A 72,089-nucleotide genomic window follows, 5' to 3' on the forward strand; every position below is an offset into this window, starting at 1 on the left:
CCTATTTATAGTAAAAACCTCTAAGACTAAACCTAGAATTCAAATTCAAACTATATCAAAACAAAATCAAATCTAGATCAAATAAAATCTTTTGATTTGAATTCTAAACCTAAAAGATTTTGTTTGTAAATAAAAATTACAAAAATAAAAGATAAGATAACAATTAAAAGCTAAATCCAACTAAAGATGCTTCATGTGAGGTTGGACCCATACTACTGACATTCAATGCCAAAACGGGCGTTCAGCGTCGAGAGTTGGCAGTTCTGGTGTTTTAGTGGGCGTTCAGCGCCGGGAGTTACTCCCTCTTGGGCGCTAAATGCCAGGCTCGGCGTTTAGCACCAGATTTGGCAGTGATTCTAGAGGAAAAGTATATACTATTATGTATCCTTGGAAAGCTTTGGAAGTTGGCTTTCAAACGCTGTTGAGGGCGCATCATATGTAGCTGAAGTTATGCTCATTGGAATGCAAGGAGATCATGGTTGACAGCATCTACTATCATTTCTTTGTCTTTGCACAAAACTCTGCCAAATTCGCCCGAAATTCACCTGAAATCATAAAAACACCACAAAAACTCAAAGTAGCATCCAAAGAGGATTTTTGCACTAAAATATAATAAAACTTAACAAAATTTAACTAAAACTAACTAGAAAATGAAGGAAAAAAAGGTATAAGATGCTCACGCATCAGCACCTCGGCATATCAAGTCGGACGCTGTCACACAAAGGGATATGGACCTCATGTCCAAGCCCAAATCAACATTTCAGGTAACCCTCGAAATAGGAATGTTAATTTTCTATCAAAGATTAATTTAGCGACTAAAAAATTGGTCCTAAATTAGTGACCAAAATGTTTATTACAATTTAGCGACCGATTTAGCAACAAAAAATTTGGTCAATATTTAGTAACTGATTTTGTTGGTAATCGATGTCATTTGGTAGGGGTTTGGTAGCCTTGGTTTAAAATCGATCGCTAAAGCTTAGCGACCAACTTTGGTCTCTATTTCTTTAATTTAACGTCCAAGGTTTTAGCGACTAGTAGAATTTGTAACACCCTACTACACAGAATCTTATGCTTAAGTCATAAGACAGAGGTGGTGAGAAATTACGACCTCTAAAAGTAAAATTATATTTATAATATAATTGAAAAAATATTTATATCTAGGAGCCTTTGAAGAAAAGTTAAAAACAAAAATCGTTAAATTCTAAAGCGCAACGCTCGTGAATAACGTTTACTTGCGTACGAAGAAAGCCTAAGTGCAAATAAATACATATATACAAAAAGAGTAGAGGATCAAGGATACATAGTAATCAAGCTCCAAGCTCATACTACCAAGCTAAGGCTGACCAGAGAGTATTTACATACATACATATAATCCCAAATATAAAGTTCTCAAAATAAACCCAAGTTCTCCAACAAAAGCCTCTATGAGGCACCAAGGTATAATACATAAAAGGAAAAGTCTAGGTATATATATCTACTTAACAAAACATAAAATCCCAAACTCCCATCTTCGCTATAATAGAAGTCCAGATGCCTAGCGAGATGCACCTCGACCTGCATCTGAAAAATAACAACATCGTATAGGATGAGAACTGGGGGTTCTCAGCATGGTAACGATGCCCACATAACTAACATATAATGTCCCGGGAAAGCCAAAGGCAAATCCTAGAATTCTGACACTCAGATTCAAGTCTTGAAGTTTGTAAATTTAAAACCATAAATAGTGTAGATTATCTAAGGATTCTTGATTCTATCTCAATTCTAACTTAATCCTTAAAACCATCGCCTTTCCTCCAATCCTTCGAAACACCAGTAGAACCACACAGACAAAGCAGACAAAGCAAACACAAGTAGTATACAGGTACAGCAAGAAAATCATATAGCAAGTAAGCATAGTATTTTCACAAAGGCAAACCCAAATAATGCAAACTCAAACATGACAAACAGATGCATATGATGCATGCCTTTTCTACTGGCCGTTGATATCAACTGTCGGCTACATAGCCAACCCAAGATGTCCTGGTAGCTAACCGTGGACAGAACACCAAACATGGAGCAAGTGGGATAACGCTGCAACCCTTGCATCTTACCTATGTAGCCGGAGCAGGGGACAACCTCACCACTGCCTCTTACCCAGGCGGTGTTACAGTTCTCGACCCGGAGCAAGCGGCGACAGAACACAGCTCTTATATCTTACTCGAAACATCGAACTCTCCCAGAGCAAGTGAATAACACCACTGCATCTTACCCGGCTTATTAACTCTTACTTAGAGCAAATGGATAACACCACTGCATCTTACCCGGAGTCACAATCAGAAACACATTTTATTATCATAACAATTCATTCTCATTCATATATTCATTCTTAATTTATACCCGGAGCATGTGGTTATTACCACTGCGTCTTACCTAGTCACGTATATCTCGAATGTAATCATTACCAGCCATAAATCATAATTTAACATAACCCTCAGGCCCATTACATAAATAGTACTTCCGCCACCCTCATCATTTACTTTTACCTCTTTCTTCACCAACAAGATATCTTCCCCAATAGTCCCAACCATACTTCACTATCCAAAATATATCTACCAGGCCTTAAATGAGAGTTATAAAGGCTTTAAAAGCTAGATGAATAGTTTAAAAATACAAAAATTCATATTTCAGAAAAACAAGGGCTGTGTGTACGCACACCACTGCCGTGCGTACGCACACGACTAAAAACGGGTGGTCGCATACGCGATCCTTACTCGCATACATGAGTGTTCCAACTCGAATGGACTGCTCGCGTCGCGTGTGTTTCTTGCGTACGCATGCTTAGTAAAAATCTCAAAAAAATGCTAAGTCCAGAATATCTATTTTGCAAACCAATCTTTGATCGCGCATAACTTTCTCGTTTTAAAACATTTTTCTTCCGTTCTTTGAATGGTGTAAACCTTTTGGACCAAATTTTCTTTCAAGATAAGTTTGATAAAATTCAGAGGTCCGGGGGCCAAGTAATGCTTCACCAAAGTTGGCCAAAAATCAAGATTTTTCTCAACACTTCGAAAATTCAACTTTCAAAGCAATAAATGTCAAACCTTTTAAAATCAAAACCAAAGCTTACCAACATAGCAATGAACTCTTCCTATTCATATTTCAATCTTTTCTGTTCATCCCACAACTGCCTCATACACACCAACTTACCATTATATTACCATTTCAATCAATAATCCAAATTCTCAAACAACTTTATGCCAACATCATAAACAACATCAACATTTTCGTTGCAAATATTCACATACAATATCACATATCATAACGTCAAAGTCTCAACCACAATTTCAACATTTCCAACCCTCATACATGTCCACCAAATCCAATCATCAACAATATAAATAGTTTAATCCTACCCTACGGTCAGCCATCCTAAGTTTTCACGACAAATTACATTTTAGTCACGAGAAATCAAAACCATACCTTGGCCGATTCCTCTCGAAGCTCAGAACGCATCAAGTATCCACCGTTAACAAATATCCACACCCCCCAAGTTCAAGGTCAAGCTCCCAACTGCCAATTTGTCTCCAATATCACCAAATTATTTTCAAGTACACAATTCAATCTAAATTTTCATACAACACTAAAATTACCTTAGGGTTCACAACTTCAGTAATTCTACGAGGGTTAGGGTTGTCTTACCTTACCAACACAAAATTCACTACAAGAAACACGCCAAATAGCGGCGCTTTATTTAGGGATTTGTGGCAGTTTTAAACCGCCGCGAAACGAAATTCCAGCGGTTCCATAAGCGTCGCCTATTAGGGGGTGGAGATTTAATTTTGCGGCAGTTCCAATGAACCACTGGCACAACCGCCACAAATTGGATAATTAATTTTGCGGCGGTTGCAAAACCGCCGCTATTTGGTCAGTGAATTTTTAGAAAAATTTGCGGCAGTTTTAAAACCGCTACAAATCTTTGTAGGGTTTTTAAAAAAAATGCGACGATTTTGAACCGCCGCAATTTCATACATCGGCTTATAAAAAAACGGACTAATTACAATAGTTTAGACCATTTTTCTTTACTATAACGTATTCTCTTTACAAATTTTTTTATTAAAGAATCAAATGTTTTATTTGTCATTTCAATATAAGAGGAGAATACCTTCTACAACAACCATACACTTCTTTTCTAGACAAACCACACATGGATCTAGACATGGTGCTAATTCATTTGTCTTCCATCCGCATTCTCTATAATGCATAAACACCAAAGAAAGGTAGATTAGTATTGGTAAGCCATAGAATATACAAAGTTTGAGGCATAGATAAATAGCTTAACGCAATCAAGTGGATAAAATTTAATGTTAAGTATTCTCAAGACTAATGTTTGCTCTGAGAAATGTACATGTAAAATAAAAATGTCTACATTGGTTAAATCTCCCAAGTTTAGTAAGGATAGTTCTATGAACACATACCTAGCAATTTTGACAATGCTCATAAGTGGAAGAGAGAGATATGGTGAAGGAAGAACTTCTAAGTTCTCTGATGGAGGTTCTTTTAAGATGTCCTCAAGCCAGTTTCTATTCCATGAATGAGCAACCATCAAGGGGGTCCATCTATCAAACAATTGGCGGAAGAAATTAGAGAAAGTTTCAACTGATTTTTACTAGAAATCTTTCAATTAAAAGAAAACAGAAACACACTTGACAGCATTGTGCATTTCCAACACATGCAGCATAATGGAGGGGAGTGCTCCCAGAACCTGATAGTAAGGAAACAAAAGTTAATGGTGACAAAGCCAATATACCGTACAACTTTCTAAACATCTTTTAGGCTACATTACTATAGCAGAATTAGGAATATCAAGGTTAATAACCTGATTGAATTTTAGAAACAAAAATAAGTGACGCAGGAATATTGTAACACCCTACCATACAGAGACTTATGCTTAAGTCATAATTCAGAGATGGCAAGGTATTACGACCTCTAAAACAAAAATTTAGTACGTATAGTAGTATGAATGATTGATTATAACTAGGAGCCTTGTGGAAAAAAGGGGTAAACAAAAACCGCAACTCAAAAGCGCAACACTCCGATCACTAACACAACGAGCAAGGATAAGCTAACGCAAGATCATATATATAAAGAGTATCAAAAACAGGAATATCAAGACTCAAAATCCGGCTGCGAAGGTAACCGGTTCGAGCATAGCAATATATACATATAATAAAATAAGGAAAACCCCAAGGAAAATCCAAAGGGACACAAATACCGAAAACCTAATCTCCAAAATCCCCTCTAGAAGGAGTCATCACAGTTTGTATTATTTAATGGAGATAAAAGTATCTAAACAAGATATATAAATCAAGATAGAGTCCCGAGAACAAGAATCTTCGCTAATCCAGAAGTCCCCAGCATGCCTCAACGAGAAGCCTCGCGTCCTGCATCTGAAAACCACAAAATCCGCATGGGTGAGAACCAGAGGTCCCCAGTACGGTAACAGCTTCCACATATATAATACATAATAATAGAGGAAAGCCGAAGGCAATCCTAGAACTTCCTCCAGAAAATATCAAAGCTTATAAACAAGCTAAACCGTAAGCGGCAACTAACTAAAGATCCTTCAGTCTAACTAATACTTCCCTTTCTACTTCCTTCAGACCTCCCAACAACCAGCAGGAGTATAATATAGCAAACACAGTTATATCAGACAAGAGATTTACAAATAGGAACAAATAAGGCATTTAGGCAATTAGCAAGTAATATGCAGTCAAATAGGCAATCTCAAACAATTCATGTAGTATGCTTATGATGCATGCCTGTCCCTAGTGGCTGATGATATCATCTGTCGGTTATAGAGCCAACCCGACAAGTCCTGGTAGCTAGCCATTGGACTGTCCCTCTGTCGTGCATCCCCAACTCGAGTTATACTCATCATAAACTTGATCATAATCATGATCCATATCCATCACCCTCACTGGTGAATATTTATCCATCACCATCACTGGTGAATATTTATGGGGGCGAGCTCATCCGGGCCTTTCACAGTGCCCGGCCACACTTACGACATAGGGTCAAAAGAGCTTCGAGTCTCAACCTGGAGCACATGGTGGCTAGCCATTGCTACTACCCAGGGAAACCCTCATCTCCAATGGTGGAAGTGCAAACCTTCACAATTCAATCAACATCATATATGCATTTATACTTGGCCATAAACATGGCTCCGCCGTAACACGGCAATAATCTAGCCATCCGGCTCACGGTTAAATCCATAACCAGCCAATTCATTAACAATTACGGCCCTTCGGCCCATGGCACAACAAGCACTTCCACCGCCATTCTCCGCATCTCACATAATCATCTTTGATCCTCAATGATCATTCATTTTTCCCTTGCTTCACTCGCAAGTTACCACATTCACTAGCCCTTTTTCTCATGCTAGGCATATCATAATGATTTAAGACATAAGTGGTGAGATCGGAGGCTTAGAAGTATGAAATTTGGCTTTTAAAACTCAAAAATCAACTTTGGGATGAAAACAGGTCCACGCGTATGCGCACTCCACGCGCACGCGTGGATGGCGCTTTCTCGAAGAACGGCGCGTACGCACCAAGTGCGCCTACGCGCGAGGGGTCATTCTGCTAAAAATTTTCTAAGTTAAAAGCTGCAGAATTTACAGATTCAAACCCCAATCTTCCGACGGACATAACTTCCTCATTTTAAATCGTTTTTCACTCGTTCTTCGAACGGCATGGACATCCCGGATCCAATTTCATTTCTAAACAGATTTGGCACAAATCAGAGATTCGTAGTCCAAGTTATGTCCCGTCAAAGTATGCCCAAAAACCATGTTTTCATACAAAACCACAAGGTGCCATTTTCAAAACAAGCCACTTTCAACTCTTTTCAAAATCAATCAAACATGCCAATTTCAATCCTTCTCTTTGAAATCATTCAAAATGTACCAAAATCAACAATAAGCCATCCTCAACTCACACATTGACACTTTACCAAGGTTTCCAAAACCACATCCAACCATTTTAACACTTCTCAATCAAATGGCTAAAGGACAAACACAATATCATGTCATACATCCTTCCTCATCCCAATTTCCAATAATACCATTTCCAATTAACCATCATTATACATAATCAACATCATACTCACCATCAACATGGTACCACCCATCAATTCAACCTCAATCATCCATCAAGCATATATCACAACATGCATTTCTCATATTTCACACAATCAAGGCATCAATATTCATAATCACATATATGAACACATCATATATTTCAACCATTCAACAACACCAACAATTCAATGCCTATCTTAGGGCCTCTAGCCTAAGTATTTCCTACCACATTACATATTAGATACGGGAAACTAAAACCATACCTTAGCCGATTCCCCAAGCTCAACCGGAGCACTTCCAAACCACTTGTCCACAAGCTCTCAAGGTATCAACACCTCCAAGAACAGATTTTATCACACAAAACCCTCTTCCAAGCTTTCCAAAATCACCAATCAAGCTCCAATATTCACATATACACAACCTAAGCCACAATCATCATACCCATACACAATATCTCAATACCCAAACATCATAGAACAACAAATTATACTAGGGTTGAGAATCTTACCACACCCAAGGTCCAAGGAGACAAGATTAACCTTCTCCTTCAAGAGAGTTGGGTCCTATAACATCAAAGAACCCAAAATCTCAACATTTTTGCTCATGAAACTCGAAATCAAGGGCTGGAATTTCGAACAGTAAAACGTAGCTTACCTCAAGATTAATTGTATGGGTTTTGTAGAGCTTTCCGCGGTGAACGCGTGGCCGCAAACGGAGCGGCAATCGGAGCTCTAGATCAAAAGTTATGGTGGTTTGAAGATCAAGTGAGAGAAAGAACTTGAGAGAGTGTTCTTCCTCCCCTCTCTTCAATTTCAGCGTGTTTGAGTGTGTTGTGAGGAGAGAGAGTGCTGAAAACTAGGGTTTTGGTTTAGTTTAGTTGGGCCAAGGGCCCACTTTGGGTCCGGTTGGCCCGGTTTGGCCCGTTCGGTCCAATCTTGGTCCGATTTCTATAAAATTGGTACCGAAATTCTCGTCTCAATTTCCTCTATCATATTAAGCCATAAAAATAACATTTTTGGCTTTCTAGAATAAATTCTCATTTATGGGTTAATTAGCCGTTAATTAACCGGATCTTACATTCTACCCACCTAATTGGGAATTTTGCCCACAAAATTCAAATTCAAATTCAATTACCTGAGAATAAGTGCGAATAATCCGTTCGCATCTCCGACTCAAGTTTCCAAGTGTGTTCCTCAACACCGCCTCGACTCCAAGCCACTTTGACTAATGAAACCACTTTTCCACGCAACCGTTTGATACTAGTATCGTCAATTCTAACTGGAGCCACTGGAAGCGTCAAATCTTCCCTTAACTGAACCGATTCGGGTTCTAACACATGGCTAGCATCAGGAGTGTACTTTCGAAGCTGCGACACGTGAAATACGTCGTGCATGTTTGAAAGATGGGGTGGTAGAGCCACCCGATACGCCAGCGGCCCAATCCTCTCCAAGATCTGAAATGGACCAATGTATCGAGGATTCAACTTCTTTGCTTTAATCGCTCTACCTACTCCTGTGGTCGGAGTAACTTTCAGGAAAACATGATCTCCTGCCTCAAATTCTAAGGGCTTCCGCCTTTGATCGGCGTAACTCTTTTGACGACTCTGCGCCGTAAGCATCCTATCTCGGATTTTCTTGACTTGTTCAGTGGTCTCAACTATCATTTCCGGCCCCAACAAGCCTTTCTCTCCAGCTTCATACCAACATAGTGGAGATTGACATTTTCTCCCATACAAAGCCTCATACGGAGCCATTCCGATGCTCGCATGGTAACTATTATTGTATGCAAACTCTACTAACGGCATATACCGATCCCAACTCGCCGGTTGGTCCAAAACACAAGCTCTCAACATATCCTCTAGTGTTTGGATCGTCCTCTCGGATTGACCATCTGTTTGAGGATGGTACGCTGTACTCAAGCTTAATCGAGTTCCAAAAGCTTTCTGAAATGCACCCCAGAATCTCGAAGTGAAACGAGGATCTCTATCAGAGATTATAGTAGCAGGTACACCATGGAGTCTCACAATCTCCTTTATGTATAACCGAGCTAGCTCCTCAAGGGTGTAAGTCATCCGAACGGGTAAAAAGTGAGCTGACTTCGTCAGTCGGTCCACGATCACCCAGATAGCATCAAAACCAGTCCTAGTCCTTGGCAATCCCGACACAAAGTCCATTGCAATACTTTCCCACTTCCATTGCGGAACCTCTAAGGGTTGCAACATCCCAGAAGGTCTTTGATGTTCAATCTTTACCTTTTGACAAGTTAAGCACTTTGAAACATATTCTGCCACATCATTCTTCATACCCGGCCACCAAAACATCGCCTTTAAATCATGGTACATCTTAGTACTTCCCGGGTGAATGGAGAATCCACTTTTGTGTGCCTCCCTTAAGATATCTTGTCTCAAAGTACCAACATCCGGCACAATGATCCTACCCTTGAATCTCCATAACCCATCTTTTTCTTCCGACACTCTCCACTGTTTTCCTTGCTCGATAGCCGGTAACACCTTCCATAATGCTTCATCATTTTCATGAGCCTTTAGGAGTTCGGACTTAAAGTCACTTGAGATTTCTAATCGGCTCAAACACAAGTTTCCAGATACTTCTCGAGCACCAATTTTTAGACTCTCGAATCCCTTGAGCAACTTCTCCTCTTGAAGCATCATCCAAGACGCATATAACGACTTCCGACTTAACGCATCCGCCACTATATTCGCTTTTCCCGGATGGTAATTCAACTCAAAGTCGTAGTCCTTCAATAATTCCATCCACCTCCTTTGCCTCATATTAAGCTCTTTCTGATCAAAGAGGTATTTCAAACTCTTGTGATCGGAAAAGACTTGGAACTTAACCCCATAGAGATAATGCCTCCACACCTTCAAGGCAAATACGACCGCAGCGAGTTCCAGATCGTGCGTAGGGTAACTAACTTCATGAGGTCTCAACTGTCGTGAGGCATACGCCACCACATTATGATGCTGCATCAGCACACACCCTAGACCCTTCAACGATGCATCACAGTACACCTCAAAAGGCTCGTTCGGCTCAGGTAACACTAACACAGGTGCAGTGGTCAACTTTTTCTTCAATGCCTAAAAGCTCTCCTCGCACTCAGGAGTCCAAACAAACAGAGTGTCTTTGCGAGTTAACTTTGTCAACGGCAAAGCTAATTGCAAAAAGCCTTTGATGAACCTTCGGTAATAGCCAGCTAAACCCAGAAAACTCCTTATCTCAGTTACTGTGGTTGGTTGCTTCCATTCCATCACAGCCTCCACCTTAGTTGGATCTACGGCTATTCCCCTCTTACTCACCACGTGACCCAAAAACTTTACCTCATCCTTCCAAAACTCACACTTAGACAATTTCGCATAGAGTTTCTTCTCCTTTAAAATTTGCAACACGGTCCGCAAGTGTTCCGCATGCTCTTCTTCGGTCTTGGAGTAAATTAGTATGTCGTCAATGAAGACAACAACAAATTTATCCAGAAACGGACGGAACACTTTATTCATGTAATCCATAAACACTGCAGGAGCGTTCATCAACCCAAAAGACATTACAGTATACTCGTAATGACCATAACGAGTTCTGAAAGCAGTCTTAGGGATATCCTCACCCCTCACCCTTATCTGGTGATAACCGGATCGCAAATCGATCTTGGAGAAAACCCCAGCTCCTTGTAATTGATCCATGAGATCATCAATCCTCGGCAATGGGTATTTATTCTTTATGGTGACCTTGTTCAGCTGCCTGTAATCCACACAGAGCCGCATACTTCCATCTTTCTTCTTTACCAGTAATACTGGAGCACCCCACGGGGAAACACTTGGTCGGATAAAGTTCTTACCCAACAATTCCTCTAACTGAGACTTTAGCTCGGCCATCTCTAACGGTGACATCCTATAAGGAGCACTTGAGATTGGTCCCGCCCCAGGCACCAACTCAATAGCAAACTCGACCTCTCGGTTAGGTGGAAATTCCTCAATATCATCGGGAAACACTTCCGGAAACTCACACACTACCGGAATCTGATCCAACTTTTGATCATCACCCGAAACACCAGCGGTTAACAACAGGATACCCTGACATTCGATTCCAGAACAATTCACCATCATCGAATTCAAGTAATAATTATTCACCACGACCGGCCCTTCTGTATCTTCCGGCATAAAGTACACCGACTTTGTAGAACAATCAAGCAGGACATGGTTCTCAGATAACCAGTCCAATCCCAAGATAAGATCAAGACCGATCATCGGTAAGCAGATTAAATTATGGACAAAATCACGCTGCTTGAACCTGAACGAAACTTTCGGGCATCCTAGCCTAGTTACCATGGCTTCATGGGTAGCATTATGTACCTTTAGGTCATAACCTAAGGTTACGATCTTCAATCCTAACTCATGGGCTTTCTCAAATGCAATAAATGAATGCGATGCTCCCGAATCAAATAAAGCATTTAAAGTTTGACCAGCCATTTCACAGTTACCTCGAATGAGTGTCTCAGATCCTTCTGCACCCACAGCTGAGGTGGTGAACACCCGACCAGTCTGTTGTGCTTTCCCAGCACCTTGCTTTTGCTTCTCTGGACAACTTGCGGCTTTATGCCCCGCCTTTCGACAATTGTAGCACAAACCCCATCTGGCCTTGCATGGTACTCCCGGATGGTGACTCCCACACTTAGTACAAGCTTGATCATTCTGAGGCTGCTTCCCAAACCTTTTCCCTTGGGAGTAGTTGTTGTTGGGCCTCCTAAAAGAACCTCCCCTTTTGAAAGGCAGACCTCTAGGTGCAAAACTCTTCCCTCGGTTCTATGAAAATGATCCTTTGTGACTTCCTTTCTCAGCGGTTGCCCTCTTCACACACTCTTCAGCAACCCTACACTTGTTCACCAATTCGGAGAAAGTCCTAATTTCCATTGGTCCCACTGAACTGAAAATATCGCTCCGGAGTCCTCCTTCATACTTAACACACTTCCATTCCTCATATTCCACTGGAGTCCCTTGACACATACGAGAGAATCTGAACAGCTCCTCAAACTTGTCAGTATACTCAGATACGGACATAGTACCCTGCTTCAGCTGCAACAATTCAAGCTCCTTGGCCGTCCTAGCAGAAGTCAGAAAGTACTTCTTATAGAACTCCTCTTGGAAGACATCCCAGGTGATATAATCATCACCCTGCTGCAGAAGACGACGGATACCTTGCCACCAATGCGACGCTTCACCTGTGAGCATATAGGTAGCGAACTCGACACGCTGTCCTTCAGGTACCACTTGTGCTTGCAGTGCTCGCTCTATAGCCTGAAACCATGTATCGGCCTCAGTCGGGCTAGTAGTTCCCTTGAACTTAGGTGGATTAACCTTCAAAAAGTTCGCCAGTGTCATCGGGCCCTGAACTCCACTTCCGTCATTACCATGGTTGTTCATCTGTTGACCAAGAGCCTCAGCAGTGGCTTGCATAGCAGCAGCCATATTCTCCAATGCAGTCATAAAGTTCACCGGGTCATTAGGGTTAGTCTCCGGCGCACGAGCATTAGTACGACCCCTCCCACGGCCTCTACCGCGTCCACGAGGCGCCATTTGGTTCCTATACACACCAAACAATCGATATTAAGTTGATCAGTCTCAATATCGGAAGTTCAGTGCTTCAAAGTTCCAAATGCATGCTCATGAACGTTTATGCCAATTATATCAAGCAGATATACTAGTAGCACATAACACACACACAGAGAATGCACAGAAGCATAGTCAGTCCATTCCTCAGGCTCTACAGGAACGAACTGCTCTGATACCATAATGTAACACCCTACCATACAGAGACTTATGCTTAAGTCATAATTCAGAGATGGCAAGGTATTACGACCTCTAAAACAAAAATTTAGTACGTATAGTAGTATGAATGATTGATTATAACTAGGAGCCTTGTGGAAAAAAGGGGTAAACAAAAACCGCAACTCAAAAGCGCAACACTCCGATCACTAACACAACGAGCAAGGATAAGCTAACGCAAGATCATATATATAAAGAGTATCAAAAACAGGAATATCAAGACTCAAAATCCGGCTGCGAAGGTAACCGGTTCGAGCATAGCAATATATACATATAATAAAATAAGGAAAACCCCAAGGAAAATCCAAAGGGACACAAATACCGAAAACCTAATCTCCAAAATCCCCTCTAGAAGGAGTCATCACAGTTTGTATTATTTAATGGAGATAAAAGTATCTAAACAAGATATATAAATCAAGATAGAGTCCCGAGAACAAGAATCTTCGCTAATCCAGAAGTCCCCAGCATGCCTCAACGAGAAGCCTCGCGTCCTGCATCTGAAAACCACAAAATCCGCATGGGTGAGAACCAGAGGTCCCCAGTACGGTAACAGCTTCCACATATATAATACATAATAATAGAGGAAAGCCGAAGGCAATCCTAGAACTTCCTCCAGAAAATATCAAAGCTTATAAACAAGCTAAACCGTAAGCGGCAACTAACTAAAGATCCTTCAGTCTAACTAATACTTCCCTTTCTACTTCCTTCAGACCTCCCAACAACCAGCAGGAGTATAATATAGCAAACACAGTTATATCAGACAAGAGATTTACAAATAGGAACAAATAAGGCATTTAGGCAATTAGCAAGTAATATGCAGTCAAATAGGCAATCTCAAACAATTCATGTAGTATGCTTATGATGCATGCCTGTCCCTAGTGGCTGATGATATCATCTGTCGGTTATAGAGCCAACCCGACAAGTCCTGGTAGCTAGCCATTGGACTGTCCCTCTGTCGTGCATCCCCAACTCGAGTTATACTCATCATAAACTTGATCATAATCATGATCCATATCCATCACCCTCACTGGTGAATATTTATCCATCACCATCACTGGTGAATATTTATGGGGGCGAGCTCATCCGGGCCTTTCACAGTGCCCGGCCACACTTACGACATAGGGTCAAAAGAGCTTCGAGTCTCAACCTGGAGCACATGGTGGCTAGCCATTGCTACTACCCAGGGAAACCCTCATCTCCAATGGTGGAAGTGCAAACCTTCACAATTCAATCAACATCATATATGCATTTATACTTGGCCATAAACATGGCTCCGCCGTAACACGGCAATAATCTAGCCATCCGGCTCACGGTTAAATCCATAACCAGCCAATTCATTAACAATTACGGCCCTTCGGCCCATGGCACAACAAGCACTTCCACCGCCATTCTCCGCATCTCACATAATCATCTTTGATCCTCAATGATCATTCATTTTTCCCTTGCTTCACTCGCAAGTTACCACATTCACTAGCCCTTTTTCTCATGCTAGGCATATCATAATGATTTAAGACATAAGTGGTGAGATCGGAGGCTTAGAAGTATGAAATTTGGCTTTTAAAACTCAAAAATCAACTTTGGGATGAAAACAGGTCCACGCGTATGCGCACTCCACGCGCACGCGTGGATGGCGCTTTCTCGAAGAACGGCGCGTACGCACCAAGTGCGCCTACGCGCGAGGGGTCATTCTGCTAAAAATTTTCTAAGTTAAAAGCTGCAGAATTTACAGATTCAAACCCCAATCTTCCGACGGACATAACTTCCTCATTTTAAATCGTTTTTTACTCGTTCTTCGAACGGCATGGACATCCCGGATCCAATTTCATTTCTAAACAGATTTGGCACAAATCAGAGATTCGTAGTCCAAGTTATGTCCCGTCAAAGTATGCCCAAAAACCATGTTTTCATACAAAACCACAAGGTGCCATTTTCAAAACAAGCCACTTTCAACTCTTTTCAAAATCAATCAAACATGCCAATTTCAATCCTTCTCTTTGAAATCATTCAAAATGTACCAAAATCAACAATAAGCCATCCTCAACTCACACATTGACACTTTACCAAGGTTTCCAAAACCACATCCAACCATTTTAACACTTCTCAATCAAATGGCTAAAGGACAAACACAATATCATGTCATACATCCTTCCTCATCCCAATTTCCAATAATACCATTTCCAATTAACCATCATTATACATAATCAACATCATACTCACCATCAACATGGTACCACCCATCAATTCAACCTCAATCATCCATCAAGCATATATCACAACATGCATTTCTCATATTTCACACAATCAAGGCATCAATATTCATAATCACATATATGAACACATCATATATTTCAACCATTCAACAACACCAACAATTCAATGCCTATCTTAGGGCCTCTAGCCTAAGTATTTCCTACCACATTACATATTAGATACGGGAAACTAAAACCATACCTTAGCCGATTCCCCAAGCTCAACCGGAGCACTTCCAAACCACTTGTCCACAAGCTCTCAAGGTATCAACACCTCCAAGAACAGATTTTATCACACAAAACCCTCTTCCAAGCTTTCCAAAATCACCAATCAAGCTCCAATATTCACATATACACAACCTAAGCCACAATCATCATACCCATACACAATATCTCAATACCCAAACATCATAGAACAACAAATTATACTAGGGTTGAGAATCTTACCACACCCAAGGTCCAAGGAGACAAGATTAACCTTCTCCTTCAAGAGAGTTGGGTCCTATAACATCAAAGAACCCAAAATCTCAACATTTTTGCTCATGAAACTCGAAATCAAGGGCTGGAATTTCGAACAGTAAAACGTAGCTTACCTCAAGATTAATTGTATGGGTTTTGTAGAGCTTTCCGCGGTGAACGCGTGGCCGCAAACGGAGCGGCAATCGGAGCTCTAGATCAAAAGTTATGGTGGTTTGAAGATCAAGTGAGAGAAAGAACTTGAGAGAGTGTTCTTCCTCCCCTCTCTTCAATTTCAGCGTGTTTGAGTGTGTTGTGAGGAGAGAGAGTGCTGAAAACTAGGGTTTTGGTTTAGTTTAGTTGGGCCAAGGGCCCACTTTGGGTCCGGTTGGCCCGGTTTGGCCCGTTCGGTCCAATCTTGGTCCGATTTCTATAAAATTGGTACCGAAATTCTCGTCTCAATTTCCTCTATCATATTAAGCCATAAAAATAACATTTTTGGCTTTCTAGAATAAATTCTCATTTATGGGTTAATTAGCCGTTAATTAACCGGATCTTACAAATATAGAAACAATCAACAAAGAGTAGTACTAGTAAATTTAATCCATTATTCTGAGTTGCTGACTTTCCGAAGCAAAGATTTGAAATCACTTTATCACATTAATTCGAAAACTTAAAACAATTACCAATTAAGTCAATCGTAGTTCCATCTTCCATGGTAACCTCAGAGACAGAAGGTCCCAATTCTAAGAGCGCACACTTTAAACATGCCATTTAATGCTGCCATATGCAGACAGAAAAGGTAGGTACCTGTAATCAAATTCTAAGGTAAACTTGCAATTATCTGACTTCAATAATTTCCAAGTGTCAGAGATGATTGGTATATAATCTGCAAGGAGGAGGGGAATGCATCTGGTATGACCATTCAAGGAAGCCAAGTGGAGTGCGATACCTCCGATTAGATAGTCTGCTTTATGAATCTGCAGTCCAATTTAATAACCATTTTCTCACATCTGAATTCAACTTAAGTAAATATCGACTAGATTGAATTGTGATTTTTCATGTACCTGACCGCGATAGTTTCTAAGACTGATATCAACTCCAGACTCAAGCAAGAGATATACTATCTACATCAATGCAGAAAAAATCAGTGCATGCTTCCTTACCCCTCTATAACCCCACCTCAAAAACACAAACCAAGTAGATATGGAGTTAGAGGATAACCCCTCTACATTACAAAGCACACACATAATTTCACTTTCATCCAAATTTGGCAACAATTAGCATTCTATATGCTTTACTTCTTACACTATTCACACCTAGTAACATTGTCCAAAGTTACAATATGTCATTAGAAAAATCCAAAGAACAAAAGCAGACTTAAACCATTTAAATTTTAGTATTAAAAACAAATAGGATTATGTATAACAAATTGCCTGAATTGATTAATACCATCTTATCTAATTTGCATGCTGAACTGAGATCTTTGAAAACTGACATGAGTGGACCTAAGTCAATTATATCTTTGCTAGTAAACTCAAAACATTGAGCTAGAACGTGTTGCAATGATAACTACTATTATTGAAATTGGGATCCAGCATCTAGCTCCTGCTTAATGTAACAAAATTCTCTTTCCAGCTAACAATTTTAATACAAAAAAAAAAAAAACACGTAGGAACAAAAAATATAACTCTGGTACAAAGTTCAAACTAGGAACCTCAAATTTGACACATTTCAAAAAGCTTTTCATATACAGAATCTAACACCACTACCATACTATACACAGAATCTAAGATTAAAAAGAATTAACAATTAAACATTTGAGATAAAATTTGAGAGTAACTTAGATTTTCTACTCCCAACAAAAGTTTATACTATATTTTCAACAGGTGGAATCATGTCTTCCAAGACAAACAGTAAAATACATATAATATTCATCAAGCCATTTCATCTTCAAAATCAAAGTCAACCAGAGGAAGCATAGCTGGTACTGAGTACTCTTCTATGCATCTATAGCTGTTTACTGACCAGGGACGAATAACCTAGCAGAATGACAAAAATAATTAGTATAAGAGCTAATATAAAATAAAAACCAAAAAATAACAATAACAACAACAATAACCCGTTTACTACTTGGTGGGGTTAGCTACAAGTAAAACTCAACTAAAATGAAATAGCAAAATAACCTTAATTGGAGGAAGTAACATACACATGCACAAGAAAGAAAAGTACCATGTGTGTAACGTTTCAATGGTACGAACCTTGAAAAATCAAGTTTTGTAGAAGAAAGCATATGAGAAGAAAGGAGAATAACCTTTGAAAATAATTTTCAAGAAGCATCTCAATTTCTTCCTCCTCCTCTACATATAAAAAAAAAAACAAATAAATAAGAAGAAAGGCAGATGAGAAGTTATGTTATAGGTCAACAATAGAATTTGGCACAACATTTAAATGCATAAAGGATGTAATGTTATCAAACATAACAGCAGGGTATATAAAGTATGAAGCGAAAGCTAAATCAAAACCCTTTGAACACTTTGACTCTAACTAGAAGATACAAGAACACTCTAACAACAAAAAGAATACTTAAGGATGCACTAAGATTAAATCGTTCCATTTTAAATCGTTCCAACAACATTTTGAGCACTAAGATTTTATAATGGAAATTCATTTTAAGCATATTATTATTCAAATAAGATTCTTATGAAATAAATCACACAAAAAATTAATAAATAAATTATCATTAAAATGTAACTAAATCTTTAAGAATAATAAAAAAATATATAAAATTACAAGTAGGAATAATAAATCATTAATAAATTCTTATATTTAACAAGATTATTATGTATAATATCATGCCACAAATCTTTTAGACAGTATGCACAGCATAAAATTTACTTAGATTCCAAAAAAATTTATTAAGTTTCGTATTATAATTTAGTATTAGTTTTATTAACATAATTCTCTATACACAGGAAAGGATAAAACATAATGCGTAGTACCAATCGCGCATCCCCCGGGGATACACTAATAATTATAAATAAATAAACAAAATATAACGTTTACTCATTTAGACAAAATTCAGAAGTTGTTCATGTGCTGGTGATCTTTCTAGTTCATTGTTTCATGACATTTGTACGAGAGGTAGCACCAGCACATATATAACCTAGCTTCATACAATGTACTTAGTACTTACCGAAGGAAAAATGCTGTTTTATACCGAACATGGTGTGCTTCAGAATAGTTAGCACCAAGCCATCAAGATAAAATGGGAGGTAAAAAAGTACACATTTAAGCATTTTGGTTTCCTATTCTATTTTATTTTTTATAATTAATTAAATACGAAAGGACGTTTTCATCTTATCCTCAGGTCTCTCTTGTCCTTTGAAGGCCAGAATGATAGAAAAAAAACTAAAATGGAATATGTCAAGATAAATAACCGAACAAAATTAATAACAGAAATATTGTGAAAAAAAAAGAGATATATATAAAAATTTGTTGTCTTTTTTTATAATTTTAATTTTAATACACATTTTGAAATAATTATTGGATTATGTTAGGTAACCAATAACTTTCTTGAACAACATGAATAACCACTAATTAAATTAAAACACACTACACCTCTAAATTATCCACGTAAATCTTAATATTAGAATAACCACCTGTACACTTAGTGAAATAAACATCTGATATATCTATTATTCACATTATTTAATATTTTCATTGTCTACTTATACTTTTTTATAATTATTTAATAGTATAAAAAATTGTTACATACGTCATTCAATCACATATTGTTTGATGATTAAAATAACTAATTTTTATATTAAACACGTAAATCATCATCTAAAAATTATGTAAAAAAATTTATACTATTAATACATCAAAATTCAACTATATCTAATATTTTTCCCATAATAATATTAGGAAATTAAAAGTTCTTTGATACTATGTCGGCTTAGTTCTAGTATCGTGAATATTCAAAGTCAAAGGACCACTTTACATAATAGTTGTGGAGACAAGAGTCCCCATCAGTCAAGGAGACTCCCAGGCTCCCCTAGACAAAAAAAGATCGAGTGATATGTTTTTTAGTTATTATTTTTATATAAGATACTTATTTAATTTGTTATCATGTAAAAAGTTTAATTTTTTATTAATAATTAATTTTAATATTTACTGTGTAAAAAGAGAGCTTAACATGCATACTTTTATATTTAATTAAGTTCTATATTTATTGTATAGATAAAAATAATTAATTTTATACTCATTATTTAAACATAATATTTTTTCTCTATATATAAATATAATTAGTTATTAGTTTAAAAAAATTTATATTAACAGTTATAAAATTAACTCAAAACTAATTTTAACAATAATTAAATTTTAATTTTAATTATAGTATTAGTATTCTCTCTAAATTATATGTAAAAAATATTTGAAGAAAAGAGAAGAAAAAATATAGGTTAAAAAGATAAGCGATGAAAATCTGAAACTAAATAAAAAAAACTGAAAAAAATATGCATATAATAATTATATCTTTTCTATATGAATAATATTACGTGATCACCTATTTTAATTATATTTTATTATAAATTTAATATGTTCTTTATAATTTTATGAATTCATTTGAACTTATATTATTTTATTAATATTATTTTTTGTAAAGTGAAAAGGGTAGAAAGAGATAAAGAATGAGAGAGAGAAAGGTAGACAAGAAGAGCAAGAGAGAGCTTATTAATTATTTAATTGTAATGAAAGAGTATTCTCTGATATATTTCAATTGTCACATTAATACTAGAAATGACAAATTATAAATAAAGTAGGATAGGTGGAGAAGAAGAAGAGAGAAAGAGTGAGTTCGTTAATTTTAAAAGAAAAAATTCATCTCAATTGTATCATAAAAAATGTTATATTAATTGTCAAATCAATAATATAAATAATATAAAAATATAAAATATATTTGAATTTTAATTTTACTGTTTATTTCATTTCAATTACAATTAAAAAATATCATTGTACACACTGTTAAATTTATAATTAGTCATTAGCACTAATGTCTAACTATTAGACAAAATATTTTTTTATAAGAAAATTATAAAAATAAATAATTAGTTGTTTGGTAATATTTCTATATATAATATTTATATCTATTTTAAATTAAGTTAGATCATTTGATAGTTGGTTATTTATTTAAATTTTGAAATTAACAGCAAGCAAGAAGTGCAGGAATAGCTACAAGAAATTCAAATTTCCTGCAAGTGGTGTACAAAGAGTAACTGCCCATTGAGATTAGGCTAGTCTATAAATAGAGTTTTAGGAACACGTTGTAATCAGTTCAGTTCTTCTTGGAAAACACTTAGAGACCCAAAACGCTCTCAGCCCCTTGGCATCACAGAGTAAAATTGGGAATCTTAAGTAATTCCTCTGAACTCAAACACTTGTACTTTGCTTTCTTTCAGTTTTTATTAATAAAATTTCTTTACTTTTACGTGATTATGTCTTTTTCTCTTTTACGTTCATGTTTCTTCTTTCATCTTCTTTTTAATTTTCTGTTTGTTTTAATTTCTGCATTTTACTTTGCCTCCGGCACCTTGTATGTTTTCCTTTTTATCTTTAATTTTACTTTCGAAACTACAATTGAGATTTTGAGACACCCACAAAAGGAGTCGTTTCCGCTCCTTGAATTAAGATTGTGAAACAAAACTCGAAAATTGTTGATTTATTTGTTGTTAACAATGGAACAAAAATTTGAGTAAAACACTAACAAAGACAAAATAGATGAAAGAAAGAGAAAGAGAAGAAAAGAAGTTAATTTTGGAAGAAAAAATTCCTCTTCAATTGCAATAAGAAAATAACATTAGTCATATTTTGATTTTAGAATTAGTAATATATAATAAATAGATTTCTAATCATTAAAAAAAAAAACTCGTTGTCAGAACAGCCCTTAGCTTCTGGTATTGATGTTTCAATGACTGAAATTCTTTTTGTCTGGGAATGAATTCAAGAGTACGGAGACGGGGTAGATGTAAATGAAAAATTCATTGTACATGTTAAATTATGCTAGCATCTGCCAAGAACCTTGGTCGAAGTTTGTAGCTGTTTTTTAATACTCTTACACTGTAATCCTTCCTCCCTTAAAATATAGAGGATTGCCCCTAGTGTAATATGCTTCCTTGGAGTACAGTACAATATAATACAATGAATAAAATTTAACATTATCAAAGACAATATTTTGGTGTAAGAGTGGGGGATCAAAGTCAGCATCAGTATCAACATGAATCACTTAGAAGCCTTGTGGCCCTGTGTTTTGGTTTGGCTAGCTGCTGCCGACATTACACGCAGCCGACTCGCAATTTCAGTGAAGGAAGGCCGAGCTGCAGGGTTAGGCGCCCAACATTGCTCCATCAGTGTTCTCCATTCATTATCACAATAACTTGGAATTGTTGGCCTCAATGTGTTATTCACAATTCCACCTGCATTGAAAGGTAGAACATTATTTGCCAATATAAAAAGAAGATTACATACATAATAGGTGGCAAAAAGGGTAAAATCTAGAAGAACTTTAAATAACCACAGGAATATCATCAATGTAAATAGGTACAAACAACTTGACCCAACACTATGAAAGTTCTTATCTTGTTCATAATCCTGTATCTACAACTAATCATATATCTTTTGGCAAATTTGCAGTTAAAACCATTGTCGGCATACTTTTCTTTTTCATAAGGTATATGCTACTTATTTTCTAAAGACCAGTCTTCCCCTCGCCTAAATTAACCCTAAGGGTGTGTTCCGTCAGGTGCAAAAATGAGGCAGGAATTTTTCATAGATTAACTCCATATGTGATCCAAAGACAGACACCCTTAGGGTGAAACTTTCATGATAAGTTCCATGTGTAATTTGAGTAATTTCCCCTGCAGTTTTACCATACAACTAAAACATCGTTGTTACTCAAATTGAAACATATTTCAAGAGGGTGCACCAAGACTCTCGTTCAGCTTCCAACACAGACAAGATAGAAGGAGCATAGGAATAGACCGTACCTATAATTGCACCATAGTGCATATTTGCATATGGCTCCTCGCCCGTTAGAATCTCCCATAATACAATGCCAAATGAAAACACGTCAACCTGCAAAACAAAATTAATATAGACTGCAAATTACTCCAACAAAGTGTTAAAGAAAAACAGAGATGCATAAAGAAATGAAAATTTTAATTTCAAGACACTGATTTCCAAAATTACTGAGGGGGAAAAATCCAAGAACCCATTAAGAAGGCAAGATTTTCAAAATTATAATAATAATGAATAAATAGGACAACTCTCATGTATAAAAATACCAAACGGAAAAGACTTTTGCTAAGTGAGATGATGACGGTTTCATTAATTCATCATGTTTTTTGTAGAAAAAGTATCTAATTAGTAATTAGAGACAAGTTAAAATCGAACCTTTTCTGAGACCTTGTTGCTGCTACCGTTCAGGAGCTCCGGTGCCATCCAGGGTAGAGTCCCCCGTACACCACCAGACACCAATGTGTTCCGTTTGATTTTTGACAAGCCAAAATCACCAACCTGGGAAAGAAAATTTACGAGTCTTCTCAGCATTTCTACTAAATAATGAATAATGAACATTTTAAGTTCATAGAAAGTTGGACAAAATTCCCAGCATTTCTACCTTGCATATTGGCCTTAAAGGATCTTTTAAGTTAACAAGCAAATTATCACATTTTAAGTCAAAATGCACAATATTCTTTGAGTGCAAATATTCCATTCCAAAAGCTGCATCCATTGCAATAATCAGTCTCTTGCGACGATCAAGATACCTACAATGAAAAATCATGCTCGGGTCCTTAGAGCCAACTCCATTAGGAAAACATGGATTCATGACCATACACTGTATGATACCATAAACTCAACTAACTTTGGAAGATACAAAACTATAAAGCAACATTAATGGAAATGTAAATAGATGCCTTCATAATGTGACAGGAGTTGTTATTAGGACATGACATTTATATAAAATAAACAAAAATGCTGTATAAATGTTAACTGCAATAACACTGCATAATACTTTAACTAAAATTAATACAACGAATAAAACCAATGCATCCCAGCCACTGTATATCTTTTAAAATAAAAATAAAAGAAAAAAAAATTAGAAATACCAAAACTCTCTATCATTTGATTACCTATCCTTACGAAGTAATACATGCCTAAGGGAACCATCCACCATGAACTCTGTAACAGTGGCCATCGTTCCACCTGGTCCATCCTGGACTACACCATAAAATGCTACCACATTTGGATGATGAAGCTTGGAAAGAATGTCAGCTTCCCGCCAGAATTCTACAGTCTGAGAAACAAACCAAATATCATTTCAAATGTTCCTAAATATCTATCATTTATGACTGAAGCAAGTTCAAATAAGTCTAGCAGACAGAAAGAAAAAATAACAGTAATCAACTACTTCATTGTTAATATATATATATATATATATATTAAGAAGAGAAAGGAACCAGAAATAGTGCATCAAATCCAACATATATTAAATTTATTAAGTTACCAGTCTCTCTTGCTCAGATGAACGACCAGTGAAACAGCTTTTCTTTATTCTTTTAATTGCGACATCAGTTCCTCGCCATTTTCCATGATACACAGTCCCGAAGGTACCAGAACCCAGTTCCTTAAGCTCTTCAAGATCTTCATTCATTATTACCTACAAATTGCATAAGAAAAAATGAACAATAAACTATATGAACTGGGAATGGGTCCCACCGTCCCAGCCAGTGTTCAACCAAGGCAATGAAATCATATATCTGAGGCCTTTGAATATTGCAAAAGATATACGAAAGATCTAAATAATCAGAGAACTATACTTCAAATTCAAATGAGGCAGAAAAAGACCAGTGAAGAATTTGATTGAATTATCTGTAGAATTATCCTTGATCCACATGTCAAAATATGTTTACCGCAACTTAATAACCATTCCTATCGCAACTAATTTTTATGATTACTACACTCATAATGTTGATTATATACAAACAACCAAATATCAGAAAACTTATTTTGAATCAACTTCTAAATGAGGATCAGAGGGAGGGAAATCCCATAGGTAAAGGTAACGGTAAAGGGAAACCAATAAAATTATACAGGAAATCAACAAAAAGAAATTTAAATATAAATGGTTTGAACATGATTTTGGTTCACAATAGAGTAGTATAGCATCATTTTGATCCATGTAAAGACTGGCCTTATGGAAATTCTTTAACAAAATCATTTTTAATTACTGTCTGGCCAGACCCCCAAGAGAAAGGTCACAGCAGAAAAGAAACATTTCACATTCAAGAATCAGCATCTTACCTGCACGCCACTCATATCAATATCCCCTAAAGAAGGATCAAGCGGAGGCAGAACACTCTTTCTTGCTTCAACCAATGCATCCTAAGTTAAAGCAACAAGGACTTCTGTCAGCAGATAAGTATATTTAAAAAGATTTGGAAACCAAAATAATTAAAACCACACCTCAAATTCTGACTCTTGTGCCCTTGCATTTTCCATCATAGCATCAAACTGCATACTTTCAGCGTCATTCAATTGGGAATGATCATAGTTTGACTCAGGAACAGCCGTTTCTGTTCCAATTCTTCCATCTAAGTCATTCTGATATTTTTCTTCAGCTGTTAGAGGCGTAACATGTTGAGTTCTATTATCTTCTTCCACCTTTCCCATCTCACCTGAAAAATCATGATCCTGGTCAATAAGGGACACATTATCTAACCCTTCTTGTGCCAGTTTATGAAAATATGACCAATGTTTAGGTTCATGATTTTCCATATTTATGCTTAGACCCACTCCATCTGAGGTTAAAGGATGCCGACCAGAGGAACTTTCTTCCAGTAAAGCTTTAGAATACATATCTGTAAGCAATTCACGGGGAAATCGATCATCAATATCAATAAGAATGTCACCTTGTCCTTCTTTGGAAACATTTGAAGGATAATGCTGTGAATCACCATTGGTCGTAGCATTCCCATTTACAGAAACAGGCAATCCTTGCACAACAGAATCATCCTTAGAGTCCTTCACAGAAACACCACCCCAATCGATATCTGGAAGATTTGATGCTGGATCCTCAAGCTGCTTAACAGAAGGAACCTGTTGCAAAGTAGTTAAGTCTGACTTACTACCCTTCTTCTCACCAAGCAGGGCTTTGTTATGGTTATCCTTACTATTAATTTCACTTTCCAACTGAGGAACGTTATCCTTATTTACTGCATCTATGATTCCTTCACTATTTGCCAACACCTGCTTCAACTCGGGCTTTACATGCTCACTCAACTTTGACTTCAGCTGACCGCTTGCATCAGGCAATTGCTTTTGATGTTTAACAGCCCCATTATCAATTGTAATGCCGTCTGATTGCAAGGGCTTTGCTACGACCTTCGAATACTCAGTTAGATTAGACAGATTTCCATCATGCAAGTTTTCACCAGATTCTGTCAGTAATTCTGTCGGGTTAACTTCAGAAAGTAATTCTGACACATTAAACTGAGAACCATGTGCATCATCTGACTTTGAAGACCGATTCAGCAACTCTATTTGCTCCCTTGGAATTCTTTCTGAATAGTAAACTCTTTTGGGAAGAGGAGGAGGGTGAAGACAACTCAAGTCAACTGCATTGGAGTGAGAATCAACGTAAGTTGGACCAAAGGTGCTCCTAGAAGTAGACGAAGCCACTTCATCATCCTGAAGCTGGTCCTTTTTAGTTGGAGGCAATGAATACCCGTCTGGCACATTAACTGCAACTGATGCTTCAGGAAGATTATTTTTTGGGTAACCATCAAACAGTTGCACAGGAGCTGGAAGTGGTGTTTCTAATGAGAAAGCTTTCCCAGGGTCGCTTCCTTGTTGAATTGAAGTATTTGCCATCAGAGTTGTAGGTATTTCTGGACTTTGGACTTGTAATCCACTAGGTGGATAGATGTCATTCAAAACCCCTTGTGGATTAATAACCACCTGGGTAGTGGGCATTGTAATAGGAGTCTCTCCAACAACAGGCATATAAGCAGGATTAAGGCCATATTGACCTCTCACCTCCTCATGGTGCATCATTTGGTCACTGTGAAACAGAGGATAGGTTTCATAGGAATTTGGGGCTGTGGATAGCACTGGTTGCGAAGACTGACTATTCAAAGGCAAGTCAAATTTGTTAGTCAAGGGAACATTGCTAACACCTTCAGATTCTACAGCAACTCTATTGGTCTCCCTCTCAATAGTTTGTCCATCCAATTCATGCACAACATCTGCTGAAAAGCCGACACCAATCAGGGTTGAGTTTCTCCTTGATCCCAAGTCCATTCCATTAACAGCAACAACATACTGGACCTCAGAATCATCCCCCATGCTACCAAGACCAAACTGAGCATCCTCCAAATCACTGATTGAGAACAAAAACATCCTAAGCTTCTGCGTTCCTTCTCTATCTTGTAGATGAGTGCATTCCTCCATCATATTCTGCAAATCCTCGTCAGATGATACCGATACCAGAGCATCAAGATCTTCCCCAGGAAGCTGATACTTGATTACTTGAACCTGACTATAGATTAACAATGCTTTATGCATAAGCTCCTGCCAAGTAATGTCCTTTCTTATGCGAAGAATACGTGTATCACCTCCAACATACCTTAGCTTTCCATCACTAGGTCGTGGTAATATTCTACCACCAAAGCTGCAAAGAAACTTCATCATCAACAATGAGCTATCATAACCTCGAGAAGAGCCATATCTATGCACAAATTGTCTATTGTCTTGATTCAATGAAGTAGTTGGTATTGATCGAATGGACCCATAATTACTTCTGTCCCCATATATTGATGTGTTTATTTTATCAAACTCTTTTGGATATTTGTCAACCACTGAGAGCATAGAGATGTCTGATCCACTTCCAGATCCAGCATGACCAATGCCTAACATGCCTTGCAGCTCCATATATCCCGTTGTATAATTGGAATCACCAACATTTGAAAATACAGGTTTCCCAAGATTCACCCTATCTCTCATAAATTCAAGTGCAAATTCCTCACCCGTCTGAATGGAGTAATTAAGTACAGGTTTAACTTCTGATTTATTGAGGTCAGGTGGTCTTCTGTTAGTATTACTGCCATCCATACGGTCATGTGTTACTGAGTGTGATCCATGGTGGAATTCATTTCTAGGTTCCATGCTATTGCTCATAAGAGTTCTCTGGAATCCTGACGGTTCCATCACAGCATCTTCCTCTATACATTAAAAAAAAAAAAAAAAAAAACAACAACAACAACAACAAGAAGAAAAAGGTTTAGAAATTTTAGTAACATTGACCACTCTTAGTTGTCATATAGAAATTTAAGAAGTATTATCTGCAACGGCAACATTGACCATATACTCCCTTCCCCCCAAAATGCAAATTTAAATGTAGAAGCAACAACCAGTAAACACCACAGCATTTAAGACAAGAAGTTTAATATTTGTCAAGCTAGATAAAGAACAGCGGCAAAGCCATATATAATAGCACCCTGCAGATTTAGCTAAAAGATATAAATGATGGATTTGGAGCAGTGAACTCATACTATTCGGTATAAAACTCTTATCAGTAAATTATTAAATTTGAAACTAAAACTATTGTTTTGACCTGCCTATTGTTTTGACCTGCTCATTAAAATTGGGATATAAATTATTTTAACAATTAAATCAAGTGGTTAGAGCTCATTAAAATGGAATTAAGTTGGTTTTATTTTATAAATAGGCAATTAAGTATGTCAAAATTAGTTCATTAATGTATAGGATTTGTCAAACAAAAGCAACCCGATCCATGAGAAGATACAAGTAAATTATAGCATTCCAAACACACAGATCAAATCACATCCGACGGTGTTTCTAATGCCCTTCCATGGTGCTAAAGGCTTCTGGCTGGAATAACCAGGCATCACTGAGATCTGCAGAGCCCGTGAAAACCTTGTTAAGTCCTCCAGTAAACTAAGCAAGTAACACGTCTAGTTCTGAAGCTATAAAATACTGTATCAACTTCTGAATACTTGCAAGCTCTGCATTCATTTAGCCTCTGAAGTTCAAATTCGAATGTTTTGAATTTCGTTTTTATCATAAGAACAATAAACTTAGAAAGCCAATTGCGCTAGGGCTCAATGAACTAGCTATCGTAGATTCAAAGTCAGAATTGCTAGTAACATCCAAGCATAGACCATTACAAAACACAATATCAAATCCAAATTTACAAAATAAACTAAGAACGAACTTAATTTATTAGATTTGGTCATAATCAAGATTAATCCTTAAACAGAAGAATCCATTCAACGCCACAAGATTAAAAATCTGGGGTTGTAACTTAAATATCCGAACCTCACAATAAAGTATACAAAAGAACAAAACCCAAAACAATATAAGGAAAGAAAATAATAATATTTTATCAAACATATAATGAAAGAACCTAAAAAGGGACATAATATGAAACTGAATCTTAGCTAGAAGCTACTCAATAAGAGGAAAACAAGAAAAAGGACAAAACTTTCTTACCTAAATGCTCCAATTCGAAAGCTGAAGCTACGATTCAACTAGGGACCAAAGGGAAAGCTCCATTTTTGCATATGAAAAATGACAATTAAAGGGAAAACACGAACTCACGTTTTCTTTTATTTTCTATTTCTTCTTCAAATGGTATTTTCAGGCATCAAATTTTGCTTCACACACTGCGAATCAACTTGCACTTCGCTTCAAGTTCAATCCTTGCAGCTACAAAAGAAGGCGCTCTCTCTCTCTCTCTCTCTCTCTCTCTCTCCACCAGTTGCACCGTCCTTTCCGTTTTCGATGTGCTTACAGGATTTTTTTATTGTTTATTATTTACTATTATAATTTTTGTTTTCCTGTGTTTAGTCAACCGAGAAATAGTGAAATACCGTACCGGCCAAGTTCCTAAACTGCCCCGTCAAGTGTTAACCTAATGGTTCCTTTCAAGTTCTAATTTGATGAATATATAGCCCAATTCTTTATTTCTTTTGGTATAGATGGAGGGAAAAATCTGCAAATGTAGATTTGTATTAGAGAAATATCTGATTAACAAGTGTTCGTTTAAAGTTTGAGGATCATTTAGTAGCAGTGGTACTATTGTCATCAGGAGCTAGTGGATGGTAGGGTGATTTTTAAGATTAGAAGGGGTTGATTAAATTAAGGTTAAGGTTAATTTTATGGTGTCTTTTGTTTGGTGTTTAATTTTTGTCTAAATTATTTTTTATAGTAATTTTAAAATATTTAAAATTTTTAAACTTTTATACTTATACTTTTACATTTAAAATTAATTATCTTACCTATTTTAGTAATTAGACAATATTTTTTAGGCACCATAGCAAACATCTTAAATTAATTAGAAGCTATGTCATTAGTTTTTTTTTTTAAGATAGTAGGTTATATTTCATTAATTATTGAAAAATAAAATACAAAGATGTTCAAAAGTAGGACAGTATAACAAAAGTTGGGGATTTTCCAAAAACACTACACTGAAGGTATTCATCCAACGGCACGTGGTCGAAAAATGAAAAAAAAAATCTTAAAGAAGAAAGAATGATAAATCAAATTGAATGAAACTAAGAGTTTGCCTCATGGAGAAGACGACCTAAACTGGGAGTTCTTTGGATTTTACGGAGCAACTTGACAGAGCTTGCTAGAATGGCAGACGGCATTGAAGTAGAACCTTCAAAAATCAAATGGTTGTGAGCTTTCCAACAGTTCCAGCAAATGATGGCAAGCAATTGAGAATTACAGTCAGCATTTTTCAACGGGTTAAGCATCTCTGTTGATGCAGTCCACCATGTCCAAAAGTCGTTAGGACTCTGAGGGGGAAGATAGTCACAAAGATAACTCTGAGACCATACATCTTTAATTCTAGAGCAATCGATCAAACAATGAGTGACTGTTTTCGTTGCTTCATGACAGCAGGGGCATATTGGTGATATAGATGAGATGCGGTGATGAATCTGAGCAAGCACTGGAAGCCCCCATGGAGAGCTTTCTAGATAAATAGTTTAATTTTGTGAGGCAAGTTCAACTTCCATAGATCAATCTACGGCTTTTTCTGATGCATATAATTAGGGCAAAGCTCCAGAGGCGGATGGTAAAATAAATAGCCAATTCTATAACCTGAAGCTATATCATATTGCTTGGATTTGTTCAAATTCCATTGCAATTTGTCCATACTCTGCTGAATTTTAACTGACAAAATCATGTTTGCAACGTCTTGGAAAATAATTCTTGAATGAGATTCTGATTCCAATTCCTATCTTCAGTAATTAGATCTTTAACTCTTGGAACCAACTCAGAAATAGCCTGTCTGTTTGGCATGTCAGAAATCATTAAAGGATACGGAAGAGGCAGCCAAGGATCCTCAAAGGTTCGAATATTCTCTCTAGTACCCACAGCCCAATTAAGGCCTTTTTTCAACAATCTTTCGGCCTTCCAGTATGCTCCTCCATCCCCAAGAAGGTAACACTCCAATTTCTGCCGTTATAGCATTACCATTGCTAAAGTATTTACCTCTTAGGATTTTGGATAATAGGGAAGTAGGCTGTGTTACGAGTCACCTAAATTGTTTGCCTAAAAGCGCCAGATTTTGGATTCTGAGATCTTTAAATCCAAGGCCTCCTTCTCTTCGTGGGCGAGTCAAAGTGTCCCAGCTAATCTAAGCCATCTGCCTTTCAGAACCTTTTTGTCCCCACCAGAACTGAGAAATTAGAGAGTGAATTTCCGAATTTAAACCATTAGGCAACTTGAAGCAAGACAATGTATAAATAGGAATAGCTTCTCCCACTATCTTAAGCAATACATGTCTACCACCTGACGATAGAACATTATGCTTCTACCCTTGGATTCTTTTCCGAACCTTCTCTTTGATCATACTAAAAGAAGCCTTTTTCGATTTAGAGACTGTAGAAGGCAAACTAAGGTATTTATCTTGAGCCCCAATATGATTAATATTCATAGAGTTAGCCAGTAGTGTATGAGTAGTGGAGGGAATGTTGTGGCTAAAGAATACAGTAGATTTATTAAGATTTACCCTCTAGCCACTAATACTTTCATAAGAATTTAATAAATACAGGATGCTTAAACATGCTTTAGGATTAGCCTTACAGAATAAGATGGAATCATCAGCAAAGAGGAGGTGGTTGACCTTGGGATATCGCCTGTGTATCTGAAGACCATGAATTAGTCTATTTTGTTCTGCCTTGTGTAGCAAGAAGGAGAGACCTTCTGCACAGAAAAAAAAAGATAGGGAGATAGAGGATCTCCTTGTCGAAAACCTCTATTTGGTTTGAAGAAACCATAGGGTTGTCCTTCCACAATAATAGAATAAGAAACAGTTGTCACTAATTCTCGAATCCACATGATCTACCGGGAGTTAAAACCAAACTTCTCCAATATAAACCAAAGGAAGTGCCATTCCACCCTGTCATATGCTTTACTCATATCTAATTTTAGCGCCATTTCATTTTCGAGTCCCCTTTTTTTGTTCTTCAAGTAATGCATACACTCGTGAGCAATTAGGATATTATCAGAGATTAATCTGCCTTTAATAAAAGCACTCTGCATAGGGCTAATTAGTCTATTCATCATACCCTGAAGTCTATGTACAAATACTTTAGAGATAATCTTGTAAAAGAATGAGGATAGGCTTATTGGTCTTACTTGAGTCATATCTTTAGCATCAGAAATCTTAGGAATAAGACATATCTGAGTGTGGTTAAAACCCTTCAAAATTCTACCCCCTGAAAAGAAGCTCTTAACTGCTCGAAACACATCACCACTGAGTATGTTCCAAAACCTTTGAAAAAATTTTGCTGTCATACCATCATCTCTTGGAGCACTTTGAGGATGAATGCTAAATGTTGCACGTTTCACTTTCTCCATAGTCACTGGTCTTTGAAGCCTACGGTTCAGGGTTCTCATGACAAGTAGAGGAAAAGATGTTCTTGAAATAAGAATCAGCCACGGAAGCAATACCAACATTTGAAGTAGCCACTTCACCATCACTGGCAGTTAGTTGCCAAATTTTATTCCTTCGGGTTCGATTTTTAAATTTCTGATGGAAGAAAGCTGTATTCTGATCGCCGGATTTGAGCCATTTGACTCTAGACTTATCTTTCCAATAAGAATCCTCATTTTGCAATCCTTTTTCAAGCTTGTCCTCTATTTCTAAAATGATGCCTCCATGAATTCCTGCTAAACGAAGTTCCTTTAATTTAGACTGTAGTAAATTAATCTCCACTTTTGAATTAGATTTGTGTTCTTGCTGCCATCTGACAATCTTATGCCGACAACGCTTTATTTTTTGAGCTAGGATATACATGGCTGAACCATCAATCTGTTCGTGCCAAACCTCTATAACAATCTGCCTTATTTCATCATTGGAACACCATCTTTCTTAGAATTTGAATCGCCGTTTAGATCTCTTAGGTCTCGGATTTGAATCTAAGAGAAGAGGGGAGTGATCCGACCCTGATTCTGACAGTCTAAGAACTGTTGCATTGGGATAGAGTTGCTGCCAATCAACTCCTACCAAGAATCGGTCCAGTCTTTCCTGTATCAACTCATCACCACTCTGTCTATTCGACCAAGTGAATGGTCTTCTGACCATACTAATATCAATCAGGGAATTATCATCAATAAAACTGTTAAAGGTTTCAATAGAAGAAGAAGATTTAGCACCCCCACCTGCTTTCTCCAATTGATTAGAAATGGCATTAAAATCACCCGTTAACACAACCTTACCATTGAACTGTTGGGTGACTGAAGTTAATTCAGCAAACTGAGCCATTCTATGTTGATTATTTGAACTGAGATAAACACCTAGAACACCATAGGGATCATTAGAACCAGCTGTCAGAACTAATGCCGCAATGAAGAATCTACCATGCTGTAAAATCTGAACAGTGCAACCATCCCTCTATGCCATTGCCAAACCCCCTGATAATCCATCCGGATCCACAATAAACCATTCCTTGAAACCATAATATCTTAGTTTTTCTTCAACTTATCGAGATTGATTTTTTGTTTTACAGATAAAACCAACCTCGGGGGAGTAGGATTTGCAAATCCCTTTAAGATTGTGGATTGTCAGGGGTCTCCCCAAACCCCGACAATTCCACGAGAGCAGTTTCATAATTCTTTGGGTACCACTTGAAGGCTGGCACCCTCCACCGTCATAGCATCAGAGACAATATCATTGAGACAAATTTTCTTTGAAATATCTTCAGTACCATTACCTCCACTCCTCCGTTTGAAAACCTATCACAGACTTTCTGGCAAGTTGTTTCAGGTTTGGCTTTTTGTTCTCCTTTCTAAGCTTGGATATAATGTTGTTATTGTGTTGGATATTATTCATGGGATAGGATATCTCCAATAAAGCATTAGAAGAAGAATTAGTATCAGCAGTCATACCTGTGTTTTCTGATTCACCCTCATTTTCTGCTCTAGAACCCGAATTGGCAGCAATTTTTTATTATTCTATTTTTTCTGATCATCTTGCACACTCATTTTTGAGAAACTATCAAAAAGCCAAGCAGGTGGAGATTTTTTCTTCAGTTGAGCTAGAATAGTACCATCCCGAGGTTGGTTAGGATTGAAGGAAGCTTTCTTTTCAGTTAAACGCCTACCTGCTTGATCTACCTTAAGCCATTCACCAACTCTAGCTTCCTTGATATTGTTTTGGGCAGAATCATAAATAAAATATTGGTAGTTCTTAGATTCATGCCCCAATTTTGCACAATAAGTACAGAACACACCTATACGTTTATAGCGTACTCCAATTTCTAGCATTTTCTGATTAGGATCAAGCAGTTTCAGTGTATCTCTCACTCTTTTATCATCATTCAGTTCCACTTTAGCCTTCACTATGCGTGTACCTTTGCCTATAACTTCAAATAGAGCAACATCTTCAATTTGACTAAGTCTCCCACCAAATTTTTGGCTAACCTCAAGCATTTTGTATTGTTTAGGCAATCCCCAAATTTGTACCCATACAGGAAAAGAAGAGATATGATTATCCTCCACGTTTATTGATTGCTTCTATCTGCAAACATGAATAACAAAACTCTTGAATAACCAAGGCGAACCCCTCTCAATTCGAGTCACATCAGAGTCATTCTCAAAGAAAAATTGAAACTGGTTCCTGGATTTTTCGATTACTCTGAATCCTTCTGGTTTATTCCATATTGCATAGAGAGCTCCTTCCATGGTACCTACAGAAAAGATCCGATCTGAGAAAATCCTTCCAGACAGGCTCTGTGTACAGGCTTTTATTCCTTTGGAAACATCTTCATAAGCTAAAATGATCAAATTATCCTCCTGATCACTATCAATTATATGAGGGTTTTGAGTCTTTGATTTGTTGCTCATGGTGTAGAAAAAAATTAGAATTGGTATTTAATGATTCCAGAGAGAAATAAGATATATGGCAAGAGTGAATTAGAAATTAGAATGAATTAAAAGAGGAATGAATTGGGAGAGGAAACGAAAATTAGAGAACTAAATGGGAAAGAAATTAAGAGAAAAAAATAGAAGAAGATAGAAAATACTTTGACGAAGAAAAGACAAAGAAAGGTGTAACCATGGAGGCGGTGCAGTGAAACCCTAGTAGAGCGTGGACGAACTCATGGGGCGCTAGATGAGGAGTACATACTCCCGCGACACTATAACAGTCCTCCGTCATTAGTTATTAGTTAGGCATATTTATGTTTTATCTGATTGGACATTCTATGGATCTTAACACCTTAGAATAATGTAAATCTTCTATGTAAACTTACATATTGTTTTTTTTAAACAATTATGAAACGATAATCTAGTAATAATTACTAGGACTATTAAGGGTGCGTTTAGTTTGCGTTTTTATTTTTTATTTTTATTTTTAATATTTTCTGTTTTATGTATTTTGTGAAAAAAATAAAATTAATAAAATTTTATTTTCTATTTTTACCTTTTGTTTTCATTTTTTCTTTCATAAAATTTAGAAAATAAAAAATACTAAAAATAAAAATAGAAAATGAAAACGCAAACCAAATGCACCATAATTATTTTTTGTATCACCTTAGAATGAAACGATGATCCAGTTTATAACAATCCAATTTTCAGTATGTTTGGATCATACCGAAAACTGAGCACTACCAACTTATTCTCCTAGTTATTATCTATTATTTATTATAGGAGCCTGATTTGTAGTTAAAATATAATTATTTTGCGAGGTACTTTTTTTAAAACATTTGGATTGATAAAAAGAATCATTCATAATCCATTTGCAAACAATAACAGATAAAATAGTTAAAAAAATCATACTTATATACATCTCAAACAGTTAACAACATTTAATTGGCCAGCCATTATTAAAGCATAGATCTTAGTTAGAACATCCCTAGAAGTAGTTAGATACGCATACAACATTTCAAGCCCTGACTTATTCAAGAAGTCCCTAATTTGGCACCTAAACTAGCCTAACCTCTATACTCACCTAATCTTTCTAAACTACAAGAGCGATAAAAAGTATGTTCTAGGTGTAAAATTCGGAAAAATTTAATTAAATAACTAATTAAAACTGCCTAAATTGGGATTAAGACGTCTGGGATACGTAAAAAATATTAGAATTTATAATTTAGAAATTTAAAGATAGAATTTGAATTAAGAAAATTAAATTGAGCGCAATAATATAAATATTTTTAGGAAAAAAGCATGCTGGCGTTGAAGTGGCCCGTACTAGCTAAAACCTGTTTGGTACAACAAGTGAGACAATTAATTATGAGCAAAGAACATTAAGAAATTAAAATTCATATTTTGGGAAAGTGAAAATATTTAGAATACGAATTAAAACACTAATCTTAAAGGTTTTGGCATAAAGTTAGGCCAAACGAGATAAAACAAGTGAATCGCGCCCATATTGGACCCAAGGCCCAAACCATGATATATAAACTCTCCACACATACAAATTTCAACATATCCCTTCAGTTTTAGAAGAGAGACACGGTTGTAAAGGAGAAGAGTGAGAACAAACCAAACCCTAACTCCACACAACTTCAATCCTCCATAACTTTTGTTCTTGAGCTCCGATGACGAGCCGTTTGTTGCCACGCGTTCATCTCGGAATTATCTTCAAATCTATCTGAATAGTTTGGTAAGAAACTCAAAATCTCAGCTTGATGCGTGAGCATCTTATACTCTTTTTTTTCCTTCATTTTCCAATTGTTTTCAGTTAGAAATTATTAAGTTTTATTATATTTTAGTGCAAAAATCCTCTTTGGATGCTACTTTGAGTTATTTTGGTATTTTTACGATTTCAGGTGAAATTCGGGTGAATTTGGCAGAGTTTTGTGCAAAAACAAAGAAAGGATATTGAGATGCTGTCAACCCCTGGCCTCCTTGCATTCCAACGAGAATAACTTAAGTTGCAGAGTTCCAATTGACGGGGTTCTAAAGGTGTTGGAAAGCCAACTTCTAGAGCTTTCCAACTATATATAATAGTTTATACTTTTTTTTTGGAATCACTGCCAAATCTGGCGCTAAACACTGAGCCTGGCATTTAGCGCCCAAGAGGGACAGAACCAGCGCCAGAACTCCCCCACCCCCAGGGCACTAAACGCCCAACCTGGCATTTAGCGCTAGCAGGGGACGTAGAACCAGTGTGTTGATTCTCCCCTTGGGGCGTTAAATGCCCAAACTGGTGTTTAACGCCATCAGCAGTCCGAATTCACTCTCTCTTTGGGCTTCCAAGTGGATTTAGCATTTATTAGATTTATTTTATTTTCTTTTTGTAATTTTCATTTACAAACAATATCTTTTAGGTTTAGAATTTATTACTTTATTTTATTTCCAAATCAAATTAATTTAGTATATAAGGAATAAGATCCACGCTTTAGAGGGGATCATCGCATCTCAGTTAGTCTGTCGCATGTTTTTAGAAACCTATTTTCTCTGTAAGTTATGAGCAACTAAACCTCCTTGGTTAAGGTTAGGAGCTCTATTTATTTTTATGGATTAGAACTATTATTCTTCTATTTTAATGTATGTTTGATTGAATTCTAAGGATTGTTTTCGTTCTTAATCTTATGAACTGGGTGGAACGAGAGTATGACCATTTTCTACATGAGTTCTTGTGATTCTCGAGAGAGTTATCTCGCTTGAACTACAGCTTGAAAATAAATTCCTCTTAAATCGCTAATTGCATGAACTAATTTGGATATGTGACATATAATCCTGTTAGTCTTGGGAGATTAGGGTTTTCGTGGCGCTAAAATAGTTTTCTAAAGTTCACCCTCTAATCAGAATTAAGTGACCACGAGAGTGGAGGTTAATGAAGGTTAGAGGAAGCTAAATCACTAAGAGATTAGGGTTTAGACATTTACAGTTTGTCATAGAATGAATCGTTCATTGTTAAAATAGTTGGAAAGAAATTTTAAACCAGAAAGATAAACATCTCCGAAGCCTTAATTGTTTTCTCATACTATTTTTACACCAAACCCTTATTTGCTTTCTTTATTTTCTTGTTTATTGTTTATGCGAATTATAACTCACCAAACCCCTTTTTGATTCACCTGACTAAGCCCAACCTGATAACCATTGCTTGCTCAATCCGACAATCTTCGTGGGATCGACCATCACTCACCATAGGGTATTACTTGGATGACCCGGTGCACTTACCGATTAAGCTGTGCGAAATCCTAATTTACGCACTAAGTTTTTGGCACCATTGCCGGGATTTTTTTTTTTTGATTGACAACTACCAGTTGTCTACTGATGAGCGGATAATTTATACGTTTTTTTGCATTGTTTTTAGTATGTTTTTAGTATATTTTAATTAGTTTTTATTATATTTTTATTAGTTTTTATTTAAAATTCACTTTTCTGGGCTTTACTATGAGTTTGTGTATTTTTCTGTAATTTCAGGTATTTTCTGGCTGAAATTGAGGGACCTGAGCAAAAATCTGATTCAGAGGCTGAAAAAGGACTACAGATGCTGTTGGATTCTGACCTCCTTGCACTCAAAGTGGAATTTCTAGAGCTAAAGAAGCCTAATTGGTGCGCTCTCAATTGCGTTGGAAAGTAGACATCCTGGGCTTTCCAGCAATATATAATAGTCCATACTTTGCCCGAGATTTGATGGCGCAAACAGGCGTTCCAAGTCAGCTTAAGAATTCTGGCGTTTAACGCCAGAATTGGCATAAAAACTGGAGTTAAACGCCCAAACTGGCACAAAAGCTGGCGTTTAACTCCAAGAAAAGTCTCTACACATGAAAGCTTCAATGCTCAGCTCAAGCACACACCAAATGGGCCCCAGAGGTGGATTTTTACACTAAACACCCTAGCTTACTCATTTTCTGTAACCCTAGGTCACTAGTTTACTATAAAAACTACTTTTAGTGATTCATTTTGTACCTCATGACACTTTACACGTTTCTTATTGTAATCTTCTACGGCATGAGTCTCTAAACCCCATTGTTGGGGGTGAGGAGCTCTGCTGTTCTTCATGAATTAATGCAATTACTACTGTTTTCCATTCTATCACGCTTGCTTCTATTCTAAGATATTCATTCGCACTTCAACCTGATGAATGTGATGATCCGTGACAATCATTATCATTATCGCCTATGAATGTGTGCCTGACAACCACCTCCGTTCTACATGCAATCAAGCTTGAATGTGTATCTCTTGGGTTTCTAATCTAAGATTAGAACCTTCGTGGTATAAGCTAGAATTATTGGCGGCCATTCCTGAGATCCGGAACGTCTAAACCTTATCTGTGGTATTCTGAGTAGGATCTGGGAAGGGATGACTGTGATGAGCTTCAAACTCGTGAGTGTTAGGCGTGTGACAGACGCAAAAGGATCAATGGATCCTATTCCGACATGATCGAGAACCGACAGATGATTAGCCGTGCGGTGACAGTGCATTTGGAACATTTTCACTGAGAGGACGGGAAGTAGCCATTGACAATGGTGATGCTCAACATAAAGCTTGCCATGGAAGGAGCCTTGCGTGCATGAAGAAGAAGATAGTAGGAAAGCAGAGATTCAGAAGACAAAGCATCTCCAAAGCCTCAACCTGTTCTTCATTACTGCATAACAAGTATTTATTTTATGTTTTTTTACTTTTTACAATTAAATCTGAGAATTATTGATATCCTGACTATGAGTTACAAGATAACCATAGCTTGCTTCAAGCCGACAATCTCCTGGGATCGACCCTTACTCACGTAAGGTATTACTTGGACGACCCAGTGCACTTGCTAGTTAGTTGTGCGGAGTTGCAAAAGTGTGATTGTAATTTCGTGCACCAAGTTTTTGGCGCCGTTGCCGGGGATTGTTCGAGTTTGGACAACTGACGGTTATTCTTGTTGCTTAGATTAGGAATATTTTGTTTTTGTTGGTTTAGAGTCTTTTATTTGAGTTTAGTTTTATATTTTAAGTTTGGTGTCAATTACATGATTTTATTTTCTTTTAATTTTTCGAAATTGCATGTCCTTAGTTCTTTCTTGATCTTTAAAATTCTAAGTTTGGTGTCTTCTTTGTGTTTTCCTTTAATTTTTCAAAAATTTTTGTTTGATTCTCTAAAAATTTTAAGTTTGGTGTGTTTTTGTGCTTTTATTTACTTAAAAATTTTTCAAAAATTTGTTCTTGGTGTTCATCTTGATCTTCAAAGTGTTCTTGGTGTTCATCTTGACATTCAAAATTTTCTTGTTTGTTCTCTGTGTTTTGATCTAAAATTTCTAAGTTTAGTGTCATTTTGTTATTTTTCTATTTCCGCATTAAAATTCAAAAATAAAAAAAAAATATCCTTTCCTTATTTTACTCATAAATTTCGAAATTTTGCATTAATTTAGTCAAAGATTTTCAAAATCATATCTTTTTTTTAGTCAAGGCAATATTCTAATTTCAAAAATTGATCTTTTTAAATCTTTTTCAAAAATCAAATATTTTTAATTTCTTCAATCATATCTTTTCAATCATATCTTTTTTTTAATTAATTTGCAATCATATCTTCTCAATCATATCTTTTTCAAAATAATTCTCAATCATATCCTTTTTGCAATCATATCTTCTATATCATATCTTTTTCAAAATAATTTTCAATCATATATTTTTAATTGCTAATTTCAAAATCTTTTTAGTTAATTAATTAATTTAGTTTTCAATTTGCTTTTATTTTATTTTATTTTATTTTTGTTTTCAAAATTTTATTTTATTTTCCATTTATTTTACTTACTATTTTCGGTTGCTTTTAAATAAAAAAAATAATATAATTCATATCAATTCCCTTTTCTCCATCATGGACATAAGTGGAAGTGAACAGTCCAGAAGGACTCTGGGGTCATATGCTAACCCCATTACAGCTGCATATGGGAGTAGCATCTGTATACCTCCATCAAAGCAAGAAGCTTTGAGCTAAATCCTCAGCTCATTATCATGGTGCAGCAAAATTGCCAGTATTCCAGTCTTCCACAGGAAGAACCTACTGAGTTTCTGGCACAGTTCTTACAAATTGCTGACACAGTACGTGATAAAGAAGTGGATCAGGATGTCTACAGATTATTACTGTTTCCATTTACTGTAAAAGATCAAGCTAAGAGGTGGTTAAATAACCAACCCACAGCAAGCATAAAAACATGGAGACAGTTATCAGACAATTTCTTGAATCAATTTTACCCTCCAAAAAGGATGACACAGCTAAGGCTGGACATCCAAGGCTTTAGACAAGAGGATAATGAATCCCTTTATAATGCCTGGGAGAGGTACAGAGGGATGCTGAGAAAATGCCCCTCCGAAATGTTTTCAGAGTGGGTACAGTTAGACATCTTCTACTATGGACTTACAGAAAAAGCTCAGATGTCTCTAGACCACTCCGCTGGTGGATCTATACACATGAGGAAGACGATTGAAGACGCTCAAGAACTCATAGATACAGTTGCCAAAAATCAACATCTATACTCAAGCAGTGAGTCCTCTATAAAAGAAGAAGCTATGGCAGTAACTACTGATCCTAATCCTCAAGAACAGATTATTGAACTTAATCAGCAATTACTCCGGATGACAAAACAATTAGCAGAATTTAAAGAGATGCTCCAAGACACTAAAATTGCTAACAAGAATATAGAATCACAATTGAATCAGACAAGACAACAGCTATCTAAATAGATAACAGACGAATGCCATGCTGTTCAACTAAGGAGTGGGAAGACATTGAATAATTCCGCTCAAGGTAGCAGAAAACAAAAAAGGGAACAACTGACAGAGGATGACCAGACCACTGCCCAAAATCCCTCTGAGGACAGTAAGAGCCCAGAGAGAAATAATTATGTCGTTCATATGCCAGAAAATGGTGAAAATCTGGCGTTAAACGCCCATCCAGCACCCAACCCTGGCGTTCAAATGCCTATGAGGAATCAGACACCTACAAGTGCTGATAGTTACCCCTCTAAGAAGGCTTCTCCAACCACTTCTGTAGGGAATAAACCTGCAGCAACTAAGGTTGAAGAATATAAAGCCAAGATGCCTTATCCTCAGAAGCTCCACCAAGCGGAACAGGATAAATAATTTGCCCGCTTTGCAGACTATCTCAGGACTCTTGAAATAAAGATCCCGTTCGTAGAGGCACTTGAGCAAATACCCTCTTATGCTAAGTTCATGAAAGAGATCTTAAGTCATAAGAAGGATTGGAGAGAAACTGAAAAAGTGTTTCTCACTGAAGAATGCAGTGCAGTCATTCTGAAAAGCTTACCAGAGAAGCTTCAAGATCCAGGGAGCTTTATGATACCATGCACAATAGAGGGTGCTTGTACTAAGACAGCTCTATGTGACCTTGGAGCAAGTATCAATCTAATACCTGCATCCACCATTAGAAAGCTTGGCTTGACTGAAGAGGTCAAACCAACCCGGATATGTCTTCAACTTGCTGATGGCTCCATTAAATACCCATCAGGCATAATTGAGGACATGATTATCAAGGTTGGGCCGTTTGCCTTTCCCACTGACTTTGTAGGAGCACAAGAATGCAACTCTGATTCTAGGAAGACCTTTCCTAGTAACTGGACGAACTCTCATTGATGTCCAAAAAGGGGAAGTGACCCTGAGAGTCAATGAGGATGAGTTCAAGTTAAATGTTGTCAAAGCTATGTAGCATCCAGACACGTCAAATGACTGCATGAGCGTTGATATTATTGACTCCCTGGTGGAAGAAGTCAATATGACTGAAAGTCTTGAATCAGAGCTAGAGGACATCTTTAAAGATGTTTAGCCTGATCTGGAGGAATCAGAGGAAATAAAAGAACCTCTGAAAATCCCTCAGGAAGAGGAGAAACTTCCTAAACCCGAGCTCAAACCACTACCACCATCCCTGAAATATGCATTTCTGGGGGGGGAGGTAACACTTTTCCAGTGATCATAAGCTCTGCTTTAAATCCACAGGAAGAGAAAGCACTAATTCAAGTGCTAAGGACACACAAGACAGCTCTTGGGTGGTCCATAAGTGACCTTAAGGGCATTAGCCCAGCAAGATGCATGCACAAGATCCTATTGGAGGATGATGCTAAGCCAGTGGTTCAACCACAGAGGCGGCTAAATCCAGCCATGAAGGAAGTGGTGCAGAAAGAGGTCACTAAGTTACTAGAGGCTGGGATTATTTATCCTATTTCTGATAGCTCCTGGGTGAGCCCTGTCCACGTTGTCCCCAAGAAGGGAGGCATGACAGTGGTTCATAATAAAAAGAATGAACTAGTTCCTACAAGAACAGTTATAGGGTGGCGTATGTGTATTGACTACAGAAGGCTCAATACAGCCACCCGAAAGGATCACTTTCCTTTATCATTCATAGACCAGATGCTAGAGAGACTAGCAGTTCATGAATATTATTGCTTTTGGATGGCTATTCAGGTTACAACCAAATTACAGTGGATCCTCAGGATCAAGAGAAAACAACATTCACATGTCCTTCTGGAGTATTTGCCTACAGAAGGATGCCTTTTGGTCTGTGCAATGCACCTGCAACCTTTCAGAGATGCATGCTCTCTATTTTCTCTGATATTGTAGAAAAATTTCTGGAAGTCTTCATGGATGACTTTTCAGTATTTGGAGACTCATTCAGCTCCTGTCTTGACCATTTAGCACTTGTTCTGAAAAGATGCCAAGAGACCAACCTAGTTTTAAACTGGGAAAAATGTCACTTCATGGTGACTGAAGGAATTGTCCTTGGACATAAAATTTCAAACAAGGGAATAGAGGTGGATCAAGCTAAAGTGGAAGTAATTGAAAAATTACCACCACCTGCCAATGTAAAGGCAATTAAAAGCTTTCTGGGACATGCAGGATTCTATAGGAGGTTCATAAAGGATTTTTCAAAAATTGCAAAACCTCTAAGCAACCTGCTAGCTGCTGACACGCCATTTGTGTTTGACACAGAGTGTCTGCAGGCGTTTGAAACCCTGAAAGCCAAGCTGGTCACAGCACCAGTCATCTCTACACCTGACTGGACATTACCATTCGAACTAATGTGTGATGCCAGTGACCATGCCATTGGTGCAGTGTTGGGACAGAGGCATAACAAGCTTCTGCACGTCATTTACTATGCTAGCCGTGTTTTAAATGATGCACAGAAGAATTACACAACCACAGAAAAAGAGTTACTTGCAGTGGTTTATGCCATTGACAAGTTTAGATCCTATTTAGTAGGTTCAAAAGTGATTGTGTATACTGACCATGCTGCTCTTAAATACCTACTCACAAAGCAGGATTCAAAACCTAGGCTCATAAGATGGGTGTTGCTTTTGCAAGAGTTTGATATAGAAATAAGAGACAGAAAAGGGACAGAGAACCAGGTAGCTGATCACCTGTCCCGGATAGAACCAGTAGCAGGGGCGTCCCACCCTCCTACTGAGATCTCTGAAACCTTTCCGGATGAGCAACTCTTCGCCATTCAGGAAGCACCATGGTTTGCAGACAGGAAAAGGAAGAAGCATGAAAGGCTTATCTCAATACAGAGTCAAATAAAACCCTCACATTCAAACTCTAAGTTTGGTGTTAAGAGGCCATCATCATGCTCTAAGTATCTGTGAGGCTCCATGAGAGCCCACTGTCAAGCTACTGACATTAAAGAAGCGCTTGTTGGGAGGCAACCCAATTTTACTTATCTATATTAATTTCTATTTTCCATTGTTATTTTATGTTTTCTGTAGGTTGATGATCATGTGAAGTCACAAAAACAATTGAAAAAGCAAAAACAAACTGAAAAACAGAATGAAAAACAGCACACCCTGGAGAAGAAGCCTACTGGCGTTTAAACGCCAGTAAGGGCAGCAGAATGGGCATTAAACGCCCAGTCTGGCACCACTCTGGGCGTTTAACGCCAGAAATGGGCACTAGACTGGCGTTTAACGCCAAAAAAGGGCAAGAAGTTGGCGTTAAACGCCAGGATTGATCTTAAATTTTTGTTTTTCTTTTTGTTTTGATCTTAAAATTTTTAAGTTTGGCGTCTCTTTGTGTTTTTCTTGTTAATTTTCGCACACTAGGTCCCTTTAGATCTAAAAATTTTAAATTTGGTGTCTTTTTGTTGTTTTTCTCTTTCCTCATTAAATTCAAAAAATAAAAAAAATATCTTTTATATCTTTATTTTAATTTTAAATTTTTATCTTATCTTATCTTAGATTTAAATTTCAAAATTCAAATCTTTTCAAAATCAAATCTTTTAAAAAAAATTATATCTTTTTCAAAATCTTATCTTATCTTTTTACCTTTCTTCAAAATTCAAAAATCTTATCTTATCTTATTTCAAAATTCAAATCTCTATCTTATCTTGTTGACTTTTTCAAAATCCAAAATTTCAAATTTCAAATTCAAATTTCAAATTCAAATCTTTTCTAATCTTCTATCTTATCTTATTTTCAAATCTTTTCTTAATTTGTTACTTATCTTCTCTCTCTTCTTTTTCAAAACTTCCTAACTAATTCTTCTCTCTTCTAATTTTCAAAAATTCTCTTCTTATTCTCTCTCTTCTATTTTCGAAATTCATAAACTAATTTTCAATTCTTTTTAATTAATTAACCTTAATTTTCGTAATAAATAAACAAAACAAAAGCAAAAATATTTTAATTCTTATTTATTTTTTCTATTTCTAATTCTTCTCCTCTCTACTTCTATTTATTCGAATTATTCTTCTTCTCCTTCTTCTATCTTCATTCTTTTATCTTCCTCTTCTTTCTTCATACTTACTGGGAGCATCTCTTTAATCTTGATCTTAAACCTGAAAGGACTTTAAGGAGGAGCTTACAACAAATTAAAGTATAACACTCTGGAAGAAACCTTTTAGAAAATTTTGAATAAGAAATTGAAGACCTGGCTGAACATGAAGGAGAGACAAGAAAGGTTCTTGGTGACTTCACCATGCCTACCTCTAACTTTTATGGCAGAAGCATCTCTGTACCTGCCATTGGAGCTAACAACTTTGAGCTTAAGCCTCAGTTAGTCTCTCTTCTGCATTAGAATTGCAAGTTTCATGGACTTCCAATGGAAGATCCACATCAGTTCTTAGCTGAATTCTTACAAATCTGTGACACTGTTAAGACCAATGGAGTGAATCTTGAGGTCTATAAACTTATGCTCTTTCCCTTTGCTGTAAGAGACAAAGCTAAGATATGGTTGGATTCTCAACCAAAAGAGAGCTTAGACTCTTGGAAAAAGCTGGTTAACACTTTCCTGGCTAAATTCTTTTCTCTTTAAAAGATGAGCAAAATTAGAGTGGAAGTTCAAACCTTCAGACAAAGAGAAGGCGAATCCCTCTATGAAGCTTGGGAAAGATACAAGCAACTTATCAGGAGATGTCCTTTTGACATGCTCTCAGATTGGTCTATCATAGGTGTGTTCTATGATGGTCTGTCTAAGATGTCCAAAATCTCATTGGACAGCTCTACAGGTGGATCACTCCACTTGAAAAAAATGCCTGCAGAAGCAAGAGAACTCATTCTGTAGCAGAAGAGTTCGAATAGGGCAGCAACTTGTTTATTTTGCTGTGACTCTTACGAGCTGAGTTTTGGAGCGAAAATAATTTTGCTTTAAAATTTGATTAACTTGGTTTATTTCTCTAAGACTTCAGAATTTTAGGTGTTAAGGATTGGGAGTTGTAAATTTTTTAAAAATGGTGATCAAAGCTGAAAAGAATCAGTTTTAGCAAGTTATTCATCAACTTCAAATGCTTGTAACTCTTAGAATTGAACAGAAATTGGGTTGAAACTAAGACATACTTGTTTCTAGATAAGTTAGGAGTCTCCAAACCAAATTTTAGCCTAATTTAAGTTTTGTAGTAAAAGTTATACTAATTGAAAGATACTAAGCTTGTTGGTTTCTAAAACAAATTTTAACTAATTTCTATCTAACTATCAAATTATGTAACTTCTTTATTAAAAATGATATTGACCCAAAAATAGTTGAGAAAGAAACTTGGATAAGTTAAGTTTAACTATTTTAATATTGAAGGCTATTGGATTTAATTTGGATTTTATACAGAATTTTGAATATTGTACACTTTTGCTGTTTTATGATTTTTAAGCATTGCAGAGCAGTTACGGTTTTCCTTCTATTCCTGAGACTAGATTGATTAGAAAATTTTAATTTTTAGTTTATTAGAAAACTTAATCCAAGACGGTCGTATGGATATAAAGTTTGTACAATTCCGAATTCATTTGATATTTTAAAAACAAAATTGAAATTAGGCTGCCAATGTTGTTTTGGTGACTACCTAGGGTATGAGATTTAAGAATAAATTTTTATACTATTATCAAATGTTTTTGAGAATATGTTGTTGTGACAATTACTAATAAAAGGTTGGTGAAATGTTGAGAAAGTGGGAACTCGTAAGGGTGGCTAAGTTCTATTTTCAGAGGAGATTATGTCCAAATTTTTATAAAAGTATAAGGTTGTAATTAAAATGAATATTTAAAGCTTGTTTAATGACGATAACTTTACTGATTCTTTTGAGAAAAGATATTTGGTTTATGAGGTTGTTGGCAAGGGCGTGGGTTTTTTTCTGCTTGCGTATTTGCAAATATGAAAGAAAAAAGAAAGAGTAAAGTACTTATTATATGTTTATGTGTTGCATTGAGGCAACCTAAGAGATGTTTGCTTATTTATCGATTGCATTGAGGCAACCCAAGAGATGTCTGTTTATTTATTTGTTTCTTGAGGCAACCCAAGAGATGTTTGTTTATTTATTTGTTGCTTGAGGCAACTGATGAGTCCATATTTTCCGATGTATTTTTGACTCATTTTGGATGGATTCTAGCACATGAACTCACACTTAAGCACCAAAATAGCATACTTTTGTGTTTGATCCCTAATTTGAACTTAAATGTGAGAACATGAAATTTTTGTGCATAAATCGAGTAATTTAATTTCACTTTTATGCCATTTGATGCCGCGATATATTTTGTGAGTGATTTCAGGTCATTTTGGCAAGATTGGTTAAGCAAAAGTGGAAGAAAGCATGTAGAAGGGAGAACACACGAAGAAAACAAGGAAAAGCACACACAGCAAGGTGTGCGTGCGCACAAGCAAGCGTGCGTACGCACAAAACCGCATCAGCCAAGTGTGCGTGCGCACAAGCCAGCATGCATACGCATAAGAGGAAATTTCCATGCGTGCGTGCGCACAAGTATCCGTGCGTACGCACAAGAGCCGAAACAGCCAAGTGTGCGGACGCACACATCTGTGCGTCCGCACAGGTTCCTGCACGTGATTTTGTTAATGAAACGCGTGCTGTGCATTTTCTGAGGGCTTTTGGCCCAAATTTTAGAGGCTTGAGGCTGAATTTGGAGTGCTATATAAGGGGGATTCAATACATATTAAAAGACAAGCTTTCATTAGGGTAGATTAGGTAGAAAATGCCTTAGGAGTAGGAGTAGGAGTAGTGTAGCTTTGCTCTCTTAGGGTTTCATTTTCCATTTCCATTGTAGCATTTTATAGCAAGCTTTCTTTTGGATATTGGTCATCTTTAATTGTAAATACTCTTTAATTCCTCTTCAATTACATTGTCTTTATTTTCAATTTCCTTTTGGTTCAAGTTACTTTGTTCTTAATTGCAATTTTGTGTTTCTTGGAGTTTTGATCAATAAATTTTATGTTTCATGCTTCTTTTATGTTTGCTTGCTTGTTTATATTTGCTTTTGTTGATACTTGGTTATAGTTCTTTATTTTTCCTTGCAATTTTCCATGCTTTACTTTTATGCACACAAGGTGTTTGTGAAAATGCCAACTTTAGATTTTGAGTAGATTTTCACACCTTGGCTTGTGGTTTGAGTTCCTAGGAAACTAGAGTCATAATGTCCGACATTTAGTGGTAATTCTTGGGTAGTTAGTTGACTCTTGTTTCTATTGACACTAGCTTTTTATCACTTAGTTTGGTAAGTTAGCTAGGACTTATGTATTAAGGTCAATTATGCTTGCTTGACTTACTCCTCGATGGTTGGGGTTGACTAGGCGAGATTGACTCATCATAACTATCATAGTTGTGGTTATGGCGATGATAGGATTCCTTGGATCCCTATTCCCAAGTCAAGGCTCTTTTATAGCATTTTCACTAGTTTTGATCTCATTTTCTCTTTACTTGCAGTAATCATCTCTTGGTTCTTTCATTACTTAGTTCTTTTAATATTTTGTTCTTTGATTACTGGTGCACAAAATTGTGATCTCAATGGCGCCAACAACTTAGTACGCACAATCGTAATCTCAATTCTTTGTCACAACTTCGCACAACTAACCAGCAAGTGCACTGGGTCGTCCAAGTAATAAACCTTACGTGAGTAAGGGTCGATCCCACGGAGATTGTTGGCTTGAAGCAAGCTATGGTCACCTTGTAAATCTCAGTCAGGCGGATTCAAATGGTTATAGAGTTTTAATAACTAAAAGATAAATAAAACGTAAAATAGGATAGAGATACTTATATAATTCATTGGTGAGAATTTCAGATAAGCGTATAGAGATGCTTTCGTTCTTCCTGAACCTCTGCTTTCCTGCTGTCTTCATCCCATCATTCCTACTCCCTTCCATGGCAAGCTTATGCAGGGCATCACCGTTGTCAATGGCTACATCCCGTCCTCTCAGTGAAAATGGTCCAAAATGCACTGTCACCACACGGCTATTCATCTGTCGGTTCTCGATCATACTGGAATAGGATTCAGTCATCCTTTTGCGTTTGTCACTACGCCCAGCACTCACGAGTTTGAAGCTCGTCACAGCCATCCCTTCCCAGATCCTACTCGGAATACCACAGACAAGGTTTAGACTTTCCGGATCTCAAGAATGGCCGCCAATTATTCTAGCCTATACCACGAAGACTCTGATCTCATGGAATGGAAGGCTCAGTTGTCAGGCGAGGCAACCATGCGTCATGAACCAGAAGGCTAAGAGATATGCACTTAAGCGATTGCAAGTAGAACGGAGGTGGTTGTCAGGCACGCGTTCATGGGTGAGAATGGTGATGAGTGTCACAGATCATCACCTTCCTCAGGTTGAAGAACAAGTGTATATCTTAGATAAGAAATAGGCTTGAGTTGAATAGAAAAACAATAGTACTTTGCATTAATTCATGAGGAACAGCAGAGCTCCACACCTTAATCTATGGTGTGTAGAAACTCTACCATTGAAAATACATAAGTGATAATGGTCCAGGCATGGCCGAATGGCCAGCCCCCATAAAGGTCTAAGATAGCATAAAACTGATCAAAGATGTCTAATACAATAGTAAAAGGACCTATTTATATCAGACTAGTTACTAGGGTTTACAGAAAATGAGTAAATGATGCAAAAATCCACTTCTGCGGCCCACTTGGTGTGTGCTTGGGCTGAGCATTGAGCTTTACACGTGTAGAGGCTTCTCTTGGAGTTGAACGCCAGTTTGTAACCTGTTTCTGGCGTTTAACTCCAGAATAGGGCAGGAAGCTGGCGTTGAATGCCAGTTTGCGTCATATAAACTTGGGAAAAGTATAGACTATTATATATTTCTGGAAAGCCCTGGATGTCTACTTTCCAACTCAATTGAGAGCGCGCCATTTGGAGTTCTGTAGCTCCAGAAAATCCACTTTGAGTGCCGGGAGGTCAGAATCCAACAGCATCTGCAGTCCTTCTTCAACATCTGAATCTGATTTTCGCTCAAGTCCCTCAATTTCAGCCAAAAAATACCTGAAATCACAGAAAAGCACACAAACTTATAGTAAAGTCTAGAAATGTGATTTTTATTTAAAAACTAATAAAAACATATTAAAAACTAACTAAATCATACTAAAAACTATGTAAAACAATGCCAAAAAGCGTATATAAATTATCCGCTCATCAATTACAAAACCCCTTTTCCTCACATCCGAAAGAGAAATACTTCCAATTGCATCCTAGGGAGAACGACTCGAGGTTGAAGTACTTTTGATCTCGGTTATTATAATTTGAATCTAAAACATTTGATTGAGAGAATTCATTGTTGGTTTGGACTATGCTACCAACGAATTGATTATTGTTTTGATTGATTCCAAACCACACAAGAATTCTCTTCGTCAAATTTGGCGTCGTTGCCGGAGATGCAATTGAGTGCTATCTTTTGGTTGTTTTAAATATGTTAATAGTGTGAATACCTCACTTTTTGGTTGCTTGGTTGTTTTTGTTAATATTTGGGTGTTTATTTTTCTTGTTTGTTAATGTCTTTCATTTTTATTTTCTACTTTCTTTATGAGATATCACCCTTGTTGCTTGGAGCTTGGTTGTGAATATTTTGTAGGGTATGATGAATCCAAATTGGGATTGCTTCATGGAGTGGGAGAATCAATTTAGGGAGGAACCAATGGCATATGAGCAATACTCATAGCAAACACCTCCCTCATACTACATCGAGCCAAACCGTCTCCTATGTGAATATCAACCCCAAAGATATGAAAGATACCCCCTCCACAACCTTCAACCACCAAACCTTCAAGCACCAAACCATACAAACCCATGAGATTCCAATGTCTATACACCTTGTTACTAACCATATGAACCATCACCACCTTATACACCACCTCAATATCCGCACCCACATGAAACACCTTCCACCTATACAACCTTTCTCCCAACTTTTGAACCTTTTCTTCCACCCCAATATGAAGTTTTCCAACCCTTGCCCCAAGAAGAACAAGATCTTCAAGCATTCTTCCAAGAGCAAGAAGGATTCCGAAGGACATAAGGGGAGTTCATGGCTACTATAGCCGAAGCGGTGAACCGCTTAGCCTCACTACACTCAAGCAATCAAGACATTCCCCTTGAAGAATGTGGATGAGCAACAAAGGAGTATAGTGAGGAGGAGACCATGGAGCCTCAAGGGAAAGAAGAAGATCTAGGATAAGAATTGCAAAAGGATGAGGAAGGTAGAACTAGTGAAATGGAAGAGGTGAATGGAGAATTGAGAGAGTTTAATCAAGAAGTGGATTGCATCATCAATGATTTTTTGTCCACCTTGGTCAACCCCCTCGATGATCTTGAGGAAGCTTTCCCCTTGGAGTTTGAGATAGAAAGGGGAGAGCTTAAAAAGGGTGGTGAGGAAGAGGTGATCACCCAAGAAGTGAAAGCAATTGTGCAAGAGCTTAATAGGATAACTCCACCCTAAGGACAAATTGAGTGAGTAACAATTTCCTCCATGAGCTTCATAGGCCCATACCAATTTGCTCTCTTGGAAATGGACTATCAACTCAAAGTGCTTCTTGGAGTGTTAAATGATGAAGAAATGGGTGTTGGTTGTAAAGGGAATTCAAGGAACAAGGGGTGCACGGTCCAATTTGGAGGACTCCAATATTCAATTGGGTGCTTCAAAGGTGCTTCAAAAGGTTGTCCCTCCAAGGGCACAAGTGAAAATCAACAAGAAGATGATAGAGAAACCAAAGTGTGGGATCCGGGCATACATCTTTATAACCAACAATTATGGACCCCAATGTCTTGCTTGAGGTTGCTTGGGAGCTTAATGCACTTCGTTTAGGATCCCGGAGGATTTTTGAAGAACAAACATGGGTGGCAACTCAAGGATGAGTGGAAGCATAAGCCACCATGACACAAACTTCACTCAAAAGTCCAACTTGAGGACTTAAAACCAAAGTGCTAGGTGGGAGACACCCCACCATGGTAATATCCCTCTAATTTTCTCTCTTTTACCTTTTGTTTCATGAATAATTGGCTATTTTGCATGGTTGGATAGATTTATTTTGATGTTTGTTAGGTAGTTTTAGTAAAATAATGCGTTTTTGGGAGTTTTATGATGTTTTGGGACTTGAAAACCTGTTTTGGATGTCAAGTTTGATGCCTTAGAGGCATAATTTTCGTTGCAGGAATAGAGACTTGTGCATCCGCACAGCACCGTGCGTGCACACAGCTCCCCTGTTTTCCTGTTCCTGTGCGTCCGCACAGCAATGTACGCCCGCACGCCCTTAAAAACTCCCTCTGTTCACAGCACGCGCACGGCTTGTGCGTGTGTACACCACCTTCTTTTTCCCCTCTGTGCGACCGCACACCATGCGTGTAACCACACACAGCCATGAGCGCACGCACAGCCTTAGACAACCCCCTGGCCGCAGCGCACGTACAAACTGTGCGTGTGAAACCAACTCCTTTCCTCCTTCTGTGCGAACGAATACCTTCTTGTGCGCCCGTATAGGACCCATTACACCTTCTGCTCGCAGCGTCCACACTTCTTTGTGCGCTCACATACCCTCTCTTTTCCCTAGTGTGCGTATGCACACTACCCTGTGCGTCCGCATAGGTCGCGGTTTGGGCAATAATAAGGAAGGGTGCCCTGTTGCGCCACTCCTCACCCCTTTTCTTCTTTCCTTCTCTGGCGAAGCACAGTCGCTGTGAGCCTCGCAGTGGCTAACACAAGTGCCACTGTTGCCTATTCCTCTCTTTTCTATTCTTCATCTTTTTAATTTTCTTGTTTTAATCTTCCTTTTTATTCTTAGTTGCTTGCTTAATTTTTGTTTCTCTTCATTTAACTTGGGTTATTTAACTTAACTTTTGCTTAAGTGCTTGTTTGTTGCATTACAAGTGTTCAAGTTTCCGATTTATGGGTTGTTGATGCTTGAATTTTGACTTGAATTTTGTGAATATATGTACCAGACTCCATGTGTTTGACATAATGCCCGAATGAACTTTTTGTTTAATGCATATGTTGTCTTGACCATATGCATTAGACTATATCCTTGTTGGCATTCCAATTAAGAATTGTGCACTTTTGAATGATCATAATGTTATTTTGGATTGGAATTTCAATAATGTATTTGTTTAATGTTTTGAGTTGCTAGCACCAAATTGATTTAGAAATTGACTTTTTGTCTCTTATGTGGTGTAATTTTTTAATAAGTACATATTGAATTCAGTGAATTGAATAGAATTGCTTGTTCATCATGATTTTTAAGTTAATATAATCACATCACACGGAATTTGCTCCTTGTTAATGCTTTGCATTTGTTTGAGTTGATTTGACTTGATTCTTATCAAGACTTGTCACTTTTTGTAGCACGCACCTTCCCATGTGATTATTTGATTGTTTTTAAGGATGAATGATAAACCACTATTTTATGGTTTATCTTGTGTTTAATTGAGTGGTTTCATCAAGTCTTCACCCACTTATTCATACTAATTGCATGATTTTATAATTTCGTCCTAGTTTTGTTTTATGGTTGAAAACTTGCTTTCCAAAGATCTTTAATTTATATATTTTAATTCTCCTATATACCATTCGATGCCGTGATCCTTGTGTTAAGTGTTTCAAGCTTCATAAGGGCAGGAATGGCTTAGAGAATGGAGAGAAAGCTTGCAAAAATGGAAGGAACACAAGAAACTAAGGAGATGACCAGCGAACACTGACGCGCACGCATGGCTCACGCGAACGCGCGGAATAGAGAAAATCGCAGCGATGCGTACGCGTGACTAATGCGTACGCGCGAATTGGAGTCTGCACGAAGGACGCAAAAACGTGGATGATGCGTACGCATGACAAGAAAAATCGCTAAATGACGCGAACGCGTGGATGACGCGTACACGTGACCTGCACGATCTGCAAAATTAACAGAAAACGCTGGGGGCGATTTTGGGCCGCGTTTTAACCCAATTTTCGGCTCAGAAACATAGAATAAAGCCAGAGAACATGCAGAGACTCATCACAGATCTACACAGGGATTAGATTCACATTGATATACATTCACATACTCATATTAGGATAGTTTTAGGTTTTCTCTACATTCATAGTTCATTAGTTTTATTGCTTTTGCTTTTGGATATTGAAGAAGTCATTACCTCTGTTGAAGACATTATTCTAGTTTGTTTCTTTACTTACTCTTTTATTTATTTATTCCATATTTTTAATTCTTGTTTAGAGTAGTAAGTGGATTATTTTCATGGATTGTTAATACAGAGAATTACTTTTATTTTTAATTAATTAATTTTAAATCCTCATTTTATTTAAATTTATCATGCCTTCTTCTTATATTTTTATGAGCATTATATTCATGTCAATGGAGTAGACTCCATACTTGACATGGGGTTGATTAAAAAGAGACACTTGAGTTGGAAGGCTTAAGTGTTGATTAATCTGGAAGTTGTTGGCTAGTTCTGTATTTACTAACGCTAGACCTTTCCAAGGGAGAGGACTAGAATTTGCGAGTAAGGGTTAGCTTAATCATTTGACTTTCCTTTATTTAGTAAGGGTTAACTAAGTGAAAACAACAACCTTTTTAATACTGCACTTAAGAGATCCCAACAAGGATAGAACTTCCAATTAATCATTCCCCCAGTCAAGGCTTTTTATTTAGAACATCAATAATTATTCTTAGTTTATTTTTATTGCTTAAATTTACAATTATTTAATTGCTCATTATTCAACTCTCAAAACTCTCGGAAAATTTTTTATTAATAAAATAGCATCCTTTCCTGCAACTTGTTGGGAGACGACCTGGGATTCATACTCCCAGTATTTTTATTCTAAATTTTCGTTACATCTTTCTAAATTGGTGAGGTAGATTTTAGCTGGTTAAGAGCTATACTTGCAACGCTATTCTCTTATTTAAAATCCCTTAATTGGCCTAACTTCTGCCACGCACCAGTTTTTGGCGCCGTTGCCGGGGAGTTGCAATTGTGTTCTAAATTATTAATTAGTGTGCATATTTTTATTTTTTATTTGCATATTTTATTTTTATTTTTTTACCATGAGCTATATGGTTCTTTCATTGAATGACGCGTTCACTGCCTGATCCGAGCTTAGCTGCGTTTGATCCTGAAATTGAAAGAACTATTTTATGTATTAGGCGAGCTCGACGTCGGTTAGCCTCTGAGGGTGGTGAAGTGATTGTTATCGATTCACCAGTCTCATCTGAGGGCGAATCTGAACTGCCATCTAAGAGCGAAACAAGCTCCTTTAATACTGAGTCAGTTGATTCACGTGCAGACAGAATAGCAGAACCTAGGAGGATTACTCTCCAGGAAGTTGGCGCCCCAGATTTTACAATGCAGCCATATCAAGTGCATCATCCGACTCTGGCTGCAGATTTCGAACTGAAGACTGCATTAATCAACTTGATGCCCAAGTTTTATGGCTTACCTGCTCAGGAGCCCATCAAGCACCTCAGGGATTTTCAGACAGCCTGTTCTACTGTTAGGCGTCAGGGTGCAAATGAAACCTCTATTCTGTTAACTGCCTTCCTGTTTTCTCTTGAGGGAAAGGCGAGGGAGTGGTACTACTCCCAACCTAAAGCGACTGTTACTATCTGGGATATGCTTAGGAGAGAATTTCTAGAAAAATACTTTCCAGCTGAAGTTACAGACAGACTAAGGAAAGAGATCTCATGCATTGTTCAAGGTGAATCAGAAACTCTCTACAAGTACTGGGAGCGTTTTAAGAATCTTCTAGACGTATGCTCCCATCACATGATTGACAGACTAGTGTTAATCAGCTATTCACTCAAGGCATGAAGCCTCGGGATAAGACTACACTAGATGGTGCTAGTAATGGTTCTCTGAAGAATTACAAGACCGCAGATGAAGCGTGGCAACTGATCAGCGACTTAGCTGAGTTTACTAGGAACCACAGGCACAGGAGCACCCATTCAAAAGCTGTTGCAGAAGTTTCCTCTAGCAATGAGACTTCTGCTCTTACACAGAGTATATGTGAGATGACCAACCTACTGAAGCAATTACAGTTGAATCAATAACAACAAGCTCAGCCTTCCCCACCACAGCAAAGCCAACAGTTAGTACCCCAAAGAGTATGCGATATATGTGCTGATTATAGTCATTATACTGATGAATGCCCGCAGCTTCAATAAGAAGAAAATACTGTGGCAGCTACTCATAACTTCTATGACCGCTCGAATCAAGGATACAATCAACAAGGCGACAACTACAACCAATGTGGAAACTATAACCATGGCTGGAGGGACAACTATAATAGAGGAGGCAGAGACAACAATGGAAACTAGAGGTGGAATAACAACAATAGACAGTAGAATTAGAACCAACCTTACAGAGCCCCTCACTTAAGACAATCACAAGGACCCTAGCAAAACTAACAACAAGTACCACAGATCACTTATCCCACTTCCTCATCAAACGACGAGATGCTTTGTTCTCTTGCACAAGGACAACAAGACTTGCAGACTATACTTAACTCTACTCTAAATGGTCTAAATGCCACTTTACAAGCTCTCGCCGCTCGGATAGATTCATTACCTACTTCCACAAACCAACCTTTAAACTCTAGTGGAATTCTTTCTCAACCCCTACCTAACCCAAAAGGTGGCATCAATACCATTACTTTGAGGTCTGGAACCACACTGCAAGAGAGGAAACAAGAGGAGCCAAGCCTACAAGTACATGCCTCAGTTGAGGATGTGATAGAAGTGGAAGATGCTGAAGAAGAAAAGGAAGTACAAGACAAGGTTGAGGAAGAAGTGGCTCAACAAAGGAATGAAGCACCAAAGGATACTGAAGAAACAAGTGGCGCCATTCCTATCCCATTTCCACATCTTGCAAGGAAGTCCAGAAAGTACATAGAACTTGATCCCAAAATGGTAGAAATTTTCAAAAAGGTCGAGGTAACTGTTCCCCTTTTTTATGTTATTCAGCAAGTAGCTAAATATGCAAAATTTCTGAAAGATTTATGCATTCATAAAGAGAAAATTAATGAATTAGAAACTATCCCTTTAGGCAGTTCTATATCTGCTTTAATGGGAAGTATACCTGAAAAATGTAGTGATCCAGGTCTATGCATGGTTAACTGTACCGTCGGAGGTGTAATATTTTCTGATTACATGTGTGACTTAGGAGCGTGTGTTAGTATAATGCCATTGTCTATATATGATACTCTAAGGCTCCCTTCCTTAAAAAGGTCGGCAGCTCATTTTGTGTTAGTAAATAAAAGCATTATTACAGTAGTTGGAATTGCTGAAGATGTATTAGCGAGCATTAAGGGGCTCACATTTCCCATTGACTTCTATATCCTGAAAATGCCCCCTAATGACTCAGGAAGACCATCATCAATCTTGCTTGGAAGACCATTCCTAAAGACTTCAAAGTTCAAGCTGGATGCATTCTCAGGAACTTACTCCTTTGAGATAGATGGCAGAACAGTAAAGTTCAGTTTAAATGAAGCTATGAAGCACCCCCCGAAAGATCATTCTATCTTCCAGTACGACATCATTGATGAAACTGTAGCTGAAATTCACCAAGAAGAATTAGAAGAGAAGCACATGGAGCAAGGTCCAAGTGTGCGGACACCCTCTGAACATAATGACGACACTTTACCATTACCACTAGCCCCGGATGATCCAGAACCTAGCCATGAGCAGAAATTGGAATTAAAGCCCCTCCCTCCACACCTCAAGTATGCTTATCTTGAGGATAATCAGAAGTTCCCAGTCATCATTGCAAGGGAACTCACTTCTCAACAAGAAGAACAACTGCTCAGTGTGCTGAGAAAACATAAGAAAGCAATTGGATGGAGCTTGGCGGATATAGTAGGCATCAGTCCTCAAGTTTGTGAGCACATAATATATTTAGAAGAGGAATCAAAACCCGTCCGTTAACCCCAAAGAAGATTGAATCCCACCATCTTAGAAGTTGTCAAGAAAGAAGTGACCAGGCTACTTGAAGCAGATATCATTTATCCCATCTCAGACAGTGAATTGGTCAGTCCAGTACAAGTGGTGTCCAAGAAGTCTAAAGTCACAACAATAAAGAATGAGCATGGAGAGCTCCTGACAACTAGAGTGCAGAATTCATGGAGGATTTGCATTGACTATAGGCGTCTCAACCAAGCTACCCGTAAGGATCATTACCCCTTGCCATTTATTGATCAGATGCTTGATCGCCTGTCAGGTAAATCCCATTATTGCTTTTTAGATGGTTATACAGGTTACTTTCAAATTCATATAGCTCCTCAAGATCAAGAGAAGACTACTTTTACATGTCCCTTTGGAACGTATGCATATAAGAGAATGCCTTTTGGCTTATGTAATGCACCTGCTACTTTCCAAAGATGCATGATGAGTATCTTCTCAGATCTTATTGAGAACTGTATGAAAGTATTTATGGATGATTTTAGCGTATATGGTGATTCATTTGACCTCTGCTTGTATATTTTAGCTAGAGTATTAGACAGGTGTGTTAGTTCAAACCTTGTATTGAATTTTGAAAAATGTCATTTTATGGTAAAACAAGGGATTATTCTAGGACATGTTGTCTCCAAAACTGGTATTTCAGTAGATCCAGCAAAGGTAGATGTCATTTCTAGTTTACCTTACCCCTCCTCTGTGAGGGAAGTTCGTTCGTTCCTAGGCCATGCAGGTTTCTACAGGAGATTCATTAAGGACTTCAGTAAGGTAGCATTACCTTTATCCAGACTGCTGCAGAAAGATATTGAGTTCGAGTTCAGTGAGGATTGCATACAAGCGTTTGATAAGTTGAAGATCGCCCTGACTCAAGCTCCAATTGTGAGAGGACCAGACTGAAGCCAGCCATTTAAAATTATGTGTGATGCCTCCAACCATGCAGTAGGAGCGGCGCTAGCTCAGCGCGAAGGTAAGGACCCCTTCGTAACTGCTTATGCATCTAAGACCTTAGATGCTGCTCAGTCTAATTATACTACTACTGAAAAAGAGCTTCTTGCTATTGTTTTTGCTCTGGATAAATTCCGAGCCTATTTACTTGGTACTAAGGTGGTAGTGTACTCATACCATGCAGCTCTAAAATATTTATTAGCAAAAAAGGAGTCCAAACCAAGGTTGATACGTTGGATACTGCTGCTGCAAGAATTTGATTTAGAAATTAAGGATAGGAGTGGTAAACAGAATTTAGTGGCAGACCACTTGAGTCGCCTTGAGCACATTAAGGATGACTCTACTCCTATAAATGATGCTTTTCTATTTGATAGCTTGCATACAGTATCTGAAGTAGTTCCTTGGTATGCACCTATAGCTAATTATCTAGTTAGCCATACTTTCCCTCCCAATTTCACCAAGCATCAAAGAGACAAGCTGAAAGCGAGTCTAAATATTATATATGGGATGACCCATATCTATGGAGGTGTGGTGCTGACCAGGTAATTAGAAGGTGTGTGCCTCAAACAGAATATCAGTCCATTTTAGAGGCCTGCCACTCTTCTGAGAGTGGAGGACATTTTGGCCCTCAAAGAACAGTTAGAAAAATCTTAGACTGTGGATTCTGGTGGCCTACTCTTTTTAATGATGCTGCTGCTTTTTGTAAATCTTGTTCCCCTTGCCAAAGATTTGGTAATATATCCAAGAGGGATGAAATGCCTCAACAGATTATGCTTTTCTGTGAAATTTTTGATGTTTGGGGCATTGACTTCATGGGTCCATTCCCAAACTCTAGTGGTTACCTTTATATACTGTTAGCTGTAGATTATGTTTCTAAATAGGTGGAAGCAATTCCTACCTGTACTGATGATGCTAACACTATTGTTTCCTTTGTTAGAAACCATATTATCTGTCGCTTTGGATCACCACGAGCAATCGTGAGTGATCAAGGCACTCACTTTTGTAATAGGAGACTAACAGGATTACTAAAGAAGCATGGGATAGTTCACAAAGTAGCAACAGCTTATCATTCCCAGACCAATGGACAAGTAGAAGTGTCTAACAGAGAGATCAAACGCATTTTGGAGAAGATAGTAAAGCCTCAAAGGAAGGACTGGAGTGCCAGGCTACAAGATACACTTTGGGCATATAGAACAGCGTACAAGACACCCATTGGGATGAGCCCCTTCCGCTTAGTGTACGGAAAGGCTTGCCACCTCCCAGTAGAGGTGAAACACAAGGCTTTCTGGGCTGTGAGGGAGTGCAACATGAATTTTGAAGAAGCTGGTGCTGAAAGGAAGTTGCAACTAGCAGAATTGGAGAATCTTCGCCTAGAAGCATATGACAACTCCAGACGATACAAAGAGAAGATGAAGGCTATCCATGACAAGCTCATAAAAAGGAGAGAATTCAGACCAGGGGAGTTAGTTCTTCTTTATAACTCCAGACTGAGGCTCATGCCAAGTAAACTGAGATCAAGATGGGAAGGTCCCTACAGAGTAGAAAAGGCAGAGCCATACGGAGTTTTTCACCTGAATCATCCTTCTAGCTCCAAATTCATAAAGGTCAACGGACATCGCCTAAAGCTTTATCATGGAGAAAAGATGAAGGATCACAAAGAACTAGAGGTCTTCCTCTTGGAAGACCCACCAATAGAAGCAGAATGAGCCTGAAGACTGTCCAACTTAAGGACGTAAAAGCAAAGTGCTAGGAGGGAGACAACCTACCATGGTATGATCGTTCCGTTTCAATCTTAGTTTTGTTTTATTTTATTATACTTTATTTTTCTTAGTGACTTTTCTCATAATCTCTGTATATAGTCTGCATTTGCATTTGCATACTGCATAAAAAAAGGGGGCACACGATGCATCCGCGTCATAAGTGCACTCGAAACAAAGAAGAAAAGAAGCAGAGAGTCATGCCGGAGCATGGCTGGAGGCGTGCTTTAGGCACAAATACGCCCATGCGTACGCGTCCCTGATGCGTTCGCATCACTTGAAAAACCAGCCATTCACGCATGCGCGTCACCCACGTGCACGCGTGACCCTGCGAACTCGACGTAAATAGGTGTATGGCAGAGAATTATGATGGAATGGGGCTGAAAGTGTGTTGGAAGCACAAGCCCTACCACGCGAACGCGTGCCCCATGCGTCCGCGTCAATTTTCCAAAACAGGCCATTCACGCGTCTGCGTCACCCTAAATTTTGGCAAATATGCGAATGAAACAGAGAGTTGTGCGTATGCGAGGCTGCTCTCACGCCACTAGCATAAATCAAGCCACGCGTACGCGTCACCCACGCGTACGCGTCACTTGAAAATAGCGCCAACTACGCAAACGTGTGCTCCACGCGCACGCGTCACATGCGACGCACAGTTTTACTAGGATGGCCACCAGAAAGGGTACAGAGAGAGCATCTAACAAACCACCGGCGAGGAGAGGAACGAAAAGCACAAGCATCTTCAACAAATCAGCTGCTCCTTCAGATACTTCAGAGGTTGGACCGGCTTGACCAGCAGGCAAAGCGAATAGAGCGCCGTAACAAGCGCCAATTTACATACCTCAAGGAGCTAATTGTTGGAAACCACCCACCTGAAGAAGACCCAGACACCCCAGACTCCCCTTCATTTACCAGCACAGGGAGCTATGATGGTCCTGATTGTGGAGATGCTGCTACCAGCCCCCCTTTGTTCTTGACTGATGGCACCGAGGACGGTGCCAAGCTTTAAGTGTGGGGTGGTCAGTCAGTACCTGACTTCCGGAGGTAATTTCTCTTTCTTAGCACCAATAAATTATTTATTTTTCTTTTGTTTAGGATATGATAGATTGCATAGTAATAGGTATTTTCATGCATGTTCTATTTGGTTGAAAAACAATAAGTTTCTTTCTAAGACCCTATTTTTGAAAAATTTCACTAATTTAAATCAAACCTTTGTGTTAGAACTTGTTTGAAGACTGTAAATTGGAACATAGTTTAAAGCTAGAACACACAACCCAGTGAGACTTGAGCTTAATTACATGGTTATATTATTTAACCATAAAAATTTTTATTCTTGTGTGTTTTTCTTCTCTATGATTGTAATCTATATTTTGTTCCATTCTATATGTCCAATGTTTAATGTATTTATATGCATGCATATGATTTAGGCCATTATTTGATTATTAACTCACTTACCCCAAATAGCCTACCCTTCCATTCACCTTTGTTAGCCACTTTGAGCCTTTTAATCCCATTTGTTCTATATTTTTCCACATTACTAGGCTTAAGCAGAAAAACAATTAAATACCCCAAATTGAATCTTTGGTTAGCTTAAGATAGAGATTGTGTGTCAATTAAGTGTGGGAAAGCTGTGGAAACATGGGTTAACAAGAGAATGTGTTATGTTCTTACATTGATAAATTATGGGGAATTTGGGTACCTACTCATGAGAAAACAGAAAGATAAAAAAAATCCATGTGCATTGATAAGTTATGTTTACTTTTACTTTTATTTTTAATTAAAAAAATCCAAAAATATTCAAGTAATTAAGTAATTAAATTAATGAATAAGGGGACAAAATTACCCCAGTGCTAATGTTGAGTTAATAAAAGATCAATGCATGTGTATACAAGTTAAGAGAAAAGTTGATGCATGAGTATGTAATGCAAAAGTGGGAAAATTTTGGGTAGCTAGACATGATTTTAAAAGTATAAAGAGTGTATGTATAGGTAAGAGCTTAGGCCATTCAAAGATTCAATTTATAGCTCACTTAGCCATATATATATATATATATTCTCACCCTTACCTTAGCCCCATTACAACCTTGAAAAGACCTCATGATGTTTGCATTGGTACATTAAATACTTGTTGATTGGTTAGGTGAAGAACAAAGTTTAGAAAGCATGACTAGAGAAGAGTAGAGTGATTACCCTATACACTTGAGTGATTAGAGTGAATATACACCATCAGTAAGGGTTCAATACTTGATTTTATGTTCTCTGCTTTCATAAGCTGTCTTCTTATAAATTTACTTGTTTTTACTGTATAATTTTAATTAGTAATATCTGATTTATTTTTGCCTTGAAGAACTTATTTACTTTTAACCAAGTAGGCAAAAATCAACTTAGCATATAGTTGCATTCATACATAGATTGCATTGCATTGCATGAGTCTTACTTTTCCCTACTCATTTATTTTATCTCCTTGAGCTAAGCATGAGGACATGCTAATGTTTAAGTGTGGGGAGGTTGACAAACCACTATTTTATGGTTTATCTTGTGTTTAATTGAGTGGTTTCACCAAGTCTTTACCCACTTATTCATATGATTTGCATGATTTTACAATTCCTTCCTAGTTTTGTTATATGGTTGAAAACTTGCTTCCTAGAGATCTTTAATTTGTGTATTTTAATTCTCCTCTATACCATTCGATACCGTGATCCGTGTGTTAAGTGTTTCAGGCTTCATAGGGCAGGAATGGCTTAGAAAATGGAGAGAAAGCTTGCAAAAATGGAAGGAACACAAGAGACTAAGGAGATAACCAGCGACCGTCGACGCGCACGCATGGCTGATGCGTGCGCGCGACATGGAGAAAATTGCAGCGACGCATGCGTGTGCCTGACGTGTACGCGTGGATTGAAGTCTGTACAAAAGATGCGCACGCGTGGACGACGCGTACGCGTGACAAGGAAATTCGCCAAATGACGCGCACGCGTGACTAACGCGCACGCGTGACTGACGCGTACGCGTGACATGCGCAATCTGCAAAAATAACAGAAAATGCTGGGGGCGATTTCGGGCCGCGTTTTGACCCAGTTTTCGGCCCAGAAACACAGACTAAAGCCAGGGAACGTGCAGAGACTCAACACACATTCTCATTAGGATAGTTTTAGGTTTTTAGATCTGAATCTAGATAGGACTACTCTTCCTCTAGGTTTTCTTTACATTCATAGTTTATTAGTTTTATGCTTTTGCTTTTGGATATTGAAGAGTCATCACCTCCGTTGAAGACACTATTCTAGTTTGTTTCCTTACTTCCTATTTATTTATTCCATATCCTTAATTCTTGTTTAGAGTGGTAATTGGATTATTTTGGATTTATTAATGCAAAGGATTACTTTTATTTTTAATTAATTTTCAATCCCTATTTTATTTAATTTATCATGTCTTCTTCTTATATTTCTATGAGTGTTATATTCATGTCAATGGAGTAGATTCCCTACTTGACATGGGGGTTGATTAAAAGGAGACACTTGAGTTGGAAGGCTTAAGTGATGGTTAAACTGGAAGTTGTTGGCTAGTTCTGTATTTACTAACGCTAGACCTTCCCAAGGGAGAGGACTAGGATTTGCGGATAACAGTTAGCTCAATCACTTGACTTTCCTTTATTTAGTAAGGGTTAACTAAGTAAAAACAACAACCTTTTTGATACTACACTTAAGAGATCCCAACAAGGATAGAACTTCCAATTAATCATTCCCCCAGTAAAGGCTTTTTATTTAAAATATTATAAATCTATTTTAGTTTTTATTGCTTTAATTTACAATTGTTTAATTGTTCATTGCCCGACTCAGATTCTCTTGGAAACTCCTAATTAATAAATTAGCACCCTTTTTGGCAACTCGTTGGGAGACGACCTGTGACTCATACTCCCAGTATTTTTATTCTAAATTTTGTGATAACCTTTCTTAATTGATGAGGCGGATTTTAGTTGGTTAAGAGCTATACTCGCAACGTAATTCCTAATTTGATTTCTTAATTAGCTGACTTACGCACTTACGTCAAATCTCTCCATCTCCCAAGATTCAGAGGGAGTGGCTACTGCCTTTCCTTTCCTCTTTCTAGAGGAGTCTCCAACCTTGGGTGCCATGAATTGTAATAGAAGGGAAAAAAGCTGTGCTTTTCTAACACCAAACTTAAAACTTTGCTCGTCCTCGAGCAAAAATAAAAAAAGAGAAGAATGGAGTAGAAGAAGAAGAAAATAGAGAAAGATAGAGGGAGGGAGAGGGCTCGGCCTTATGGGGTATTGAGTGTATGAGAGGTGTGTGTATGAAGGGTTATGAAGAGGGGTATTTATAAGAGTGGAGATGGGTAGGGTTTTGGGTGGGAAATTTGATTTTGAAGTGGGTAGGGGTTGGAAGTAGTTATGATGGTTTTAGGGAAGTGGTATGGATATGATTGGGCTAGGGTTTATAGGGAATTGTGTATTGGAAAGTGTGAAAGTAAGTGGGGTAGGTGAAGATGCTGTAGGACCCACTAGTCTTGAGGTGATGGTGTATTTTTGGAAAATGAGTTCCAACCACACAAATCTAACCGGCAAGTGTACCGGGTCGCATCAAGTAATAATAACTCACATGAGTGAGGTCGATCCCACAGGGATTGAAGGATTGAGCAATTTTCGTTTAGTGGTTGATTTAGTCAAGCGAATCAAGTATTGGTTTGAGTGGTTTGTAATTGACAGAAGCTAAATTGCTTGAAATGTAAAGGGAGAGGGAAGACTTGCAGTAAATTAAGAGAACAGAAAATAAAAGTGCTGAATCTTAAAGAACAAGTAAATTAAATTGCAGAAACTTAGATTGCAAGAAATGTAAATAGCTGAATCTTAAAGTGCAAGAAATGTAAATTGCATGAAATGTAAAGGGAATTGGGAGCTGGGATTGCAGAAATTAAACAAGCTGAAGTAAAATGACAATTAACAAAGAAGGAGAAAATGAATCTAAATGCAGTAGATCTAAACAAGAGAAGCACAATTTCTTGAAAATATAAACAGAGAGTAAAATGTAATTCAAGTGCAATAACTAAAAGAAGGTTGAAGATCTCAGGGGTGGAGGAGACTAGAAAACAAGTCTAGATCTCAAATCCTTCCTTGATCCAACAAGAACAATTGCAAAAGTAAATGGAAAAGTAAATTGCAGAAGGAGTAGAAGAGTGAAAGCAGTAAACAGAATTTGCAACCAAATCACAGTTCTTAGAATTATGCAGAAAGATAGAACAAGAGATCTCAAGGTGAGATTAAAACAGAATTTCTTCAATTCTTCACCCAAGATCCAAGACAAGAAGTAAAGAGTGCTCAAGCAAGAACAAGGAAGAAGAGAGATCAATCCTCCTTCCCAATTCTCTAAGAGGCCAAAAGGTCCTCTCTAAATTAAACTAGCTTCTATTTATACACTTTCTATTTTTGGAATTTGGAATTTGGAGTGGGCTTTTTAATTTGGTGAAGAATTGAATTTTAATTAAATTTTGGTCCAATTTTAGCCCAAGAGTGTTGCTCCTAGTGGAGTGCTCTGCTCTTGAGGGGAGCGGAGCATCAAGGCTTGTCTTTGACCCCTTTTTGCGTGCCAAGGTTGGGGAGCAATCAGGATAGCGCTCCGCTCTTGTAGGGAGCTGAGCATTGCTGCTTGTGGTGTGTCTTGTGCGCGCACCAAGTTCCCTGGGCTGTGTCAATGTTGCACTTCATGCTTCCCTGCCCGTGTCACAATTGTGCAAGGCATGAAGAAAGTAGCGCTCTGCTCTTGGCAAGAGCGTAGCACTCTTTTTGCTTGGGTGAGGTCCCAAGTTCGAAACATGGTGAGAGCTTTTTGGTGCAAATTTCCTTGGTTTCTTGTAGCGCCTTCTCTCCACTCTTCATGACTACCCTTGGTTCGAATCCTTGTGAATGCAATTTGGCCAAGTGTGGCTCATTTTCCTTTGTGAGTAACGCTCCCCCAATCCCCCTTGCTCATGAGTTCGAGCCTTGTAGCCTTCACTAGCAAACTTCTTCCTTGAATTTATTTTTGAGTGAAGCCCGATAATGCTCTTGACAAGAGCGGAGCATTATTCTTCTCCCCTTTCTTTCTTGGTTCAAAAGTGTGCTCCGCTCTCCTTGAGAGCGTAGCATCAAAGCCTTGCTTCCTTGCTTAATTTTTGTGTTCCTTTAGAGAGTGCTCTGCTCTTGAAGAGGGCGCTATGCTTCCTCCTTCCATGTGCCATGCTTCCTAATTTCCTTTGCCACAGTTTTCTTTTCCTTGGGCCACGCTTCTTAGGCCACGCTTTCTTGTTTTCTTCTTTTCTTCACATACAAGTAATCAAAACAACCAATCAATGTATCACCAGATTCACAAGGTTTATAAATCATTTAAATATCAATTAAATTTAGTTTAAACCTCATGATTTAGTATCAATTAAATGGTGGTTGATTGATTCAAAGAAATCATGCAATTCCATTCCAAATTACTTACTTGCAATGCAAGAAAGTGCATAAAACCTAATAAAAACAAAGAAAAAGACTAGTAAAACTAGGCTAAGATGACTTGTCATCACAGCACCAAACTTAAAACTTACTTGTCCCCAAGAAAGAAAATAATTATGCTCAAAGGTTCTTTCAATTAGAATGGATTTGAAGACTAACATGTGCTATCCTGTGAGTGAAGTGATTAAGTAACAGTGGGGTGAACTCTAAATTATATGCTCATGCAAGGGCTTCAGTGCTTACTAGTCCCTACATCTTGGAAATCTTAGGTCTTAGAAATTTCATCCAAATAATATCATGGAGATCTCTCTATAGGTAATCACCTTGAAGCAGCTTATAATTTCTGTGTTTTGGCCCTGAGTCTAAGTTTCATGTCTCAAAGCGGCTCTTTAGATAAACTTTCAATCAATACTCCTAAACCAGTTGGTTTTAAGGTATTAGGTGTTAAAGCACCCCTACGGATTTACTTGCTCAAGCCTCTCTCTTTGACACAATTCGACCACAAGCATTTACTAGGATAACAACTCTTTGAGTCTTTGTTTCTTCCTTCTTTTCTGCCTAGTAATTGATGCTCAAAACCTTGGGCCATGTTCTTTTTGTTTTTGTATTTTCTTTATTTTCTTTTGTTTGCTGCTTCTTGGATCAATAAATGTTTGATAATCTTCACAATACTTCTTTGAACTCTATGTCCTGCCTATGAGCTCCCACGCAAGTTTTCACAAGCATGCAACCTCAATGCATAATCATACAACTAGAACCACCACTTCTCCTAATCTTTTGCTTGCCTCAAAACTGTTTGATTCTTTAATCCTTCTTTTTAAAGAACTGTCATGTGATGCTTTTTTTTGAGACATTGATTGCAAACAAGTTTGGAGAGTATAGGGTTGTGAATGATCAAGCATCTTAATTATTGAATTACAGAGAAACTATACTAGACAGAAAGACAGATAGGGGTATAATATCACTTTCAATCATAGCAGTGATGCAAAATACTCACTTAACAATACAAACTTTTGGAGTTTGCTTGCTTTACTCCTCATCATCATCATTGCTGGTCTTCACATTCCTTTTTCCTCTTTCTGGTTGATGATGCTTAATCCTTCCAAAAACTTGTATGATATTCTGCAATGATATTGAAAGTTGCTTGTTCCCAAGCAATTGAAAAATGATTAGCATGCATGAGTTATTTGTGGGCTTTTGAACTTACTTTGGTATGGGAATACCAAACTTAGCACCTTGCTAGTGGGTCTTATGCATCAAATGAACCGTACGTGAAACTCTTTTTCCTTGCTACAGGTAATAGAACTAAGAACTAGGAAACAACAGAATAGTTAACTAGTTTATCTAAATGCTTGAAGCTAACCTCATACAGAAGGTGAGAATGTGTTTTGTGATGAGAATTTGGTGGAACACCAAACTTAGAATCCTTCATTCTCCCTTATATTGTTTTGGTGTGTGATGAGCGGATAATTTATACGCTTTTTAGCAGTGTTTTTTCATAGTTTTTAGTATGGTTTGATTAGTTTTTAGTATATTTTTATTAGTTTTTAAATAAAATTCATATTTCTGGACTTTAATATGAGTTTTTGTGTTTTTCTGTGATTTCAGGTAATTTCTGGCTGAAATTGAGGGATTTGAGCAAAAATCAGATTCAGAGGTTGAAGAAGGACTGCAGATGCTGTTGGATTCTGACCTCCCTACACTCAAATTGGCTTTTCTGGAGCTACAGAAGTCCAAATGGCGCTCTATCAATTGCGTTGGAAAGTAGACATCCAGGGCTTTCCATCAATATATAATAGTCCATACTTTGCCCGAGTTTAGATGACGCAAACTGGCGTTCAACTCCAGCTTTCTGCCCTATTCTAGAGTTAAACGCCAGAAACAGGTTGCAAAGCAGAGTTAAACGCCAGAAATAGGTTACAAACTGGCGTTTAACTCCAAGGAAGACCTCTACACGTGAAAGCTTCAATGCTCAGCCCAAGCACTCACCAAGTGGGCCCAGAAGTGGATTTCTGCATCATTTACTTATCTCTGTAAACCCTAGTAACTAGTTTAGTATAAATAGGACTTTTTACTATTGTATTTACATCCATCTTTTGATCATTTTTTGATCTCTAGACCTCCATGGGAGGCTGGCCACTCGGCCATGTCTACTCTATTTTCACTTATGTATTTTCAACGGTAGAGTTTCTACACACCATAGATTAAGGTGTGGAGCTCTGCTGTTCCTCATGAATTAATGCAAAGTACTATTGTTTTTCTATTCAATTCAAGCTTATTCTTATTCTATGATATTCATTCGCACCCAAGAACATGATGAATGTGATGATTATGTGACGCTCATCACCATTCTCACTTATGAACGCGTGCCTGACAAACACTTCCGTTCTACATGAAAGCAAGCTTGAATGCATATCTCTTAGCCTCCTGATCGTGAGATCAGAATCTTCGTGGTATCGGCTAGAATTATTGGCGGCCATTCTTGAGATCCGGAAAGTCTAAACCTTGTCTGTGGTATTCCGAGTAGGATCTGGGAAGGGATGGCTGTGACGAGCATCAAACTCGCGAGTGCTGGGCGTAGTGACAGACGCAAAAGGATTACTGAATCCTATTCCAGTATGATCGAGAACCGACAGATGATTAGCCGTGCAGTGACAGTGCATTTTTGACAATTTTTACTGAGAGGACGGGATGTAGCCATTGACAACGGTGATGCCCTACATAAAGCTTGCCATGGAAAGGAGTGGGAATGATTGGATGAAGACAGCAGGAAGCAGAGGTTCAGGAGGAACAAAAGCATCTCTATACGCTTATCTGAAATTCTCACTAATGAATTACATAAGTATTTCTATCTTTATTTTACGTTTTATTTATCTTTTAATTATTAAAACTCTATAACCATTTGAATCCGCCTGACTGAGATTTACAAGGTGACCATAGCTTGCTTCAAGCCGACAATCTCCGTGGGATCGACCCTTACTCACGTAAGGTTTATTACTTGGACGACCCAGTGCACTTGCTGGTTAGTTGTGCGAAGTTGTGACAAAGAACTAAGATCATGAACGTGTGTATTAAGTTTTCAGCGCCGTTACCAAGGAATGAACGATCACGATTTCATGCACCAAGTTTTTGGTGCCGTTGCCGGGGATTGTTCGAGTTTGGACAACTGACGGTTCATCTTGTTGCTCAGATTAGGTAATTTTATTTTATTTTTAAGCTTTTTATTTCTTATTTTCGAAAATAATACAAAAAATTTTTTTCTTCTTTTTCGTTTTTTTCCCAAAATAATTTTCGAAAAAACCAAAAAAAAAAATATTATAAAATCATAAAAACAAAAAATTTGATGTTTCTTGTTTGAGTCTTGTGTCAATTGCATCTTTTTAATTTTTTTAAAAATTTTTGAAACTCATGCATGGTGGTCTTCATAATCTTCAAGTTGTTCTTGATGATTTGCTTTGTTTGATACTTTGCAATTTTATGTTTTGTGTCTTTTCTTGTTTTTCATATACATTTTCAATTTGTTAGTGTCTAAAGTTTGAGAATTTCTAAGTTTGGTGTCTTGCATGTTTTTCTTTTCTTAAAAAATTTTCAAAAATAAGTTCTTGGTGTTCATCTTGACATTCAAAGTGTTCTTGGTGTTCATCTTGACATTCAAGGTGTTCTTGCATGCATTTTTATTTTGATCTTAAATTTTTATGTGTGTTTCATTTTTGTTGTTTAATAGAAAAAGAGAAAAACATAAAAATGATATCTTTCCTTTTTTCTCTCTCCTCATTAAAAATTCAAAAATAAAAAATATCTTTCCCTTATTTCACTCATAAATTTTCGAAAATTTGAGTTGACTTTTTCAAAACTTTTTAAAATTTAGTTGTTTCTTATGAGTCAAATCAAATTTTCAATTTAAAAATTCTATCTTTTTCAAATCTTTTTCAAAAATCAAATCTTTTTCATTTTTCTTTCATAATTTCGAAATTTTCAAAATTTATTTTCAAAATCTTTTTCTTATTTCTATTTCATATTTTCGAAATTAATGCTAACAATCAATGTGATTGATTCAAAAATTTTTAAGTTTATTACT

At 37.5% G+C, this 72,089-nt stretch overlaps 1 protein-coding gene across 4 annotated transcripts; it reads right to left on the reverse strand.

Annotated features, from left to right (window-relative positions):
* Positions 1 to 21,672: 21,672 nt before the first annotated feature.
* LOC107612803 (RAF-like serine/threonine-protein kinase 20) lies at positions 21,673 to 29,644 on the reverse strand. Of its 4 annotated transcripts, none has more exons than XM_088496013.1 (10): positions 29,222 to 29,550; positions 25,621 to 27,930; positions 25,175 to 25,386; positions 25,013 to 25,093; positions 24,216 to 24,368; positions 23,842 to 24,005; positions 23,328 to 23,475; positions 23,102 to 23,224; positions 22,696 to 22,783; positions 21,673 to 22,125 (listed from the first exon to the last, which is right to left on the reverse strand). In XM_088496013.1, exons 2-10 carry the CDS (start codon positions 27,914 to 27,916, stop codon positions 21,932 to 21,934), a joined length of 3,459 nt encoding a protein of 1,152 aa, XP_088352139.1. In that variant the 5' UTR covers positions 27,917 to 27,930; positions 29,222 to 29,550; the 3' UTR covers positions 21,673 to 21,931. The 4 variants fall into 4 exon arrangements, with proteins under 4 accessions (XP_088352139.1, XP_088352140.1, XP_088352138.1 ...); XM_088496014.1 differs by having other exon boundaries at positions 29,330 to 29,527; XM_088496012.1 differs by having other exon boundaries at positions 25,175 to 27,930; positions 29,330 to 29,644.
* Between the last annotated feature and the right edge of the window lie 42,445 nt (positions 29,645 to 72,089).

Source organism: Arachis ipaensis, chromosome B8, assembly GCF_059453495.1.
Source record: "Arachis ipaensis isolate K30076 ecotype BB chromosome B8, ASM5945349v1, whole genome shotgun sequence".
In the NCBI taxonomy this organism is placed as follows: Eukaryota; Viridiplantae; Streptophyta; class Magnoliopsida; order Fabales; family Fabaceae; genus Arachis; species Arachis ipaensis.

What these genes read in the sequence shown, in the direction of transcription:
- LOC107612803 (XM_088496012.1), bottom strand. Translation starts at nt 27,916, where the DNA reads ATGGAACCGTCAGGATTCCAGAGAACTCTTATGAGCAATAGCATGGAA. An exon ending in TTGATATGAGTGGCGTGCAG is followed by an intron (nt 24,369 to 25,012) that starts GTAAGATGCTGA and finishes TGCAATTTGTAG; the next exon opens with GTAATAATGAATGAAGATCT. An exon ending in CTTTAAGGCCAATATGCAAG is followed by an intron (nt 23,225 to 23,327) that starts GTAGAAATGCTG and finishes TTTCTTTCCCAG; the next exon opens with GTTGGTGATTTTGGCTTGTC.